The sequence below is a fragment of the Cornus florida genome, unplaced genomic scaffold (assembly GCF_030987335.1).
Source record: "Cornus florida cultivar Cherokee Brave unplaced genomic scaffold, ASM3098733v1 CherokeeBrave_3.0.0_Hap2_Chr02, whole genome shotgun sequence".
In the NCBI taxonomy this organism is placed as follows: Eukaryota; Viridiplantae; Streptophyta; class Magnoliopsida; order Cornales; family Cornaceae; genus Cornus; species Cornus florida.
Window position 1 is genome coordinate 59,577,295 of NW_026775572.1, and position 72,089 is coordinate 59,649,383.

Consider the following 72,089-nt stretch of genomic DNA (forward strand, 5'->3'; position numbering starts at 1 on the left):
TTACAATTAATTACAATTAATCAAATACATCATTTAAGCACATAATCTAATTAAACAAATAATACAAATAACACCTAGACAAAATACAAATAACACATAGATAAGTAGCCAATTAATCAAGTAACACTTAATTCAATTAAACACATAAACAATTAGTCAAATAATCAATTAAACAATTAAAAAAAATACAATAAAAATAAATAAATAAATACCTAGACTATCCTTTTAAAATTAGGAGTATTGTAATACCCCGTAATTAATTAAAGAGTTTAGTGTATTTAAATTCAATTATGTGTGGATTCCTGTACCTATTATTGTGCATGCTTCATTGTTATATTAAGTTCATTTAATGGTGCATGTAAATTAATTGTGTATGTTAAAATAGTAAATTTATGTATTTAATTGTGCATGTATTATTATTTGTTTATTTTGTTTAATTAAGCAATATTAGTTAATTAGAATATTATATTTGTGTTATATAGTATTATGATGATATAATGTATTATTTTGTAATAATAATAATTATATTAGTTTAATAATAATAATAATAATAATAATATTAATAATAATATAATAATAATTATTATAAAAGTTTTATTAATAATAATATTAGTAATAATAATATTAGTATTAAATCAAGGTAATGATGAAAAATTAAATACTAGGATAGAATTTCATTTACTATGGTAGAATGGTGGATCAAATATCTTGATTAAAGATAGCATTGTCTTAAAGCCATATAGGTAGGAGTATGAGAAATGGGTGAGAAGTTATTATAAATAAGATATTTGTAATATTTATATTATATATTTTGTGTATAAATTAACTAGCTTGCCTTAGAAAAAAATAAAGGGAGTTAGAAGCAAAGTATAAATTCTAGAGAGCTATTTTATAAGAGTGAAAGGAAAAGAGGAAGAGAAAGAAGCTTGGACCGGTGTAGGCAATTTTACCCGACTACGCGCAGACCGGCGGATTTATTTTAAATCCAAAAAGGCAAGTTATTATCTACTTTTCCCCTTTGAATTAATAAATTAATTGTTTAGCTTAGTTTTATGCATAGAGTCAAGGTTTAGAGGTTAATAAATTATTAATTTTATTTTATTCAATTAATGGAATTTTAATTATATAGGATGGTATATATTTATTTAATGTCCTATGAAATTAATAATGGCTAAAAATAATTAAATAAGACTTTAGGGATTTTTCTAGAATTTTCTAGATTTTTTCGGGCATTTTCTGCACTTTCCGGCGACCTTCCGGCGAGTTTTCCGGTCGCCGGCAGTGGGGGAGACGACCGGAGTGATCCGGTGCAACGCGGCGCACCATAGGAGGGTGTACGCGCGCATCCTGGCCATTAGTGGAGTCTGATTGATCCGGTGCATCGCGGTCCATGATACCGCGGTACACCCGGATCTGTGGGCGTTGGATGGAGGGAAGATAGGGTGAGATGATCCGGTGTGACGCGAGTACGGAGTCCGGATGCAGCCAACCAACCAGGAAGTGACACGTCAGCAAGGCACCCTTAGTGCGCGCGTGGCAGCGCGTGCGCGCGCGTGGGAGCGCGTGGCTGATGCCAGACGCGCGTGGAGGCGCGTGGGAGAGTGGGGAAGGTTGGGCTGCGCGTGGGGAGGCTCTGGGAGGCGTGAGGGCGCGTGTGGGGTCCCTACAGCTGCTGGAAATTACCAGAATACCCCTAGGGCCTGTTTTGTAAATTCCAGAACCTTAAACTTGGATTTTTAGGTACTGTGTTGGTAATTACGGGTTTAACGGGCCACGAAATTATTATTTTAATACCCGTTACTTATTCTTATGGCCGATTAATCTTTTCTAAGCATTTATTGGCTCGTTCACAGTACAGATACTAATGTGATTTATTTAACGACATTGTTAAATATAAATAGTGTTATTATCGTATTTAATGGTATCAAACATTACTGTTAAATTAAATAAGGCCATGGTTTTAGTCAGATAAATTATCCATGATATCTTATAGGATGTTTATACTGTTAATTGATATATAAACCATGATTATTATGCTGTGTGCATTTCAGGAAATAAATGGACTGTTTAATTATGTCGCATTTATATTATATGGATGTGTTGCCATATAGAACCATATGAGCTGGCTAATAAGTTTAGACTCATTTATACCTTATGCATTCGTTGCGATAGACAGATGTGTGGCTGTCGGGGTATGTGGTTTAATATTATTGGCATGTGTTGCCTAATTGACATACTCGGTATATTTCTTAATATTGTTGGCATGTGTTGCCTAATTTATATGCTCAGTATATTCATCAGTACTTTGCGAGGTGTTATCATTGTGTAGTTCGTTATAGTCTGTGTTGTCAGTACCGTGCACCATGTATAATAGCTGATTTCCCGGGTAGGGAAAGGCGACACTTAACCACCTAGTGTGAGTCTAAGTGATCACCGTCTATTCTGGTTGAGGTCATGTTATACATCGGATAGTTCCCATAGGATGTATACAGATATAGTACTCATCCGATTCATAATGATTAATTTATTGGATTCTCTGATTTGGGTCATAGTAGAGAGGACTTGCTCGTGGGGTTGACCCACCATTGTTGTTATTTCAGGATACGGTCAGTATCCGTTTCAAGGCTGAGGTTGGCAGTGTGGGACCATCATCCGAACTCATCTACTCCTACGATCCAGTGCAGGGTAGAAGTTTTATGTAGTATTTCAGTTTCAGTTTTTATTTACTTTTGACGTTGAACTCTCAGGGTTATATTTAGGGATCCCTGACGTAGGATTTCCAAGTTGTAATGAAGTACTGTATTAAATAAAGGATGAATGGATGTTGTATTATTTAATGTTTCTTTCCTGTCTAAATTCTTTTATTTCCATCATTTTGTATTCCATGCTTGTATATTGCCAATTGTTTTTGATATCCCTCGTTTTTCGTGTATAAGCCTGATCAACTTATGCGTGGAAAATGTGGGGGTGTTACAGTTGGTATCAGAGCATTCCAGGTTCGAGTGTCTTAGGGATCTGTGATTACTATACTTCCGCGTTGTGTATTCTGATAATTAGAGCCTAAGTATTAGGGTTCTTTGTATTCTTTTAGTCGGTCCATTATAATGTACTGACGTTAGATTTTTCTGAATTTAATAGAAGGATGTCTCGGCGTGGGACAAGGAATGCGAACCGTCATCGCAGTAATTCCCCAACTCAAAATGAGAATCAGGAATTTTCTCCTCAAGTTGCTGATATCATTGCACGAGCGGTGGCAGCAGGAGTAGCATCTGCTCTACGAAACCAGCAACCTCCTCCGATAGTACCTGTTCCTGAACCAGTGGCACAGCCAATGTCATGGGACAAAGTTCGTCACTCGTTCATCCGGGGAAATCCACCAACGTTTGCGGGGTCCACAGATGTCCTGTTAGCATATCAGTGGAAACAGGAGAGCGAGCGTCATCTTCGGATGGTAATCTGTACCGAAGTGCAGAAACAGATGCTGGCTACGTTTATGCTGATAGGCAATGCATTGCAGTGGTGGGAGTCTATTACTACTGTCGATGAGAGGACCAGATTGACGTATGCTGAATTTCAGACTCGCTTTGACGGCAAGTATTTTCCTATGTCAGTAAGATCAGCGATGAAGACCGAATTTCTGGATCTGCAACAGGAAGATATGACTGTGGCTGAGTATGAACAGAAGTTCATAAATTTGTCATTATTTGCACCAGAGGAGGTCAATACGGAAGAAAAGAAGAGAGACCGCTTTGTGAAGGGATTAATATGGCCGATTAAAGTGGTGATCTTAGGTAGTCCTGCATATACTACTTATATCCAGGTGGTTAATGCCGCCTTACAGCACTGCCAGATGAGGAGTGATTACCGGAAGTCCAAGGGAGATAAGCGGACTAACCGAGACTACCAGACAGGGGAGAAAGGAAGCAGCAGTGGTGCCAAGTCCAATGATCGGGGCAGATTTCAAGGACATCAACCTTGGAAGAAAAACAAAGGAAACCTAGATGTGCAGAGGGATGGAGTCCCTAATCAGGGTAGACAAGGTGGGATACCTCAGACCGGACAGGAACAGTGGTCGGGAAATCAACAGAGAAGGCAGGCAGGTCCTTTTACGGGACGTTGTTATCACTGTAGAGAGATTGGGCATCCGGCCAAGATGTGTCCCAAAGCTAAGCAGGGACAGTATGGGCAGCCGAGACCTAATCAGCCGTTACCTCTACCGGCCCCACCGATGCCACGTGGGCAAGTTCAGAATTTTCCGGCACTTCCAGCACCACCATTTCCTCCGGGACAACCTCCACAGCAGTTGCATAATGGCAGAGTTTATAACTTCATGTCACATAATGCGCAGGCTCCTCAGGCTATTGAGGGTATGTTTTCTATACATGGTAGAACTGCTCGTATACTGTTTGACACTGGTGCATCACATTCTTTTGTGTCTAGATCTTTTGTTATCTTATCTGGTATGACGACTCAGTTATGTGACCAACCTCTTAATATTTATACACCATTGGGAGTTGGCGCAATTTTACGAGAGTATAGCGGTGATATCCTTATAGATATGGGCCGACTTCGATTTCTTGCAAATTTGTTAGTGTTAGATATGCATTCGTATGATGTTATACTTGGGATGGACTGGTTATCTCAGTACCATGCTCAGGTTAACTGTTACGAAAAGTCTATTGGATTTTCTATACCAGGACAGGAGATGTATCTTCTTGTTGTACCACAACCTGATAGAGGGCCTAGCACTTATTTATTCGTTCTTGAGGAGGACTCACAGGAAGCGACTGCGGTATCTCTTGACAGCATCCCGGTAGTACAGGAATTCCAGGATGTATTCCAGGAAATTCCAGGCTTGCCACCGAGTCGAGAGATAGATTTCGTTATTGATTTAGCTCCAGGCACTACGCCTATTGCTAAGGCGCCGTACCGAATGGCACCAGTGGAGATGCGAGAGTTGAAAGATCAAATTCAACAGTTGCTCAGCCAGGGATTTATTCGCAGGAGTACTTCACCATGGGGAGCACCAGTACTGTTTGTAAAGAAGAAGGATGGATCTCTTCGTCTTTGTATTGATTACAGAGAACTGAACAAGGTCACTATTCGCAACAAGTACCCGTTGCCCAGAATTGATGACCTGTTTGATCAGTTGAAGGGAGCTACTTACTTCTCAAAGATCGATTTGAGGTCTGGTTATCATCAGCTACGAGTCAGAGAACAAGATGTTCCAAAGACAGCATTTCTCACGAGGTACGGATCTTATGAGTTTCGTGTTATGCCTTTCGGTTTAACGAACGCTCCAGCTGTCTTTATGGACTTGATGAATAGAGTATTCAGAGAATACTTAGATCAGTTTGTCATTGTTTTCATTGATGATATTCTGGTTTACTCCAAGTCGGAGAAGGACCATGCCAGACATTTACGCACAGTATTGCAGACACTTCGAGAACATCAGTTGTTTGCGAAGTTTGAGAAGTGTGAATTTTGGCAGAAAGAGGTCAAATTTCTGGGACATGTAGTGTCAGAAGAAGGGTTAGCAGTAGATCCAGCCAAGGTTGCGGCCGTTATGGAGTGGGGACAGCCTACCTCACCGACAGAGATTCGCAGTTTTCTGGGATTAGCGGGGTATTATCGCCGGTTCATCCAGGGATTTTCCAAAATTGCGGGTCCACTTACTCATCTGACTAAGAAGAATGTACCATTTGTATGGGATGATTCTTGTCAGACTGCTTTTGCTGAATTGAAGAGCAAGTTAACTTCTGCACCTGTCTTAGCCACACCTCAGAGTGGAATCGAGTATTTAGTATTTACCGACGCTTCTCTGAAGGGTTTGGGTTGTGTGTTGATGCAAGAAGAGCGACCAGTTTCTTATGGATCTAGGAAGCTTAAGCCTCATGAGCTTAATTACCCGACTCACGACCTAGAGCTCGCCGCAGTGGTTTTTGCCTTGCGTATTTGGAGACATTATCTTTTGGGGGAGACTTTTCGATTGTTTAGCGATCATAAGAGTCTACAGTATTTGTTCACACAGAGGGAACTGAATATGAGACAACGCAGATGGTTGGAATTCGTGAAAGACTATCACTTCTCTATTCAGTATCATCCAGGGAAAGCGAATGTTGTAGCAGACGCACTCAGCCGCCGACCCTATGTCAGCCTTTCAGCTTTGTTTACAACAGAGTGGGATGCTTTGAAGACTGTTGATGAGTTAGCAGACGCTTTTATGGCATGTGTGGTAGTAACTCCTTCTATCATTCATCAGGTCATTCAAGCGCAACTCTCAGATCAACAGTGTATTGATCGGGTTTCGGAGTTAGCCTCCGGAGATGTTCCTTTTTATTCTATAGGGACTGATGGAGGATTGAGGTACAAGGGACGTTTAATTGTGCCTTCAGCTGATAATTTGAGAAATGTTGTGATGAGAGAGACACACACTTCTCAGTTCTCTGTACATCCAGGGGGAGACAAGATGTATCAGGACATGAAACGCCAGTTTTGGTGGGCTGGCATGAAAAGAGATATAGCTATCTTTGTCTCTAAATGTAGCACCTGTCAGATGATTAAGATTGATCATCAGAGACCGCCAGGATCGTTACAGCCACTTCCCATACCAGAGTGGAAATGGGAGAGTATTTCCATGGACTTCATAGAGGGATTACCTACTTCACAGCATAATCACAACTCTATTTGGGTCATTGTTGATAGATTGACCAAGTCCGCTCACTTTCTGCCTGTTCGGTCAAACTTTACGTCAGAACAGTATGCTAAGCTGTATATTGCAGAAATGGTGAAACTTCATGGAGTACCATTGTCCATCGTATCAGATAGAGATCCGAAGTTTGTATCAGGATTTTGGAGGAGCTTTCAGCAGGCTTTGGGTACAGAACTATATCTTAGCACTGCTTATCATCCTCAAACAGATGGACAGACTGAGCGAGTTAATCAGATTTTAGAAGACATGTTGCGGGCATGTGTTCTTGATTTTAAAGGCAATTGGGAGGAATATTTGCCGCTTTCAGAGTTTGCGTATAACAATAGTTATCAGAAAACTATTGGTATGGCACCATTTGAGGCTTTGTACGGTAGACCGTGTAGGTCTCCTGTCTGTTGGCTTGGAGTTGGTGAGAACAGCTTTTTGGGTCCTGCATTTATTAAGGACACGTCTGAAAAGATCGCTATCATTAGGGATCGGATGCGTACAGCTCAAAGCAGACAAAAAAGTTATGCTGACCGTCGAACTCGTGTTTTGGAGTTTAAGGTTGGTGATCAGGTTTTGCTTAAGGTTTCTCCTATGAAGGGAGTAATGCGGTTTGGGTCAAAGGGTAAGTTATCGCCTCGTTTTGTGGGTCCTTTTATGATTACAGATCGGATTGGGGCAGTAGCTTATCGTCTGGCTCTACCAGATAATCTTCATAGGGTACATAATGTTTTTCATGTATCTATGCTGCGAAAATTTCTACGGGACGAAGACCGATATCAACACATTGATGTGGGTGAGATTGAGTTGCAACCTGATGCAACCTATTTGGAACAACCTTACTGTATTCTCGATCGTAGGAATCAGATACTGCGCACGAAGACTATTCCATTAGTACGTGTACAGTGGAGTCATCATAGTGCTACAGAGTCTACTTGGGAACGGGAAGATATTATCCGTGCCAAGTATCCAGAGCTCTTTAATACAGGTATGTAGTGAATTTCGGGGACGAAATTCCGTTATTAGGGGGGGAGAATGTAATACCCCGTAATTAATTAAAGAGTTTAGTGTATTTAAATTCAATTATGTGTGGATTCCTGTACCTATTATTGTGCATGCTTCATTGTTATATTAAGTTCATTTAATGGTGCATGTAAATTAATTGTGTATGTTAAAATAGTAAATTTATGTATTTAATTGTGCATGTATTATTATTTGTTTATTTTGTTTAATTAAGCAATATTAGTTAATTAGAATATTATATTTGTGTTATATAGTATTATGATGATATAATGTATTATTTTGTAATAATAATAATTATATTAGTTTAATAATAATAATAATAATAATAATATTAATAATAATATAATAATAATTATTATAAAAGTTTTATTAATAATAATATTAGTAATAATAATATTAGTATTAAATCAAGGTAATGATGAAAAATTAAATACTAGGATAGAATTTCATTTACTATGGTAGAATGGTGGATCAAATATCTTGATTAAAGATAGCATTGTCTTAAAGCCATATAGGTAGGAGTATGAGAAATGGGTGAGAAGTTATTATAAATAAGATATTTGTAATATTTATATTATATATTTTGTGTATAAATTAACTAGCTTGCCTTAGAAAAAAATAAAGGGAGTTAGAAGCAAAGTATAAATTCTAGAGAGCTATTTTATAAGAGTGAAAGGAAAAGAGAAAGAGAAAGAAGCTTGGACCGGTGTAGGCAATTTTACCCGACTACGCGCAGACCGGCGGATTTATTTTAAATCCAAAAAGGCAAGTTATTATCTACTTTTCCCCTTTGAATTAATAAATTAATTGTTTAGCTTAGTTTTATGCATAGAGTCAAGGTTTAGAGGTTAATAAATTATTAATTTTATTTTATTCAATTAATGGAATTTTAATTATATAGGATGGTATATATTTATTTAATGTCCTATGAAATTAATAATGGCTAAAAATAATTAAATAAGACTTTAGGGATTTTTCTAGAATTTTCTAGATTTTTCCGGGCATTTTCTGCACTTTCCGGCGACCTTCCGGCGAGTTTTCCGGTCGCCGGCAGTGGGGGAGACGACCGGAGTGATCCGGTGCAACGCGGCGCACCATAGGAGGGTGTACGCGCGCATCCTGGCCATTAGTGGAGTCTGATTGATCCGGTGCATCGCGGTCCATGATACCGCGGTACACCCGGATCTGTGGGCGTTGGATGGAGGGAAGATAGGGTGAGATGATCCGGTGTGACGCGAGTACGGAGTCCGGATGCAGCCAACCAACCAGGAAGTGACACGTCAGCAAGGCACCCTTAGTGCGCGCGTGGCAGCGCGTGCGCGCGCGTGGGAGCGCGTGGCTGATGCCAGACGCGCGTGGAGGCGCGTGGGAGAGTGGGGAAGGTTGGGCTGCGCGTGGGGAGGCTCTGGGAGGCGTGAGGGCGCGTGTGGGGTCCCTACAGCTGCTGGAAATTACCAGAATACCCCTAGGGCCTGTTTTGTAAATTCCAGAACCTTAAACTTGGATTTTTAGGTACTGTGTTGGTAATTACGGGTTTAACGGGCCACGAAATTATTATTTTAATACCCGTTACTTATTCTTATGGCCGATTAATCTTTTCTAAGCATTTATTGGCTCGTTCACAGTACAGATACTAATGTGATTTATTTAACGACATTGTTAAATATAAATAGTGTTATTATCGTATTTAATGGTATCAAACATTACTGTTAAATTAAATAAGGCCATGGTTTTAGTCAGATAAATTATCCATGATATCTTATAGGATGTTTATACTGTTAATTGATATATAAACCATGATTATTATGCTGTGTGCATTTCAGGAAATAAATGGACTGTTTAATTATGTCGCATTTATATTATATGGATGTGTTGCCATATAGAACCATATGAGCTGGCTAATAAGTTTAGACTCATTTATACCTTATGCATTCGTTGCGATAGACAGATGTGTGGCTGTCGGGGTATGTGGTTTAATATTATTGGCATGTGTTGCCTAATTGACATACTCGGTATATTTCTTAATATTGTTGGCATGTGTTGCCTAATTTATATGCTCAGTATATTCATCAGTACTTTGCGAGGTGTTATCATTGTGTAGTTCGTTATAGTCTGTGTTGTCAGTACCGTGCACCATGTATAATAGCTGATTTCCCGGGTAGGGAAAGGCGACACTTAACCACCTAGTGTGAGTCTAAGTGATCACCGTCTATTCTGGTTGAGGTCATGTTATACATCGGATAGTTCCCATAGGATGTATACAGATATAGTACTCATCCGATTCATAATGATTAATTTATTGGATTCTCTGATTTGGGTCATAGTAGAGAGGACTTGCTCGTGGGGTTGACCCACCATTGTTGTTATTTCAGGATACGGTCAGTATCCGTTTCAAGGCTGAGGTTGGCAGTGTGGGACCATCATCCGAACTCATCTACTCCTACGATCCAGTGCAGGGTAGAAGTTTTATGTAGTATTTCAGTTTCAGTTTTTATTTACTTTTGACGTTGAACTCTCAGGGTTATATTTAGGGATCCCTGACGTAGGATTTCCAAGTTGTAATGAAGTACTGTATTAAATAAAGGATGAATGGATGTTGTATTATTTAATGTTTCTTTCCTGTCTAAATTCTTTTATTTCCATCATTTTGTATTCCATGCTTGTATATTGCCAATTGTTTTTGATATCCCTCGTTTTTCGTGTATAAGCCTGATCAACTTATGCGTGGAAAATGTGGGGGTGTTACAAGTATTACATACAACGTTGCCTAATCCCCGGCAACGGCGCCAAAAACTTGTTGGTCTTTCCAATAGTGTAGGTCGCGGTGACTACAAGCTTGGAGAAACGTGCAATTTAGGCGAGGGCCAAGTTTTACATTTGTAAAAACCACTACTACCTTTTACTATAAATATAGCTAGGGCGAGTAGGGATTGTCCCAAGCGATTGGAGTCGGAATTGATTGTGGAATCGTTATTAGGGTTAACAGGTCGAGTGATCAAACAATTGATTGGTTGGTTGATTAGATTAGAGAGCAACTAAATTAGACTAAGTAATTGAATGCAATGGAGAGTAAGTAAGAGACAGAGAAAAGTCTTAGGGTTTAGAGATCACCACCAAGAAAATCATTTCTATATTATTGACAAGTGATTAATGAGGGCAATTAGGGTGTTGCAATATTGGTGTGTGTGTATTTGGTTGATTCAACAAGTAAGGATGACTAATTAAGCATACATTGTCTAACCAACATGTGAAAAACGCAATATATCTAGCAATTAAGTATATATTGTCTAAATAGCATGTGAAAAGTACAACATATCTAACAAATCATTGATCTTTTTCATTGAACTCAAAACCGTGCATAACACAAAATTAGAGACATATGCTACTTGCATTCAAAAGTATGGAGCATCAAACAACTAGCATGCATTGTCTTCCCATCTAATATTATAATATCACTAAACTACAATTAAGCCATTGAAATTAAACTAATTTAGCTAAGAAGGAGACACAATCCATTAAGATATGAGCATGAACCATTTAGAGAATCACAAGAACATTCCTTTAAGCACTATGTTTTGACAACCTCTAAATTTATGGCATCAATACACATAGACATGCATCAACAACACAAAATCTAGAAATAAGCACATGAACATCTATTCTAACATACATAGACATATAGATGAATGAAATGATCAATTGGAAGCATTAAACCACATAAATCATTGATTAAACAAGATCTATATATATCAAAGTGTCAAAACATTAATTACAACACTAATCCCTCAATAATACACAAGATTAAGATATAGAAAGTATGCTTGGGGCTAACTCTAGCCCCAAGAGGATGTCTAGCCACTCATGGTGATGATGATCCAACCCTCAAGGGCTAACTCCATGGAAGAGGTTTGCTCCTTGTTGATGAAGATCTCCAATGGTGTCTCTAACCTCCTCCTCTTCTAAACTTCTTCTCCAAGAGATGATATGAAAATGATAATATTGGCCTCCTCCCCTTGAAAAAACAATCTTTATCTTTATATAGGTAGGTCAAAATGACACCCAAAATGAGCTGGAGTTGTGCACACAATATTCCCTAATGATTGGATAAAGGACAACTTTCAATGAGATTGAATTTTAACTTTTTTACACTGGAGGAAGTGAGATCGATCGAAAGTAACTGAAATCGATCGAACTTAGGCAGGATCGATCCCACTGGCTGAGCTTTTTGGAAAAAGACAAATCCGAGATATTTATGGGAAATATTTATGGGAAAAGGACAAAAGTAGTTAGTGAGTGGTACAACTGTGGATAGGATCAATCATTTGAATAAGGACAAAGGTGTTTGATCGATCGAAGAATAATGTTGGATCGATAGAACTTTTGGACGTAAGTGCTTTGGGTCAAGACTTGGATCTATCTTGAAGTGCTGAGATCGATCAATATTCGATCGATCGAACCTTGGACTTGGATCGATCGAACTTGCTGCTTTGCTTCATTTTGCTTCTTTCTTTCTCCACTTTGCTCCATTCTTTGTTTAATCTCAAAATTGCTTCAATTAAGCTCTTATTTGGCTGAGTTAGCTTATTTTCGGGATAAGTGCCTGAAAATGGAAATAATACGAAATCAATCTAAAACGGTAAAGTAAGATAGATAAAAGTACTAGAATGCCTAAGTTTAAGGGGTTTAAAAACGCACTTTTCAGTGCTCATCAAATACCATTTCTAAAAAAAATTACACATCTCATGATATGATCGTTCACGAGATCACTTTTTCCTTCCTAAGATATCTCCGCCTTTCCATCAGACCTGCAAGTTTACCTTTACCCCTCCTTGACAATGACACCTTCAATTATATGCACCCTCTCCACATGAAATTTTAGATCTAGCTACTCATACTATAGATTCCAATTCCCCTACCTAATTCATCTCACGGTCCTCTATCGCAATCCAACCTCATCAAGTTCAGCCATTACCAGTATATCATCGTTGTAATCTTTCCACACAACCCACTATCTCACCCAATAAGAATTTAGAGTCCACAACTTTCACATTACAACCCATTGTTCCTCACTCATCACGACTTTCCAGAGAAGGACACCCACCGCCCCATCTCAAATATTTTCATTGCCCCATCATCCCTCATCCAGCTAATCTCATTCAATCGAACTCTAAGGTAACTATGAGTTCCACTCAATATTACTTTGTATGTTTCTAACACTAATTTCCTTATGTCCCACAGAGCTTTTTATTTTTATTTATTTTTTATTTTATTTTTATCTACAATATCTTTCATAGTTGAATAAAAATTATTTTCTCAAGTTGTCAACATTCCACACTAGAGAGATGAATTGTCTGTCAAAATTGAAGTATTAGAAAAAAGTCAAACATGGACTCTTGTTCCTTTATCCTTACATCACAAACATGTAGGCTGTAACTCGGTTTTAAGATAAAGTATCATTAAGATGGTTTCATTAAGCGTTATAAGGTCCATTTAGTTTATGAAGGATACAATCGGATTGAGGGCTAAGATTACCATGATACATTTGCTCATATGGCTAAATTAGTCATTGTTCGATTTTTTTTCTTTCCATTATTACTATCAAAAATTGGTCCATTTATCAATTGGACGTCCATAATGTGTTCCTATAAGGGGATTTAGATGAGATGGTTTACATGACTTTACCTTCGAGATTCTCCAAACAAGGGGAGCAAAAGTTATTTAGACTCAATAAATTCTTGTATGGACTCAGGTTTCTCGAAAATGGTTTGCCAAGTTCTCTAAAACATTGATCAAATCATGGTTCACTCAATCTAAATCTAATTATTCTTTATTTACCCAGATTAATTTTAAGTCCACATGTGCTTATTAATGTCGATGCCATTCTTATTAATCTCCTCGTTATTAAAAAATTGAAGCAATTTCTAAAACAAAAGTTCTACATCAAAGAATTAGGGCAATCAAAATTTTTCCTTAACATCGAAGTAGTACACTTTAAGAAAGGCATCTTCCTCACCCAACCCGAATACACCACTAACATTTTATCCGATACAGGAACCACAGATAGTCGGATTTCTGAGTTCCCTATGGAACAATATCTCAATCTTGTTATAGAGACTGGCACATTATTATCAGACCCTACAATTTACCGTTGCCTTGTTGTTCGTCTTCTTTACCTGATTATCACATAACCCGATATCACCTGTGTCGTTAAGCAATTTAGCCAATTCATGTAATCCCCACGTACCACACACATGGATATTGCTAATCATGTACTTTGTTATCTCAAAGGATCTATCAACAAAGGTATATTATTATCCATTTCTAGCTTTTTACACATCGTTGGTTTTTGTGACTATGGCTATGGCAGTTACTCCACCACTTGCTGATCTATTAGTGGTTATTGCACTTTCCTTGGTTCCAACCCTATCTTATAGAAGACAAAGAAACAACCAACCGTATCTAAATCTTCTACAGAGGCCAAAAAAAAAAAAAATATCAATGACAACCCTTGTATGCAAACTTCAATGGTTAAAGTATTTTTTTTGCTGATTTTGGGCATTTCACATACATCTCTTATGACCATATTTTGTGACGATCAAGCGGCTCTTTACATCATTCACAATCTAGTGTTTCACGAATGGACAAAGCACATTGAGATAGACTGTCATTTCATGCGAAAAAAGATTCAAAACAAATTATTGTCTACTCAATACGTACCCTTGCCATCTCAAGTTGCTAATATATTCACCAATCCACTTGGAAAAGATTCTTTCTGAAGACTCATTCGCAAAATGGGTATTCTCAACATCCACACTCCATCTTGAAGGGGAGTATCATGATATCAACTCCACCAAATCATATGATAGCTGTACATAGACTTCTTCCATTCAAAGTTGATGTTACTTGCTTCCTCAATTCAATTAGTTGACCATGAATATCTCAAGTGGTTATTTATTTCTTTATATAGAGGAACTAACCGAGAGACACTTTCTTGTAAAGTCTATAGATTATCTCTTGTAATACGTTCAATATACCTTAAATATTTCCTTACTCTCTTACTGTTATTTATTAGTATGCATTCATTGTAATCTCACCTCTTAAGACGGATCCTCGAGGTTTGGGTCTTTTGAACGCTCGCCTCATGTGATAGTATTATCCATTAAGAGGGTTGAGAGGAACATGTCTTTTGTATTGGTATAACAAGGGTCATTTGTCCCACATCAGATTCGGATGGGAAAGTGATTGGGTATGAAGCACTACCCAACAGTTTGAGTTTTGGGGTAAATGGGTAAGTGCCCACCTGTTACAATTGGTATCAGAGCTAGACGCAATCCTTGATCCGGTTTCACGCCAAGCGCCCCGCCCGGAAGGCATCCGAGTGAGCACCCGGGTAGGCAGGGTGGCCCGAGCCGCAACGAGAACGTTACGAGTTTGGATAGGGGAGAATGTAACAAGGGTCATTTGTCCTACATAAGATTCGGATAGAAAATTGATTGGGTTTAAATGGGTGGGTATGCAGTACTACTCAACAACTTGAGTTTTTGGGTAAATGGACAAGTGCCCACCATTACAATTGGCCACAATGAACAAAAATCAAATGGACAACTCAAGAGGTGTAATGCTTCAAAAATAAAGAGAAGCACAATCCAAGAGCTTTAACTTTTCAAATAATAAAATGTATATAAAAAACAACAAAAAATAAATGAATAACTCAAGAGGTGTAACTCTTCAAAAAACAAAAAAAAAAAACATAGAGAGATGCTCAATTTTTTTATTTTTATTTTTATTTTATTATTTTACCACGAGAGATAGTTAATTCAAGAGTTGCAACCTTTCTATTAATAAAATTGTATGTAAAAAATAAGAATTCCTCAACACTTTTAACAGTAATATAGATATCGATATATATATATATTTTATTGCTATTGAATTGAAACAATGTTAACTTACTAAATATTTAATGCAATTGGATATTTTTTATTATTATTTGTATTTTTTTTCTGCAAATGCAATTGGATTGGGGTAATATATTTTGGGGCAAGTTTGTGCTTATTTAAATTTAAGACTCGTAAGCCGTGTTACAAATGTGATCTAAGAATCCATCTTTCATAGGCACCACTTTTTACCCATTTTGAGCCCTACTTTTTGGTTCCTTGGTCTTCAAGAAAATGATTAGTCATTCTCAATTTTTTCCCACGAATTCCGCTTGATCGTGTGGTTAGATCTTGGGCTTCTTAATATAATTTGTTTTTTCAAAGTCCATCCTCAACTGCCCATTTTAGCCCAACATTTTTTCTAAAGCTGAACCCACTATATCAAAGTGGACAAGCCCATCGATTCATCAAATACGGTGGCTCACTCGAGACTTTATTTCTCTCCATTTTTATACGCCACGTGACTTAGTAAGGAACCACATCAATCTGGATGGAGAGGGAACTAGATCTTGTTTACTCATGAGTTTGTTAGCATAATCTAATAATTTAAGTTGAACCGCGAAACACTCGGGTAGTGACAAATAGTATTAAAATAGACTCTAGATCAGGTATCATGTTAAGCGCCTACATAGAGGTGTCCCAATTAAGAATGGCATCGGGACGGGTTTGGCTAAACCCTAGAAAATTCGTCATACCAATTTCGCCCTTACTCCAGAATAGATTTGTAATTGGTATACTATTCTCGTCCTTATTCCTGTAGATAAAGTACCGACTTCATCCCGCGTATTACGTTTAATTTTGAGATTGGACGGGCTATGACATTTTTATTATGTTATAAAAAAAAAAACTAACCTAATGTGCTCAAATTGAGTTGATTAATAAGTTGGCTTAACTTTTAAATTATTAAGTAGTGAATATTAATATATTAATTGATATTTCAAAGTAATAAGAGTCTTAAAAATATTAAATATATTATTTATACATATATATATATATATATATATATATATATATATATATTTAAGGTACATATAAAATCGGGGTGGGGCTAGTGCGGGTTCATCACTAAATCCGCCTTCGCCCCAAACCCGTTTCGGAGTTTTAATTATTTTATTATACTTGTTTTAAACTAATTTAAGGAATTACCAAATCCGCCTCGTTAGGGGTGGGGCGGAAACCCGCCGGGTTGGAAAAAATTGCCATCCCTAGTCCCCATCGGTAACCAATGTAGAAACTTGATTAATGCCACGTATATATATTTTCATCTTAAGAGTTAAGGTTCTTTTGTAACATATATAAAATTCTATGAGAAATGAGAAAATTAGGGAGGCACTTTTTCATATTTTTATATAAAAAAGTATTATTAAAAAATATATATATAAAATAAAAAAGGGAGAAAATTTAGATGGGCACGTGCTTCCAGGTTCTTAATTTCCTCCGAAATCTTAAAACTTAAGAAAATGAAAACTTGTTTCGCTCCAATGAGAGTTAAAGGTCATTGCCATGCCAAAAAACACGGCATGGTAGGGTGCACGAACAAATGTTTACTATGGTACGCAATGGTAATAGAAGCACATGTTTGTGTGATAAAAAAACAAAAAAAAAAAATTAATAAAACGCATGTTCGTTGAAATGATTGCTTATGTTTCTTTGAAACTTCAACCTTTTTCTTTCTTAATATTTCTTATATATTCAAAGTAAACACCGTATCCAATCTTTACATTTTTTTCGTTAATATATAGTTTTTAAGTACATTTTTTAATGCATTTTCCGTATTTTACACAAGTCAATATCACATTAGTCCCATGTAAAATGCTATTTATATTTGAAACTAACATTTGTTTAGGTATATTTCTAGTGTTAACCAATTAGTATGTTTCTTCAAAAGTTGTCAAGCAAGTTGCTTCAACTTTTTGGACGGCTCGTTATATTTGTTTACAACTATGGAGGACTGTAGCATCGCTTTTAAGGTATGATTTTCCTGCTCTCTCTCTCTCTCACACACACACACACACACAAAGCTAAGAAGTGGTCCAAATTGCTGGTTTTTGATGGATCATTTCTTTTTATTATATATATATATATATATATATATAGGACAGCCACTGGAGAGAATATAATATGAATACATGTGTGTGTTTTGTGTATTCTGGAAAGCAGATGAGTTTATTGAAAAGCAACAAGCTACACAAAATGTATATGAGGGGGGCATATTTACAATGCAATCCCTGTAGGTAACAAGTTATAAAATTAACTATAATGTATGTGAGCCTTGTTTTTTATGAAAGTCGGTCCAAAATACTTTCCAGTATAATATAAATTATTTCACATATAGAGAGAGAGAGGGGAGAGGAAATTTGCTCACCAAAACTGCCCGTTTATAGGGTTGCAACTCGGGGAGATAAATTTAAACTAAACGAAGCAATTTTGGAATTTTCAACTACTTAGGTTTAAGTTTAGACTGAAAAATATCAACACGATCTTCAGTTGATTTAGGGTCATGGGTATTAGTAACTAATTCAGATATGAAATTTTAACTTATTCCAATATATATATATATATAATTCAAAATATTTAATACATTTTTATAATCATGATGAACCTCTTTTCTTTAGATATTGATTTATTGTATATTAATCCTTTGGGGAATTAATTAATTTAATTTCTTTACCTACTTACATTCAGTTTTTATTACTTATTATGTGTAGAGCACAGAAACTAAATTCAAAATCAACTCAATTTTCAATATAATTTTTCTAATCGAGCTCAATCCAAGTTAAAAAAATTTGAATATGAAGGCCGGGTTAGGTTAGACTTAAATTGAAGATTTTATATCTAAAATTCAGCCAGAGTAAACCTCAAGTTGTCTACGATAGTTACACCTCCAAATTATTATTTTTTCTCGACAACAAACTTCATTAAAAAATAATAATAATAAAAATAAACAAACGACCAAACCATTGAGTCATTGACCAAACCATTGGTCTGAATTTTGAACTTGGAGGTGGTCCTCGTACATAGGACAACCATTAACTCTCTCCCCCATTTAGCAAGAAACAAAAGGCAAACAAATACATTGATAAATAATATATGAACTGAAAAGAATCATCAAATCATGGGAAAGGTTCCTTAATCAAAATATCCTTAAAGCAAAGTCCTGCACTTCATATTCTTTATTTGTAGGGTGGTTAACCCTTTGGATTTCTTAAAACATGGAGTATTGTTTTCCAATTATGGTGGGTATAGCAATACCATGTCTTGGAGTAGCATTGCCATGTTTTAGAACACTTGTCCTAAAAGCTCATCTGGTGGTGGTTCATCATATATATACATATATAACTATAGAACTTAAGTAGTTTTAATTGTTGGTAAATTTCGTGCTTAAATTTTTATTTTTTTCAAGACAAGAATGTTAATGGTTAGTGATTAGTTGTTAGGGGAGGAGGATGGTGCAAAGCTCGGATACAGGCTCCCAGACACGGGAAACTACCCAACTATTAAGACAACAAGGCACTTGCGTATTAATACAATAAGTTACTGGATATAAAATTACACGATAATACTTACCCAAAAAAAAAATTACACCATAAAATATCTAACTTCTACTGGTACAACTCTAGGCATAAACTTTTGCACCTGTGCAAAATGGTTCTTAAGGAAGTGTAACATTAAGAGAGTTCTATCAATACAACTCTAGGCATGATTTGTGTTTAAATTGGGTTTTTCTAGTCTGACTAGCTAGATTGTTTAGGCACATCTTTTCTAACTAAAAAACTACTCCATGCATATTTTCTACATTTTTGCACTTAAAAATACATGGTTGTATACACAAGCTGACACATGGTAAATTGCATACATATGCACATACACTTACTCAGAGTTCTTATATGAAAACCAGATTATTGATTTGGTAATTATATTAAAATAATAATTAAAAAAAGTGTGTGGAGGAATGATGTTTGGAGCTGTAGATTAGGATACAAAGACAATTTTAAACAGTTTCTTGGAAAGGTTTGGTAAGCAGCATCTCCTTTAGGTGTTGGTATGAGATGGTTGCTTGCTTCCATAATTGGGAATAATTAAAGGAAACTATTCCTTTCTCTTTTGAGGCTTTGGGGGTTCCAACCCGAAGGAAAGTGGTCAAGGTCCCAAAAGGGAGGGAAAAACATTGTTGGTAGAGTAGTAGATAGATTTATGAGATTGGGGTTGTGGTACACGGTTCGAAAATTGGACATATCTGACTATATTTATATAAGTAATAGAAGATATTATTATTATTATATGGGATGAAATCATCAAGATAAACACAGCTCTCTCGGATCACTTATTATTTTTCTGTGAGATCTATTTTTATTATTATATAGGATGATTAAGTCGGTGCGTGTAGGCTAAACCTGATTCATGATAAAGGAAAGATAAATCGAACTCTAAACCTAGTCCCAAATGCAGAAGCTATCTTGAAAAATGGTTAACCAATGTGCGCAACGTGTCCTCAACATCATCAAGGGTACTACTAGTCTCACTCTTGTCCATTCCTAGTCATGAAGTAGACCCACAAGGGTCCCACACAAGGTTGCCCAACTTAGTAGGATTTGGTCAACTGTTAATTATACCGGCAGATCGAAATGGTCAAAGCGATCGACCGAAGCTCAGCTTCACTTGATCGAAATGATGGATTCAGGAAACTTAACTTATTGTCTGAATTATTATATAGGATGATTAAGTCGGTGTGTGTAGGCTAAACATGGTTCTTGATAAAGGAAAGATAAATTGAACTCTAAACCTAGTCCCAAGTGCAGAAGCTATCATGAAAAATGGTTAACCAATGTGCGCAACTGTGCCCTCAACATCATCAAGGGTCCTACTACTCTCACTCTTGTCCAATTCTAGTCATGAACTAGACCCACAAGGGTTCCACACAAGGTTGCCCAACTGGGTAGGTTTTGGTCAACCGTTAAGTATACCGGCAGATCGAAATGGTCAAAGTGGTCGACCAAAGCTCAGCTTCACTCGACCGAAATGATGAATCGAGGAAACCTAACTTACTGTCTGAATTAAAATGGGATATCTGTCAAGGGCAACCTGTCGACCGAAAATTCCCATGGCCTTTTTTTAGAATTCAACGCCACGGTCTCCACCATACATGAATAAACGAAATGGCCATTTTGGCCTCATTACATAGTTTTACGAATCATGCCATTACAAACATAAAATGACTAAACGATAGAGTAGAAATCATATAGGAAGTCTAAAAGATGCAATTGAGTTTCTATAACATCTCTCTTCCAAAAATACATCTAATATAGTCAAATTACATCATTCATACAAAAAATCAAATTTCACAAAAAAAAAATGCTACACTAGCACATCAAGAGTCAACCTACATCAAGCTACTTGACCAAGTCAATTTCCATCACCAAGGCTTGCCCTCCATTAACATCTCATTTCTTTTAAAAGCTCAACATTATCTCATTTTCTTTCAAAATAAAAAATAAAGAGTTCAAATCTCAGCAAGATTATTGTGAGATTTTTTTTTTTTTTTTTTTTTTTTTTTTTTTTGCTGAAAAGACGGAGAAAAAAAGAAAAAAAAGAAAAAAAAAAATCACAAGGAAGATTGAAGATTTTAATGAAAGAAAATGTCAAAATATGATGATATTGCGACTTGTCAAGAACCATTTCCAGCATTTATTCGTTCTACCAAACAAAGCCTTCAAGAGACTTAGAGATAATTAAATAGGAAAAATGTAGATGGTCATTAAAAATAAAATACATAATAAAAAACACCTTTAACTAATAGGGAGGAAAGCCTAGTGAAAGATTTCTATTAGGTGGGTTTGTTCAGCAACATCCCTTATTATATTTTATATTTTATTTTCCTTTATTACATATGGACTAGACAAATGTTTTCATGATGATTGAGAGAGAGAAATAAATAAAAGAAAAGAGGTAGACCAATATTGTTAAGTTTGAGGGTGGTCCTCGAAGGGGTCAACTACTATTTCCACTTTGCTAAAGACAGAATTAAAAAAATAAAAAAATAAATATAAAAAAAATAAAAACAGTATTGAAAAGAATGAAAAAATAGTAATAAGAAGAAACATAAAAATAAAGAAAGATTCCTTAGAATCTTAAGAAGCACTCAAATCATGGATCCTATGTAAATTTGTATACATACTGTTTGGTGGGGTAGCAATGCTGTGTCTTGAAGTTGCATTGCCATGTTCTTGGGCTTTTCTCACAGCTTCTCAGAGGGTTTGCCTTTAACTTTGTCGGTTTGTCCCAAGCAAATATAAGTCTCCAATTAGACAAAAAAGAATTGAACAAAAGGCAGTAAACTTCAACACACACACACATATATATATATATAAAAGGGACCGGAACTACATGTAGATTCAGGGGCCCATCATGGCCTCCTCCTATCCTTCAAATTTTTTAAAAACCTAACTTTTTTAATTAACATATAGCCTGTCAATTTAGACTTTTTTTTTTTTTTTTGTAAAAAAAAAAAATTATTTTTTCCCTTAATTTATTACAAAAACCTTATATATAAATATTTTTTTAAGTTTTCTTCTTTATATAAAAATTATATAAGACTTTTATCCGGGTAATTGTCCCAAAAAAAAAAATTGTCATTGTCTTGGTAGAGTAGAATGGGAAAAGGGGATTCATCTCAGGTTTGAAAATTTCTAGAAAGTGGTTAACAAAATAATTTTTTAAATATTTTATTTATTTAGAGGCTACATTTTGTGACTGGTAGCTCTTCCAAGGAGTCAATTGCCAAACTTGAGTTTGTCTAGTGGAAGAGAACTGAATTCACCCATTGAATTTAGGATATAAGAAATTTAGTTTAAAGTTGTATCTAAATTTCATTCAATTCCAAGGCCAAACTGAGTTTATTTCGTGAATTTTCTTTAGGTTTGATCTGATATTATATATTTGTTAATAGATTATACAGTTTGAGAGAACTTAATCCACACTTTGAATTTAGGATTAAAGAAAATTTAATTTAAAATTTTATCTAAATTTTATTCAATTCCACAGCCAAATTGTCAATTCGAAGCAATCAAACATAACATCATTGTTGGTTACGTAATTCTGCATTCACCATGAAACCTTGAGTCATATGCTTTCTTCTTATCTGGAGCCTTAATTGTATGTTTCAGAACAATATATAACTGACAAAAAAAAAGAAAAAAAAAAATTGTATATTGCATTGAATTGAATCACTCAATGCCCTAAATCACAGTTCACAAAGGATATAAATCTATACCAATACATAAATTAAGAGGGAAAAAAGAAAAAGAAAAAAGAAAGACCACACATTGTATCATGTCCTTGCACCCAAATCCTTTAAAAATATATTAAACCCCTATACCAATTCACAATAGTAACTCAAAAAAAAAAAAAAAAAAAAAAAAAAAAAAAAAAAAAAAAACCAACTTCAAAATGGATAAGGCCCTCTCCACCTTGACCACAAAACTCTAAACCAAAGTATACTCTTTTCAATATTCTTGAGATTGACTATAGACACGACTATCAAACTTGCACTGCAGACACACAAAAAAGGACCAGTGCTCTATCATTCCCAACCCTTTCAAAAAAAAAAAAAAAAATTGTACCTCCTAGCACAAGATGATTGGATTTTTCTCTTCCTCAGCCTTACAAGAGTGCTTTGGAACCCACCAAACTCTGAGGCTCTTATCAAGACTTCCACTGTAAAGCAAACATCCGCCTCCAACACTACTAGGTGAAGCCTGCAAGCACTTGACAGGCCCTTCATGACCCCTAATGACCCCAACCCTAAACAGTCCACCATTAACCTCTCTCTTCCATATCCCAATACTCTTATCAGCTGAGCCACTGCACAAAAACTCCCCCATCAAACACACACACAAAACCGCCATTTCATGAGCCCTCACCTCACAAACCATCTTCCAACTATCAAATCCCTCATTCCCCAACCACCCCATCAAATACCCATCCGACCCCCCTCCGTAAACCACCCTCCCGTCCTCCGAAACGATCACTGAATTCAACGAAATGTCCTTGTGCCCCTCCAAGATTCCCTTCAAGCAATGTGAGCCCTTCCCCTCCTTCCCCCACGCCTTGATCTTCCCGTCCGCCGACGCCGAATACACCACCCCCTTGCTTGCCACCAGCCCATTGATGGCATCATCATGAGCCTTGATTGATTCCAAACACTTCAAATCCGAAACCCTCCACACTTTTAGAGTCTTGTCCCAGGACCCGGAGTAGATCAACCCGTTGTAGACCGCCAAGCACGAGATGCTATCGGCGTGCTCAATCCACAAACGCCTGTGGTGTCTTCTAGTCTGTACATAATTGCTTTGCTTCATGAATTTCCCCAAATAGTCCTTAGTAGTGGGAAGAGTGTCGACGAGTCTGAACACATTTTCGGACCTCCTCGACACCTTCCACACTCTAATTCTGCTGTCTTGATGCGCTGTGAAGACCTTGTTGCCCACGGTGACGAGCGCCTTCACCGAGCCGTCGCCTTGTCCGAACTTCGTGAACTGCCGGAGGTCAGGCTGCTGCCACACTATGATGTCCTTGCCCTGCGAGGCGCTCAGGATGAACTCGCCGCACAAGGCCAGGCACGAAACCGATCCGATATGGCCCGACAGCACAGCCAGCGATTTATACGAGTAGAAACCCGAACAGGGTACGCTTGAAATTTGATGTTTGGCGAGGAGGTGTGGCTCGAAACGATCAGATGTCACAGGGCTGTCGTCGGCTTCGCTGCTGGCGCTGCTGCTGCTTGTTGTTGCGGCAGATAACAATGGGGTTGTTGATAGTTTCTTGTCTGAAATAAGAGGATTCAATATTGGATTCACCATGTCTTCTTCAATTCTGTTATTGAAAAGAAAAAGAAGGGTTATTGCTTCTTTTTTTTTTGACAGGAGAGAGAGAGACGGGTGAAATTGTGGAGAAGAGGAATTGAAATATACAGGAGAAAGTTGAGGTTTTGGGGATTGTTTTATACTAAAGAAATTAACTACTACCATGGAGCGGAGGGTACCTACCAAAAACAAATAAATCTAGAGTGGAATCTATGGAAAACAGGTGTTCATAATTAATTTTTAGAGAGAGAGAGAGGGGGTGTAGAGAGAGAGAGAGGGGTACTGCAACGGCTACTTTGACAAATCATATAAGTAAAACCAACTGGAAGAACCATCGACTTCTACTTTAAGGGAAAAAAGAAGCTGTTATGCAATATCTTTCTCCTTTGTTCCGTTGACCAATCAGGGCACGCCAACTAAAGGTTGTGACCTTTGGTAGGCAAGTTTCGTTGCTGAGAATTCTATTATACAAATGGAAATTTTTGACCCTCAATTTTAAATGGAATAATTTAATAATGCAAAAATTGATGTTTAATTAAGTTCCTTTTTTTAACCATAAATCACGTCATTATGTATATAAACATGGATAAAATTTTGAGGTATTATTGAATCAGTTATCTATCTGACTTCTCCATTTCTCTTATTTGTTTTGTTACTTCCTTGATTCTTCCTCTCGAATTCACTCTCTAAGAAGACATGAATACATATATATATATATATATATATAAGATGAATACATACCTTCAATCTTTTTAGAAATCCTGATAAGATTTGTTTTTTCCTCTTCAAGCAAACATATACGTTTATATGTATTTTTCCCAGAATTTTATGAATCAATTTTGCAAAGTGAAAAAAGAGAGAATTGTGCGTCAAGAAGAGGAATGGAGAAATCAGAAAGATAGAGAGGGGTAGTCAAAACCTCTTCAACTTCTTTCTATATTTATTTTTGGTATCTCTAGAGCGCAAATAAAATATTAACTATTTAGATAATTATTACATGTAGGATTTGGACTAGTAGTAGACTAATTTTATCGGAAAAAGATATGATTATGGAGTTGAGATTTTGTATTCTACTCCATATATGGAAAACAAAAATCAATTTGTAAAACAGAATGGACTCAAATTTTTGTCCTAATTAATGTCATATGGGCTTAATTAACAGTTCAATTGATTTGATTCCGTTCTAATTTAAAAGAATGATATTTAAGATTGATTTGGTTGTAGTGTACACTTAAATCATGAAATATTAATTCTTTATAATACATATTATTATAAATTTGGTGAAAGATAAATAAATGTTGAATGTCGGGTAAAAAATCAAAGTAGACTAATTAGTATTAAAAAAAAAAAAAATCAGGAAAAAAAAAGTAGTATTATAAAATAAAATAAAATCTAACATATATATATATATATATATATATATATATATATATATAAATTTTATGTTTATTATTATTATTATTATTTTGACAATAGAAGTCTTGGAATAGATCTTTAATATAAAAGAAAATCTAAGAGATTATTTATAAACTAAATTTTTCCTTGAGCAAAACAATGAGATGAATACTTGAAAATACTGAATATGGTCACGCATAATTTTCTTTTTCTAAACTAATTTGACGTGTATTATGGAGAAATAAAATGATATAAACACATTTTATTTTCCTAGGAAGTTAAAGCAAATCCATAATGAAAAGTCCTTTACAAGAATGACTTGGTGGGAATGAATTTGAGAATAAAAAGGCCTTTGGTTAACATCACTCTAACTGCAAAAGTGATTTTACTTACATGGCACTGTTTGGTGACAAAATTGTAATTACCACAAGTTTTAGCTAATACTCTGAAATAATATTTATTTATGTTACATTTTGACCCGATTATGAATCATATTAGGACTAATTTTGTCATCTTAAAAAACACATAAAATTAGGAATAAACACAGGGCTTACATACTTGCATGCTTACATCTGGACTCTTCCACTACTAAAAAAAAAAAAATCAATCTACTGTGCCGAAACTCCCCGTCTTCTTCGCAGAGAAGATCGGAGACATAGATCCCTTCCGTTGAAATAAAATGGAGAAAGAAGGTTATTTTGGAACATATTTTATGATTTGTAGGGTCAAAATTGTGATCACATCATTTATCACCTAAATCTTCAGATTTGGAGAAATGGAATTCAAAAGCCTCATTTTACGGCTTCCGTTGAACGGGCTTTTGAGGACATGGACTTCCTTGAGAAGCTTATTTAAAAAAATTACCAAACACACACATTTTAATGGAATGCCTTCCTGCCCTTAAAAGTCCATTTTGGAGCCCCAAGCCACGCCAAAGAGGGCCTAAATATATTATAAGATGGTCTGACCCAACATTATCTATGACCCGAACAATGTTACAATAGGGAACGATCCAAGCATTTCTAAGCAGATTAGTAGCCCAGACCTTTTGGGCCAAGAGAGGCCCACTAAAACAGTCCATAAATACAAGTTTACAACCCAATGATTCCCTTGATCATTAATTTGCTTTCCTTTCAACCAAACAAGGCGACTCTTTTCTTTGTCTAAGAACACCTCTTCCATCTCATCTTTTCCATCTTCCAACTCACTTCAAAAACTTTGGGCTAAAACCATTTGAACTTAACTCACACAACACACACACCCATTGGTACACCATCGGAAAGCTGTTTATTGCTCTGGTATGTAGCAGATCGGAAGTACATTTTCGTCAAACCCACTTAAATTAGGATCTTCTCTGTCCAGTTTTTGTTTTTGTTAAGTGTCATGATTTGTTTAGTTTGGTATTTAATTTTGTATTGATCTTCAACTTATAATTGTCCTTATAGATTTTTACTTTTCCATCAATTTATTCGTCATTGTTGTTTTGTTTCTTTGTTACTTCTTGTTTGAGGAATTACTGAGAATGAATTTAGTAAACTAAGGCTCATTATTTTATCCATTTTCATTATTCTCCGTAATTGTTAATAAAAAATTGTGTATTCATGTGTGATTAGACGATCGTGTTGCCACAAGAATGAGTGCTTAAAATTTAAAGCTTTTATATTTGATACTCCATCCGTCCCAAAATACATGTTCTGCAAGGGGAATTCAACTTTTTATGGTAGCGAAATTTTAATGTTTTTTTATTATATTGATAAGAATCAAGTTTCAAATATAATCTTATTAAAAGACAAAATAATGTTTTGTAATTAGTGCAGTTATTTAGTTAAAATGATAGTTTGAGAATGTTATAAAAAATAGTCCATTCAATTTTGAAATGCTGCATGTTTTTTAAAATATTTCAAAATAAAGAAATAAACAAATATTTTAGAATGGAAGGTGTAATATACCTTTAAAGTATATCTTTATAGCACACATAAAATATACCTTCAAAGTATGTTCGCCATGTGTCAACATACTCTTCCCTTCTTATATAATCTTTATTTAGTACATGGACAAGCTGCCCAAATTTATTCACTAGTAAGTACTATATGTGTATGTATATATGTTTTACCTCGCCTCATGGAACTGTGTAACCTGCAATACCAAAAAGCAAAATATTTATTAATTTGTGCATAGGACTGAAATTCTGACCGTCACAGATTTATTTATTTATTTGTACATAAAAATGGCAAAATATGGTTCTATTCTTCGGTTTAGATACTAACTTGAGCAACCAAATTAAAAAACAGAGTAATGATATATAATGGGTAAATTTGATTAATTTTATATGAGTAAAGACTGATATTATCATGATATTATGAAGATGAATGACATCACAATAATATCAGCCCCACTCACATAAATTAGTGTCGGAGTTGTCCAACTTTTAACTCCAATTTATAGATTATAGAATACAAATGAAGGTGAAATCGATCATGAAAGTATCCCTTGCCATGTTCACAGTATTGAGAGGAACAAAACAGCCAAATTTTGTCACCCCTGTAAATATAGTGGTACTAAAACAGTGCGTGCGACACTATTGTATGAGAGAATATACAATGTACAAATATATTCATATATTTGTATATACGAAAGAGATTAATGATGCTTACTTCCACATATGGTTCCAGGGCTAATCACTTGGCCGCATAAATCCGAAACGTTCACAAATTTTTTTGATACGAGAACATCTTGATTACTGGAGATGGTCTCGCAAAAGCATGTCATATCCACCGTGTTGACAACATCACAGCATTCCTGTGATGGCTCAACATGTAGCGATGCAAATGCATCACATGTAGCGATGCAAATGCATCAGAGCATTTGTCTAATAAATCATACACGTTACCTTTGCCTCTGCACGGCATATCTATATCTATACACTTGCCACAATTTATCATCCCAGCAATCACAAGGACTGCCAAAACCATGAAATGAGTGCCAGACACTGCCATCTTTCTATCTCTATAGATTCCTGTTTGTCTGTGTACGTGCTCTTTGTTATGTCATATATATGTACATATATCTACACACACACACATATATACTAGTTTTAGTATGTAGGTATCACAAGGACACTTTTGTATGTCCATCTCTAAATCTGACTAATGCACGGAGAAATTTATGTCACAGTTATGGTTATGACCAAGTAATGTGTTATGCATGAGCATAATATCTGCTGAGTACTGCTGGATCGAGAAGGCGCATATATGAAATATTGGGTACGACTGGGCATACAAAGTCACCTACCAGCCAATGAAAATCAATATAGCAATTAGTTGAGAGTAGTTTTCAAAAATAGATGAGACCAATTTTATAGAATGATGTATTTCTACTTATTGGGCATACCAATGATGAGGCATCTTGGCCATTGAATATCTTCTCCTGATTTCATCCTAATACTTTTAATATTCATGATGTGGTGATAATGTCCATCCTTACTCACATAAAGTTAGTGGGATTTCCAACTCTCTATCTATATTAAAATATGTCACCTGCAAGTGTAGGAGAAGCAAGATATAACATATCATATTTGCAGATGATTTGATGATATTTTCATGAAAACTCCAACTCTCTTGGCTGCACGTGGTTTCTAAGGCTCTTAACACATTCTCTACTATGTCTTGTCTTTCTCCTAACAACTCTAAGGTGCTATTTGATAAAATTAAAAATTAAGTATTGAAAATTTTAAGAGTTGAATTTTAAGCGGCGAAGATTTTAAGTGGTAATTTAAAATAATTTTTATTTTTATTTTTATATATATATATATATTTTTGGTAAAATTTTCATTATTTAGCATTCAGTGATAAGTGATATTTGTGTTAATTAAAATTTTATCCCATTCGTGTTAATTAAAATTTTATCACATTTTAAGTAATGCTTATTGTTTTAAGTGATATACAAATTGCATTATCAAACTCGCTTAATTAGTTCAGAATTAAAAGTTGAATTGAGTAATCGAACAACACCTAAGAATCAACTTTTCACTTCAGGGGTTATGGTAGAAACTCAGAATTTGTTCCTCAACAAATGTGGATTTAAGCTAGGAAGTCTCCCTATCAGAGATCTGGGAACACCATTGATATCCACTAGATTGAAGGCCATGACTGCAGGATTTTGGTTGAGAAAATCCCTGTTAGACCTCCAAGATCCCATACCATGCAGGTAGGCTTCAATGATGACACGAATGTATGTTGATAGTGTGAAGCCCATGATGAATAAGTTTTATGGACAAGCTAGATGGTGGGTGCTAGTTCTCAAATGGGACAAGAATAGTGTGAAGAATGAAAGAATTTGCTCTAAGCCTGATAAAGAGCAATGAAGAGTACTGGAGAAGAAAGGTGTGTTGCTTTGAGCCTAAAAATCAATTGACGAGGATGAGTTTGAAGATTGGTATGTTGTCATACGTGAGTAATTGAACAGCAACGAAATGGATAGAGAAGATGGAAAAAGGAGCATGATGGAATTTGAGAAAATGTGGAGATTGTTAGAGTGTTTCTTAACTTTATCATAGAGTTTTGTTCGAGGGGAGAGTATATTTAATTCCTGAGCTAGTGTATAGATGTTGCCTCAAAAGATATGATGAGTGACCGAGTAAGTGGGTTTTGATACCTAATTGTATATTCTCTTCCTTAATACATAATAGCGAAATCTCTCTACAAAAGTAGTCCTAAAATTTGTGTGAACCTTGTAAAATTTTATTTTGTGCGTGGATATGTATCATTATTATCTTCATATATGCTTGTGTGATTATGATGCTTCTGCTATGTATAAGGAATGAGGGATTTAAATTTCAACAACAACCGTTGTTGAGTGAGTTGGAGGGAGTTAATATCTCGAATAACAATATATATATGCATTTGACCTTTTCTCTCTATTTGTGTGCTCTCTTGTGGTTTCATATGAGTTGAATTTGAATTTTGCTTGTGTGATTAACCTATGCTATTGTGGGGGCGTGCCAGTGTTGAATAGAACTGAGAATTACGTTGGTAAATTAATTATTGTGCTCTATTTTAGTGAAATCTGATAACACAAGTGAATCGATAGAAAAGCTTGCCATCCAAAGAAATTCACCCAGAATAAAAGCAAAGATCACAAGAAGAACTCCTCCTTAAAAACCAAAGCCTCAAAAATCATTCCAAATTCATCAAAAACTGACTTTTTATACATCAATCGGAGCTTAAATAGGAGCATGGAATAACTCTTCAAAAAAAGGTAGATTTTCAAAACAAACCACTAAAAAAACAAAGCAAAGAAAACATCCTCTCTCTCTCTTTCTTTATTTAATTTTTAATTTTGTTTTAGGCCTTTCTCTCAAAAAAATTTGAATACTTAGCTTGTGGCAATACCTTAGCCATTTTACAAACATCCTGTATGAACATGCAGCTAGAGTACTTTATAGATATATAAAAACGCCCTATTTCGATTAGCTTTAAAATCTGTTTTGAGTGGTGTTTCACAAACTTCTTTAAAAATATTTTTGTGTTTCTAAAAAGACACGGAACGCTAAATTGATATTTAAGTTAAACTTTTAAAATTTCAAACGTACCTGTCTATTACTCGATAAAAAAATATAATTTCAAGTGTGTCCCTATATAAAACCCCTTTTTTGTTTTCTTCCTCTTCCTTAAACTTTAGCATTGACAAAACTCTCATTGCAAAAACGATATCCTCTGGAAGCTGTCCTGGGCAACCAACGTCTCAGACGGTCACAGGCTACTAACCACCATACCACATTCCAGGTATTCTACTTACATTTGGTCATGAAAAATTTGATGATGCTTGATATCTGCATGAACCAGTTCCTGCAATTAACCATTTTTTCCTTTCAAAGAAACGTAGTGATAAGAAAACTTTGTCAATTATGTAACCTTTTACCAATTAATATTATCTCATCTTATTTTTCAAAAAAAAAAAAAAAAAAAAAAAACAAGAAATTTTAGGCAAAATTTTTCTTCCCCCATATCACATCTACAGCCCTTCTTAGATATTCTAGCCCAGCTCTATTAGCGAATCCTTTCATTTATATATATATATATATATATGCGAATTTTCGTTAGGCAATCCTTTCAGATTGAAGAATCTTTCTTGCTACGTCTAGATAAGTAATACTCTCCTAGTCTCCTTTGTGCATAATATGGGATACAACACCCTTTGATTATGCTACATCTGACTTTGCAATGGCCATCAATCTAAACGTTATTTATTTTATTTTTCCGGTCACTTTGTTCACGCTTGCAATTTGAGACTCTAAACAAATGGTCACAGTTCTAGTATGCTTGACTGCTTGAGGTATGTGGTAATGGTGGTTATCTACAGGAATTTCATGTCTATTCAATTTGCATTCTTCTTTGTTCATGACAACAACAACACAATTTGTTTACAATTAAGGAGAAGTAATAAGCCTCAAGAAACATTTGCCTATTGCTGGATTAGCATTTCCAGACCACAGAGCAAAGGCTTCATTAGTTTAGAGTCCTATTTTGTTCATATGTGCTTACAACTAAATTTTCTTTTTCTAAATATTTAATTATTTAGAAAAGTGTGAACTTTCTTTGTTCAATTATTTGTGTACATTGTTTTGTTTTTGGTATTTTGTTTTAACTTGAAACAACACAAGTGCTTTGTTTTAGAGTTTTTTAAATAGCAATCGAAAGCATATTTGGTAGCGTTTATATGTTGTAAGATTACATGAAAACATGTTTTGTAAAAAAATGTTATAAGTTATAAATTTATAATGGTTAGTTTTAAAATGTCCTTTAAGAGTTTTTCAAAAAAAATAAAAAATACTGTTAATCGCTACAGTAACAAATGCTACAATGAGAAAACATATAAAATATCAAATTGGTTATATTGTCCAAAACAAAACAATTTTACATGTTTTCACTGTTCACTATTATAGTACCCAACAAATATAAAAATACCAAAAACAAAATGAGTAAAGAGGTCCGTAATAAACATTTTGTTTTCTTTAATTAATGATGGGATGAAACTGCAGGTGAACTTTTTCTTAACCACAATGTGCTCTTATATATGAAAATTGTCTCCTCATTTGATCACGTTGAATGATTTATTTGTATGGTATTTAGTGAAAATTGTCTCCTCATTTGAATTTCCGCATATGTTCTACCAAATAGGCCCAAAAAAAAAAAAAAAAACACTATTCCGGCACTGAAATCTCTTTTGAAATAGAGTCGCAATTCGCAAACATAAACGCTTAAACCAAATAACATTAATGAATTATATTTCTCCTTTTCTTCTTAAAAAAAAATCACTTTTGTCAAACGAGCCCAAACTGCCTAAAGGATTGAGAAGCAATATGATTGTCTTTAATGCCCAATAGTTTCAAGGGCATATAGTACTGGTATTACTTATGGGGATTTATCAACAATGTTTGCCATCCCAAATTTCACACAGGGTTTAAGGAATTGTGATTGACTGAACTCTGAAATCCGATAGAACAGGTGTGGGTCCCACTAGGTCTACACCTCTCCTCTCACCACTAGACTTCATAATTTCGTCATCAAATCTTCAATTTTTATTTTTCTCTTTTGGCACAAAAAAGAAAAAAGAAAAAAAAAAAGTATCCACAGTACAATTGAGATACTATGATATATACATTACATTGGTAATGTCACAAAACCACTTGCAACAAGAAGGATGATTATAGTGAGGCAGTGTATTGCTTCAAATTACTTTCCAATCGGGAAATAATATTATTCTAATACAAGGACAAAGCTGAGGCTACCCAAATTTATCCACCAGTAGGTACTATATGTATTGCGTATGCTCATATCATGTTGAGATATTTCTTTGCTTGACATGTGTATGTAACATTGCCTCATGGAACTGAGTAACCTGCAACAGCAAAGAAGTAAAAGATTAACAAGACAACGATGTACAAAGAGGTTCCAACAATTTTTTTTTGACAAATACTAGAACTCGAACTCAAGTTAATAACTCCGGAATCCTGCCATCCAAGCAACCCTGACAAGTCAGAAATATATTTCTAATTTGTACATTTATAAATATATAGGCCGAGACCATGATCGTTCCAAAATTTGTAGATAATAGAATATAACTAACTAGTTAGTTATCGACCTCACTATGAGGGTTCTCACTTTTATTATATCTCGTGAATAATGAAATCATTATATATGGCATGCCTGCTTAGATCCTATATGTAAAAATATAAGAAGGTGGACCTCTTCTCCATCGAAATAAATGAGATTATCACGAATACAACATACAACTCATTAAGATTAGGTAATTTTTTTTTTTTTGGGAACTTTGGACATTTCCAAACGTGGAAAAACAATTCAAAACTCAAAATGCATGTTAAGAAAACTATAGTGTCGCCCCTCTAATATAGTGGCACTACAACAGTGTGCAATACTAATGTAGTTAGAGAATATAATTTTTTTTTTCAGTTGGTACTAACACACACTGAGATTTAAATCATTGATCCTCCTTTAAGAAATAAAGGTATAATACCGCTAGGTCACTATCCCATTGATAAAAATATAATTATTAAACTTTCATCTCTTTAATAATTTAAGTTTTTGGACCCAATGATAGTACTTAACACAATTTACACATTGTATACAAATATACAAGTGTAGTAACTAATTCGGTAGATAGGCTAAATTAAAGAGATATAGATTCTTACTTCCACATTTGGTCCCATGGCTAAGGGCGTGGCCACACGAATCCGCAACATAGACAATTTTGGCCGCTGCAACGATCGTCTCGTCATGACTAGAGAGTTTCTTGCACATGCATGGCATATCGAACGTTTTGACAATATCACAACATGCATGAGATGGCTTGACCTTTGGCCCTGCCTTTACAATCGACTCGTGGCATAGGTCTGAGAAAGCATATAAGTCACCTTTGCACTCGCCAGGTAGTATACTGTCGCCAAAATTTATCATCCCAACAATCACAAGGATTGCCAAAGCCATGAAATGGGTGGAAGACACTGCCATCTCTCTCTCTCTCTGTCTCTCTCTCTCTAGATTTTCTGTATGTGTGCTCTTTTGGGTTATTGTTGGGTTGCATGACTGTGTCATATAAATAGGAGTATTAATAAGTAGGCATCACAATGACACTATGCATGTCCATCTCTAAATTGGACAAATGCCTGCAGAAATTCATGTTACAGTTATGGTTATGACCCAATGTGTGTTATTGTATCAGCATTTTATCGGCTGACTATGTTCAATATATATATATATATATATATATATATATATATATTTGGGTATAAATAAAAAATAATAATTACAACTTATCCATTGATGGGTTTACAAAGGGTTTGGTAAAGGAAGCCCAAAACCATTTCGGGTTCCAAATCGTGGCTTGTCAAAAGATGAAAAGGTCAGAAAGCCCAAACCATTTGCGTCAGGCCAATTGTTTAACTCTAAGGAGGTCCAGCCCCGGAGCAGTTCAGATGACCGTTGTAAGTTTGTTTTAGTTGCTTTGTTGAAACGGCAATGTATTTGATTTGTGAACATGATGGATTCAGGGAATATTCTATAGGACCAAATTTGTGGAAACAGTTTAATGGCTATGGAACACGGAAGACAAATATAGAGCTGCCAAAATAAAAAAATTAAAAATTTAGGGAAATTATTCCTCGGTCCAGGCATGAATCCAACATGCTAGGTACAAAAGTTCACCTCTTCAAATAATGCTAATTAATTCAAGGGTTAGTTAGCGGATGAGACTGTCTTCTTTATAAGGTTTACAAAGGATTATTATATGTACACAAGCTTCCCTGCACGAGGAGAAAAACTATTTTCTTGTTCCAAATCCTTTTATGGATATGATTATCAATCAATCTTATCCTACAAAGCACAACATTTCTCTTAAGGTGCCGTGACAGTATCAAACACCGTACTTGTCAGATACCCGAACAAATGTGGTTAGAAGTATCCTGAAAATTGAATATTTTATTTTTTGGTTGGACTCTGTGAGATATATTTTATAATTGGCTAATTTCGTTATCAAAACAAGTCCGATCGAGTTGTAATTTTTCAGTTCAAAATTTCAAAGATTGAAGATTCGATGCGAATTTGAAGAAGTTCAAGTGTTCATGAGTTGCTACACTCCGAGATGATGAAAACAATGTTTTAGGAAGGTATGTGAGTGAGTGAGAACAATGCTTTAGGGAGTTTAGAGGGTTGAATGAAACAGAAAATACCTTTCTGTCTAGTGGGAACCGGTATAAGAATCCTTGAACAGGTAGCAAAACTTGGTTCACAATGGGTTTGGTCACTGCCAATCTTGAACCGGTACCACAGTTGGGAATCGGTAGCTAAACTGCGTCGAAAAGGCTTCTGACCTTCTTGAACCGGTACCAAGTTTGGAAACCGGTACCAAGAGTCCTGACAGCATTAGAACTTTCAGTTTCTTTTTCTGATTGGTTCCTTTTTGATCCCAACTTCTTTCCGAGTCCTATGCACGAAATTTTTCATATTTTCAGAAGGAATAGGACATTCTAAACTCTATATAAACCTTGGTAGTCATCTAAGTTTATTTTATGGCTTTAGGAAAAATCAATTTTATATTTTGAGAAAGCCTTTAGAGATAAAAATTCAGAAAATCAAATCTGATTATTCTGAATTTATTTTTGAGAGCACAAATGTGATACCCCCGGATTTTCGGATGCGAGTTGGCTAGGCCCACGCCCGATTACCCGAGGATATCAAATCAATTAGTAATAAACGAATACAAAATACAATTAAGAAAACAGGAATAAATAAATTGCTGAAAAGAAATTAGAATGATAATCCAACTACTGAAACCTCATAATAAAATTTTATTAATAAAGAATTATTCTGATACATCCAAATTCTACATTTCTAAAACAACTTGGGCATCCATCTGGTGGACCCCTAATAAACTCCAACACTGAAAACAACAACTGAAGAACTCCAATGCTAAATCCCGAAGAAACTCATACGTCATCGGAAGGATGAGAAGTTGTCTCTGCTCAGCACGAACAAGCTCTATGATAAGTGCTTAAATATTGCACATTTCAGCACATAAGTTAGGATATTTCAGTCTTTGCATCTATCTTAAGTTTATGTTTTAGTCCTAATTTATGTTTATGTGTATTTCAGGGCAATAAAGTTAAAATGAGTTAAGAACGGTCCAATTAAGCCTTTTTGGAGTTAAGCAAAGATTTTTAGAAAATGGCACAAAGCGGTCAATCTCGGGCCTTTGATGATGTTCCCAAAGATGGAGAAGCAAACCAAATAACCCGGGGCAAAAATGGAGCTGAATAAGGCTTAAAGGAATTTTCCAACTCTGGGGGATCAATCCCCCAGGACTTGGCAACATTGCATATTTTTATTTTAATGTTTGGGCTTATTTTGTAACCTAGTGGGCTTTAATAGGTTTATTACTTAAGCCCAGTGAGGCCCATTGTTTTTAGGGTTAGTATTTATTAGTTTAGTGATTTATTATTTGAAGAATGAAGTTTTATTATTTTTTTTCTGTACCGTGATATAACGTTCTCTCTGGAAAAAAGGAAAAGTTAGGGTTTGAAGAACATTTTTACAGAGGCTTTGTCTACAATTGAAGGAAGAAGAAAAAAGAGCCAAAAGATGGAGATGGAGCTTGTTAACACCATGGTCATCTTCTCCATGAGCTAGTTCTTCACTTAGGGCCTGGATGAGCCCTAAGTTCAAGTAACCCTAACCTTTGTATTTCTTTTCTTGGGGAATTATTATGTTGTAATTAAATTTTATGGCCTTGTGATTTCTTTATATATACACGCTTGATTTGATAAATTAGGATTTGTATGGATGAATTCTTTCATTGAAATCTCCAATTGATTGTATGTCTATGTATGATTAATTAGGGATTTTATTCTTCATTAGATGATTAGAACTTAATTCTTTCATTAATTCTATATGTAATTTGCATGTCTATGTGTGATTGCTTTAGGATTATATTCTACATTAAATATTTTTTGTAGTTGTGTTTAGTGATGGCCATAGCATGATACTTATTTGATACAATTGTGAATTAATTTGATGGATAAAGGCTTAATCTTGATGGGTTGTTCTACAAATTAGCTTTCTTGTTATTAGTTAATTGTAGTTAAGTAGGCAATTTGTGCTTGATTATGTTAATCCATGCTTCTAATTACAATTAGTATTATTCTCTTGATTGATGTGTGCTCTTATTTGATACATTTGTGAATATGTATGGTGGGTTATGACGTAGTCTTGAATGGGTTCTACATTTTAGTTTAATTGTCATTAAGTAGACAACTCATTCTTGATGTTGATAATCTATGCTTACAATTGTGATTTGTAATGATAATGTGGCATCTATAATTACACTAATGAATTCCCCATTAATTGAAAGCATGTGGTTAATTGCATGAGCTTAGTGGTGAATCCTAACCCTAAGACTCTCTTCCTATCTCTTAAATTCTTAGTTTAATTTACTTGCATTGTCATTTCTATTTCCATGCTTTCAATTGAATTCTAGTTTAATCACTCCACCAAAATCTTTTTCTCTCACACTCTTTCTCTCTCTTTTCTCTCTTTTACAATCTAATTAACTTTAAAACCAAGTTTAATCCCAACACGTGTTCAATCCATTGGGTTCGATCCCTTCTCACTTCATACTACATAGTATAAGTGTCTAGCGGTTTATAAATATAAACTATGATGCCCGCTTGATACCATTTCCAAAACCAAAGTGTTGTGCATTATTTTGTGCACACGCTCGGGTCGCATCATAATTTTGGCGCCGTTGCCGGGGATTGACGGTTTAGTTGGAATTGAATTAGGCATTAGGGCTAATTTGATTGTTTTCTTTAAATTACTATTTTCTTACAAATCCCTCTTGTTCAATTAGGTACTTGAAAAGAAGAGGAGCAAGCATTGGATATTGGCACCATTGTGACATTGTTGCTACAGACTTTTGTGAGCTTCCTTGAATTTCTTTTACTATAATTGTTCAATTCTCTACATGCTTGCGAGATAGCCCTTGTCGAGGCTATCACATTGTTTAATGGGCATCCACCTCAAGGTGTGCATCCACCTTTGAGAATTCCCCATCCTAATGTGTTGCCACAACCCAATCAAGTGCAAAAACCTCCAATAATGCCAATCCATCTTCAAGATCATGTAGTGAATCCCCCCAATCATCAATTATCTCTTCGGGATCACTACACTCCCAATGTATACAATGTATCAACATGCATCCGGTTGCCAAACTTTCAGGCAACCCATTATGAAATTAAACCCGCAACCATCCAAATGTTCCCCATTTTCTATGGGGTAAACCATGAAGAACCATATAAACATTTGGATGAGTTTTTGGAAGTTTGTTCAACCGTGAAAATCACAGACCTTCCGGAAGAAGTCTTAAAAATGAAGCTTTTCCCTTTCACTAGTCGGGAAAAGGCTAAATATTGGTTCAATAACTTGAGGGCAAATTCAATCACATCTTGGGCTCAACTACAATATGAATTCCTAAAAAAATTTTACCCCGCAAGTAGAACCGATGCTATGAGAGCTTCTATCCGTGAATCCTCCCAAAATGAGGGAGAACCTTTGCATGAAGCATGGGAGCGTTTGAACGATTTGCTACGGAAGTGTCCACATCACAACATTCCTAAGTGGCAATTAGTTCGTTGCTTCTATGAAAGCTTATCCGATACCCAAAAAGATATGGTTGATGCTTCATGTGGAGGAGCCTATTTGGACAAAAATAAAGACGATGTGTGGCATCTTTTTCATCGCATGAGCGAAAATTCAATGCATCGTTCTTCATCGTCCCAATTTGGCCAAAACTTGAATGAAAGAGGGAAGAAAACCTCCAGTCTTTCTCAAGTGGAAAGTTCCATGGAAATTGCCGCCGAAGTCAAAAATCTTACTCAAAGGTTTGATAAATTTCTTTTGAGCCAAAACCCGGCAATTCAATCATCCAACTCTTTCCATTCTCAAAGTGTGATGTGCATGACTTGCTCTAGTTATACTCACAATACTTTCAATTGTCCTCTTGGACAAGTTTTTCCGAGTGAGTATCAAGAACAAGTCAATGTTGTTTTCATTCATCCGGGAAGTAATCCAAATTCTAACTCCTACAATTCTGGATGGAGTGATCCTAACTTTTCTTGGAGAAATCAAGGAAGAGGTATCATTCCTCCTATTCATAAAAATTCCCAAGAAAAGTATGTGCCTCCCCACCTCCGAAATGCAAATTCTCAAACATACCACTCTCCATCTTATCCTCTTCCAAATGTGAATTAATTCTCTAATTCTCATTCTTCAAATCATCAATCTTATTCTCATCCACCTCAAGAGCCTCCTAGGAATCCCACTTTTGAGGATAAGGTTTTAGAAGCTTTGGGTGATCTTCAAAAGGAAAATCAAATGTTTCATTCACATTCTCAATCAATTGCAAAACTTGAAGCCCAAATTGGGCAAATGGTTCAAACAATGAAAGAGAAATGGCCTATTCAACCCAAACTTAACCAAAAGGCATACTCCATTTCCACTTTGAGAAGTGGGAGAAAAATTGATAACAAAGTTGAGAGACCTAGTGAAGTTAGTGTTCCGGTGCAACCAAGTGTTAGCACATTTACCATTCCTAATTCCATTCCTACTTCACTAGGGACAAATGGTCACATTAATGAGCAGATTCCATCATCATCATCTTCCTCCCATGTAGAGAAGTCTTATGAGCCCAAAGCTCCATTTGCATAAGCTTTAAATGCTACTCCATTTTTTAGGCAAGAAGGAAAAATCCATGACATGATGGAAGTTTTTAAAAAAGTTAAAATCAACCTTCCTCTTCTTGATGCTATTCAACAAATTCCACCATATGCCAAGTTCTTGAAAGACTTGTGGACTCAAAAGAGGAAGAACAAGGGACCAAGCCCAAAGAAAGTGCTTCTCACGGAGCAAGTGAGTTCTATCATTAAGCTTAACACCCCACCTAAGTTCAAAGACCCCGGCGCGCCAACCATCTCTTGTACCATAGGGAACCATGAGGTCAAAAGGGCTCTTCTTGACTTAGGGGCTAGTGTTAATGTTATTCCTTACTCCGTGTATCTTCAATTAGGTTTAGGACACCTTAAGCCAACTTCGGTAGTTATTCAACTCGCCGATAGGTCTACAAAACAACCAAGGGGAATTGTTGAGGACATCCTCATCAAAGTCAACAAATTCTATTTCCCGGTTGATTTTGTTGTGCTTGACACTGAGCAGGTTCCTAATCCTACCACTTACATTCCCATCATCTTAGGAAGACCATTCCTTGTCACCGCTAATGCGACAATTAATTGTAGGTCCGGCATTATGGACATCTCTTTTGGCAATATGATGGTTAAGCTTAATGTTTTCAACACACGCCAACATCCCATCGATGAAGGCGAGTGTTTCATGGTGAATGTCTTGGATGAAATTGTTGAAGAAGTCTTTCCTTCCATTCCTTCTGAAGATCCTCTTGAGGCATGCCTCTATCACTTCAATATGGACGCATTTGACATTGAAAGCTCCATATATGAAGTTAATGGACTCCATGGCCATCTTAAACTTCTCGCCATGGAAAAACTCAAAAGAACCTCTTCCTCCAATCGCAAGTATTCTTTCTTATCAAAAAAAAGAAGAAGTTGTAAGTTCACCAATGGCCAATCCAATTTATGAAGACATTCCTTGTAATATTGAGCATGAAGTCATTGAGGCGACCTTAGTGAAGGAAAGAGATTGAGTTTTCTAATAATCCAACCGAGTCTTTGAAAGACATTACCTTGCCAAGTGCAAGGCCGATCATGATGGACTTTATCTTCAAGACCGTGGATGAAAGGGAACAAATTGCATCTTCCATCATTTATTTCCAAATCATTCTTTTAGGAGATGTATTCATTATTGTGAGAGAACATCCATTGGGGAAAATAGATAAATGGATCAATGAGGATGTCTCATATCCGGTTTTTGATTCTTTCGACTAGTGAGTCGCTACAACGTCTTGCTAGAGACGTTAAACACTAGTTTTTCGTTGATTTGAAAAAAAAAAAATTAAAAAAAAAATTGCATTTTATTTTTATTTTATTTTCTTTTCCGTTTGTACATTTATGCATTTTTAAATTCAAAAAGAAAAATAAATAAATAACAAAATAAAATAAAAAATGTTGTGATGGGTAGTTTAGGTTAGTATTTGATTTTATTATAATTTTAGTAGTATTATTTTATTTTTGATTTTATTTTTATATATATTTCATTTTAGTATATATATTTTTCGTTTTGCTTAAATTAAAAAAAAAAAAGAGTAAAAAAATAGTACTAGTTTATATAAGTTGCTTTGTAATTTTATTTATTATTATTTATTTTATTTTATTTTATCTATATTTGTGTATATAGTAGTTTTAGTTTTGCTTTAAAAAAAAAAAAAAAAAAAGAGAAAAGAAGATCGATCCCCAAAATGGGTGGAAAATCGATCTCATTTTTCTGACAGATACTAGCAAAAAAAAAAAAAAAAAAAAGGCTCATGAGGATCAATCACCAACAATGGGGATCAAGCCCCCACCAATTTCTCGCATTACACAATGAAGGAGAACTTTTTTTGTATAAAATTATCGATCCCTTGCTCAGGGTGATCGAACCCCTTAACCTTGCCCTTACCATCTCTCTCTGGCCTCTATTCATTGCCCAACCCTCAAACTTCTTCACCCAAATCCAAATTCCCAAGTTCTTAGATCATCCCTCTCTGTTCGCTTCTCTCTACCGCGGTGCCGAAGGCATCAAATTCCGACGCCATGGCTTCCGATTCTTCTCCGGCGATTGCGGTTTGAGGTTTGCCCTTTGCTTTGCCTCTTTGGGTTTTGGTTGGGTGTGATTGAGGAAGTGGGTGCGCCGATTTAGTAAGTCGCGGTTCGGTTCTTCTTCTTCATATCGCAGCTGGGTCTTTCCGGCGGGTGTGTTAATCGCTGTATTTCTCCGACGAGGTTGGGTCGCCGAGATTACATCGTCGCGGCTGGTTCGTTCGCTGGCTTGTTCGCTTCACCGGCAGTTTAGGCGTTGGGTTGTGGATTTCGCCGACTGTGGGTTGCGTTTGAGGCTGTTGGGTAGAGATTTCGCCGGCTTGTTCGCTGCGCCGGCGACGCGGCTGTTCGTCTTCCGGCGTCGCCTCTGTTCGTCTTTCCGGCGTCCCATCTGTTCGTTTTCCAGCGATTCGCGGCTGGGTTCGTCAACGATTCGCGGCTGTTCATTCTCCGGCATCGCGGCTGTGTCTCTCTGGCAATTTCGGCTGGATCTCTCCGGCGCTTTCGACTGGGATCTTAGCCGACGAGTTTGCAGGTTCCTTCCGGCCGTGATTCATTCTCCGACGGCACGTGTTGTCAATAAAAAAAAAAAAGTAAAAGAAAAAGAAAAAGAAAAAGATAAGATAAGAAAAGAAAAGAAAAGAAAAAATTAAATAATAATAAAAAATAAGAAAAAAATTAAATAAAATAATAATAATAATAAAAAATAAGAAAAAAAATTAAAAATTAAAAAAATAAAAAATAAAAGAAAAGTGTTAAATTGATGATTAAAAATAAATAAAAAAAAAAAATGGACTTGATTATTTAAAACAAAAAAATGTGCATTAAAAAAATATATATATATTGAATTGTTGATTTAAAAAAAAAAAAAACAAAAAAAAAAAAAAATTTTAAAAATTTAATTAAAATTGTTAACTCAAACTAAATAAATAATAATAATACTAAAAAAAAACCAATTCAGTAGATTTTGAAATAATGTTTTTATTTATTTAATTATTTCTTTTAAAATGTCCAAAAAAAGAAAAAATTTCAAAATTTTTCAAAGTCGCATTCCGTCTTACTAAAGACGTTAAATTTAGTCCATGTTATTTATTTATTTATTATGTCTTGTATACTTATTCTTTTTCACAAAAAATAAAAAATAAAAAATAAATAAAAAATATGTTACTAGTATACCCTTATGCTTGGTTATACATGTTCATCTTTTATCCTGGGTTTCATTTCATATCTCTTTGCATCATGTTCTATATTGTTTTTGATTGTATGCATTGCTTATCCTATATGATATTTGATGTGAGTTTGCTAGTATGGTTCTACGGCTAGGTTTTTGCATCCAAGTTTGGGGGAGACATCTTTCTTACTGGATCATTGCTGGACTTCATAATCTTTGCCATCACGGTATACTTTTTCCATCATTTTTCATTGTTCTCTTTGCACATTGAGGACAATGTACAGTTTAAGTTTGGGGGTAAGGTTATCATGCTTCATTCTATTTTAAGTCGAGTTTTAAATGCATGATGCAATTTGAGATGTATTTGGCAATGATTTTGAACTTTTGAAGCATAGTACTTTTAAAAAACAAGTTGTTAAAGTCTAATACTTCTTGTATGCTCTAGGATGTCATTTAGGGGTAAATTTTTAATTTTTGATATCATCTTTGGTCTTGTGGTACACATCATCTTGTTGGTTGAAAATGCTTTGAGAGTTGATTCTAGAATTCTACACTTGCAATTACGCACACTAGCATTCAATTTGTGGGGTACATGCTTAGTTGATTATTGTCTTGGTTTATTCCAATTGAGCTAGTATGCTTTGGAAGCTTTCATTCTTGATAAAATGACCTTGCAAAGAAAAGAAAAAAAAGCACTCACCAAAGGTGAGGAACAAAAAAAAAAAAAAAAAAAAAAAAAAAAAAAAAAAAAAACTGCATTCTTTCAACATGTCAACTGATTAAAAAGGAAGATAAGGAAAGAATGTAAGATGTATGATTAGTTTGAGTTCGTAGCCTAGTCATTCCGAGTCATTACGCCCTTAGGAGTGTCTTTACACTTAACGCCCTAAGACCATCTGGTTTGGGAGTCGTTGGCTCAACGCTTGTTACATGGGGTGATTAGAGAGCTTAAGGAACTTGGACATTGCACATGGTCATACATATATATATATATATATAATTGATGAAATCAAATAAAAAAAAAAATATTTGATTGAATAATAAGGTTCATTCAATGTCTTGATGTCTGGTACTATATCTGTATGCGAGTTTGAGGGTAAGGTTATGCCATTACTTTGATTTGCTAGGATAGCAACACATTTTGATACCGGTTCACTAAAAAAGGATGATAAAATTGATTCAATTTGCATGATTAACTTGCTTGATGTGTGGAGGACCATTTTTGCTTACATGATGTTGAAATATTGAGAATAGCTTAGAAATGGCAGAAATTTGCATACTTGAAGTAGTCTACTTTAAACACTTATTTGATATGTGTCGTTACTTCTCAAGTAAGAAAGAGCTGTTGATGTTTGTGGGTACCATTTCTGGAAACCCTCACGAGACTTCACTCGTCCACTAGGGGTAACCTAGGGGTTTAAAAGGCTTGTTGCATATGCTAAATGCAACCGTGATCCCTACGAAAGTGGTGTTATTTTTATTTGCTTAATCAGTTCATAGTTGTATATATGTTTGTTTCATTTCCATGTTGTAGTTCATTGCTAGGGACTAGCAATATCTAAGTTTGGGGGTCTGATAAGTGCTTAAATGTTGCACATTTCAGCACCTAAGTTAGGATATTTCAGTCTTTGCATCTATCTTAAGTTTATGTTTTAGTCCTAATTTATGTTTATGTGTATTTCAGGGCAATAAAGTTAAAATGAGTTAAGAACGGTCCAATTAAGCCTTTTTGGAGTTAAGCAAAGATTTTCAGAAAATGGCACAAAGCGGTCAATCTCGGGCCTTTGATGATGTTCCCAAAGATGGAGAAGCAAACCAAATAACCCGGGACAAAAATGGAGCTGAATAAGGCTTAAAGGAATTTTTCAACTCTGGGGGATCGATCCCCCAGGGTGGGGGATCAATCCCCCAGGACTTGGCAACATTGCATATTTTTATTTTAATGTTTGGGCTTATTTTGTAACCTAGTGGGCTTTAATAGGTTTATTACTTAAGCCCAGTGAGGCTCATTGTTTTTAGGGTTAGTATTTATTAGTTTAGTGATTTATTATTTGAAGAATGAAGTTTTATTATTTTTTTTCTGTACCGTGATATTACGTTCTCTCTGGAAAAAAGGAAAAGTTAGGGTTTGAAGAACATTTTTACAGAGGCTTTGTCTACAATTGAAGGAAGAAGAAAAAGGAGCCAAAAGATGGAGATGGAGCTTGTTAACACCATGGTCATCTTCTCCATGAGCTAGTTCTTCACTTAGGGCCTGGATGAGCCCTAAGTTCATGTAACCCTAACCTTTGTATTTCTTTTCTTGGGGAATTATTATGTTGTAATTAAATTTTATGACCTTGTGATTTCTTTATATATACACGCTTGATTTGATAAATTAGGGTTTGTATGGATGAATTCTTTCATTGAAATCTCCAATTGATTGTATGTCTATGTATGATTAATTAGAGATTTTATTCTTCATTAGATGATTAGAACTTAATTCTTTCATTAATTCTATATGTAATTTGCATGTCTATGTGTGATTGCTTTAGGATTATATTCTACATTAAATATTTTTTGTAGTTGTGTTTAGTGATGGCCATAGCATGATACTTATTTGATACAATTGTGAATTAATTTGATGGATAAAGGCTTAATCTTGATGGGTTGTTCTACAAATTAGCTTTCTTGTTATTAGTTAATTGTAGTTAAGTAGGCAATTTGTGCTTGATTATGTTAATCCATGCTTCTAATTACAATTAGTATTATTCTCTTGATTGATGTGTGCTCTTATTTGATACATTTGTGAATATGTATGGTGGGTTATGACGTAGTCTTGAATGGGTTCTACACTTTAGTTTAATTGTCATTAAGTAGACAACTCATTCTTGATGTTGATAATCTATGCTTACAATTGTGATTTGTGATGATAATGTGGCTACATCTAAAATTACACTAATGAATTCCCCATTAATTAAAAGCATGTGGTTAATTGCATGAGCTTAGTGGTGAATCCTAACCCTAAGACTCTCTTCCTATCTCTTAAATTCTTAGTTTAATTTACTTGCATTGTCATTTCTATTTCCATGCTTTCAATTGAATTCTAGTTTAATCACTCCACCAAAATCTTTTTCTCTCACACTCTTTCTCTCTCTTTTCTCTCTTTTACAATCTAATTAACTTTAAAACCAAGTTTAATCCCAACACGTGTTCAATCCCTTGGGTTCGATCCCTTCTCACTTCATACTACATAGTATAAGTGTCTAGCGGTTTATAAATGTAAACTATGATGCCCGCTTGATACCATTTCCAAAACCAAAGTGTTGTGCATTATTTTGTGCACACGCTCGGGTCGCATCACTCTAAGACCTGGAACCATTCGCTACCTGAAAAATAATAGTGGGTCAGGCTCACGAACAAGTTCTATCCTAACTACAATCCAAACAGAGACCCGATACGCAGATACATCCTAAATGTCTCAACCATACCTATATAGTCCGTAAATTATATATATCCACACTAAGGGATATTCACTGAGTTATAGTAGGGGTCTCAACCTGAATAGAAGGCAACATGCGAAAACGCAACTAAAGGTGGGCATGAGTACCTAGATCTAATAGGGTACACCTCAACCTACTATAACCAGCTATGCATCCACTATATATACGCACCCTAACTAACGATCCTGAGACTCAAGCTCATATCGCGGTACCATAATTTATATATATAAATTCTCATCCAAACCAATGTAGTGTTGCTCAACTGTTTGTTGCCATGACACGACATAACATTAGGATTTAAATGTTTTAATTAAATCCCTATCCTTCCTATTAACAGAAAATATAAACAATCATCCAATATGTAGTTCAACTGTTTTAGTTGATAGGACATGAAACCATGTAGGATTTAACTATTTTAGTTAATCCATTCCGTATGTATGAATGTGTTGGAATTAGCGTTTTGATCTAATCCATCCCTCCATATACCACTGTCCCATACCGGTATATACCATGCATATGATCCGTAAATGATGCAACAACTAAATCAGTACATTACGTAAGTCCACATAATCCAAATAGTTGATAAAACAGAATTGAAACAGTACATCAACTATAATCCCAAAATACCATCACTGTGATTGCTAAAACAGTTTAATAGTCCAGCAATACAAATCCAAATCCATAATCCAAGTACATAAACAATTTAATAATCCAACAATTAAAATTCAAGCATTTAATCCCAGTAAGTGCATAAACAGTTTGATAGTCTAGCAATTAAAATCCAAATCCATAGTCCAAGTGATTGTAGAAAAGAATATAGTATTTCAACCATTAACATCCAAGATATGCATAGATCAAACTTGTTAATTAAATGATCCTAGCATGCCACCAAAAATAAGATTTATAAACATATACACACTCCGTGAAATTGCTAAAATTAAGTTAGACAATTACACTCCTTCCATCTGTTAACCGCCTGTACCGTTGTATACTTTCTTTCGGATAAATCCATGGGTACTAAGACCCTAATTTATTAAAGGTGGCTCTAATATAGCTTGGTAATATCGTTTGGAATCCATGTTCCAACCCTTTTTAATTTCTAGACACAGTTTGCACAATTAAAACCTTCCAGTCCGTTAAGTTAGTAAACTGCCTCCGACTTGCTTTAGATCTTCCTACGGTTTAAGACATTAGCATATAATTAAATTAATGCATCCTAGGCCTTTAACACTAATGTTTAAAACCATCACATTAACCCAAACACAGTGGAGAAAAACACAGTTTGAACCGAACAACGCACAAACACCTTCAGTACACACATAGGATCATAGAGCCTGCTCTTAGAAACCTGGAGTAGGCTCCAACCTACCTAGAGCCAGCTCCCATAACCTTGGAGCCGACTCTAATAGAGTGGGAGCTGGCTCTTTGCATCCCAGAGCCGGCTCTCCCTCTATGAGAGCCTTCTCTCTTCCGTTGTTGCTCCGTCTGACTACCAGCTTCGTCTTTGACCATTCTCGATCATCTGTTCACCTTAATACTGAACCTAAGAGTCCAATTTATACCCCATCTCATCCCCATGACTTGTTCACAAAAGTTCAGATCAAATACAGAGATAAAGATCGTTACAGATTTCGTAAGCTCAAAGAATAAAGTGACACCAAACTTATAAAAACAATTTCAGTTTAACACCAACTCATTCAGACAGTTAATTTAAGCTATACTAAGTATGCATGATCCATTTAATATCCGTTTAAGATCCTAGAGAACATCTACGAATGCACAGAACACAGGCCAAAGGAAGAGAGAGAGAATAGAACTTGCCTTTACAGTTTTGGATACAAAACTCTGTTGCTGTCGTTCTAAGTTTTTTCGGTGATCCAACTCACTGTTAAATCTTCTATTGCTCCATCTTCCCTTCTCCTACACCCATCCTTCAAGCCACGGCCAAACCCTCACCACCGTGGCTCTGTTTGTTTCTCACAACCTCTCTCTGTTCCTCTCTATTTTCTCTCTATCAACTGTACGTGAAAAAGACTTACCTATGTTTCCAACCCTAAGCCGACATAATATTGTATTTATAGGTTTAGAAAACTAAAACCCTAATTCTAAGTTTAATCCGAGAAAGAAAAGAACAACCACAAAAGTTATATTCTCAGTCGGCTAAATACATGAGAATATACGTAACCCTAAAATTATAACATATATTAAATTATGATTAATAAAACAAGTTTAATTATTAATATATACCAATAATTAAAACTAACTCTAAATACATATATACCCATATATAAATGGATATACCTCCATGTATAAAAGCTACACGCATTTACATTATCCAAATAGTCCGTTAATCCTATCCGAGCCCAAGTTTATTTTGTAAAAATTATAAAAACAATACATTTAATTCAACAATCAAATGCCATTTAATCATGTAATACAATCAAAACAAATAATTAAATTTACCAATTAAACATATAATTACAATAAATCAACAAGTCAATTCAAATAACACGTAAAGTAAATTTCACACATAGCCACGTACACACCTAAAAAAAATAAAATAAATACTGAAAACAATAAAATAAAAATAAAATTTCGATTATATCCCCTTTAAAACTAGGGGTATTACATTCTTCCCCCCTAACAAACGGAATTCTGTCCTCGGAATTCACGAAACTCTGAATAATTTTTGTTAAAATTCATTTCCATTCCAATGTAGATGCTACCGCTATATAGGAGCTATACTGAATTCCAAATCCGTCAAGGAAACTTATGAGTTCCATATCAAGGAAACATAAAAGTTATGCAACACGTAAGTTGTATTGAGCAACTTCCTATCCTTACCCAAATTGTTTAAACAAGGTACCAATCCACATTCCTCCAAGGTACATAGCATAAATGTGTAAAACTTCTATGCGTCTCATCCTAACGTTGTAAATCACGAATCGATAGGCTACTGCTTAAATGGAAACACACCCTTCATGAACGTCAATGTAATATATAAAAACTGACCTTTCTCAGTAACGCACCTTGCTTCTGATATAGAAGACATCCCCAAATCAACTGTTTCCCACTCCCATTTTGATTTAGGTAGTGGCAAAAATCTCCAATGAGTTCCGGTTATCCATTGTCCACCTTTCAAACAAGTGTTACTTGTATAGACTGTTATATACACGTCTCTTCCCAAACCTGATCCCTAGAAATGACAGTTGATGTCTTGATGTTCCTGATAACCATCCGAGTACATTAAGAAGAAGTGTCGATTGTGAAATCGCATTCATTCTGACAACACTAACAAAACTACAAATCACCTGTCAGTACCTTAAGCTCTAACTGAGTAAGGTACACCTCCACGAAGATCAACCCTAATATGTGCAGTTGACTTCCTTATTTCCTGTGATAACAACCCATGTCACTGTTATACAAGCGAAACTGCCACCCTGTGAACTCAACAATGATTCGCAGGATATGAATATCCGATCGGTTGTTGAGAGCATCCACTTCCCTATTCCTTTCCCCCGGACAGAACTTAATGCAAAATGTGAATCACCACATTGAGGCATCTAAGTCGTCTTGTAGTCCCCTCTATTCATACGAACTGATGACCCACCAGTTCGCAATAAACCAGAATTTAGTTGATTTAATAAAGAAACGAACCAACATCCCAACCAAATCCTAACCCCTTGTAAAAGTTAGCAACCCCTCACCCAAATCTATGAAAAGGGTCTATCAGTTAAACATATAAAATGTCTACAAGGGTCTCGTAATCTCGAATGGTCCATTTCATTTTTATTAGAAATGGTATCCAAATCACCACGTCCCTCTACTTGCCGATCCTCCAAACAACTGCTTCATACCTTGAAGCATTTTATGTTGCACCGGGATGAATAAAGAACTAAGAGATGTGAATTTCAGTCCTTACATCCTCCTTCCCGTTTGTCTATAGAAAGTACCAACTGGTCTGGTACCACTAGCTTCCATCTGCACCCATTGCTTACATCGAAGCATTGTCAAAAGCTAACCCTGCAACTGTATCTATACATCACCAGTTAGTGATAACCTTACCAATAATACAATTAATTCGTAATTCCATTCATCGAAGGTCAACTCATTATAACTTTTTCACACACACCGTGCACCGCTTCCTTATATAGGTGTTCGGTCTCATCTTCCTGTTCTTAACACAGCCTACCTCTCTATTATAGGTAAGTGTCAAGTTAACTCCTTGTCCCGCTTCAAATGCTTATGGAACTTTTCCCATCCTCCATATAGTCATCAATGTCCTTGTAACAGCTAATTGTTGCAAATTATGACCCTAAAAAAAAAAATTCCACATTTTATATAGTGTAGAAACTTTGGTTCCTCCTCCAAGTGCATACCAGCCACTCCTCCAAATGACACCCTCGTAAATAATGTCTTGGTTACGAATAGACTGATGAAGATTTCATTAGTCCACTATCTCCAATAAGTGCCTACCAGCACGAAATCCTCCATCCGAACCATAATGGCATTACAGTGATCTTTACCTACCATAACCTCACGAATCCCCAAAACATTAACAACCACCATTTTTTTTTATAGCGTTGTACTAACGAATCCCTACCTAGCATAGAGCATATGAATCTAATCATTGTAGACTATTTGACTCCTGTTGATAGTTTAACTATCGCTTCCCAAGTAGCATACCATAGTGCTGCATATCCAGGTCCGATAGATTGGCTAGGCGTTTATATGTCTACCCAATCCTATGTCCATACATTCCTAAATCCTAGCGCACATAGCGCTATTTCCCTATGTCATTAAAATATTAGTTGGTTGATCACATACTTGTGTCCCCAACCAATCTATACTCCCAATTCGGACTAATTAACAGAAAACAACACGTAATAACAAAACCGAAACACATAATAATCAAAGATGAAACACGTAAATACACACAATACACAAAACAACCCAAAATATAATTCTACTTAAGACATACTCCATTCTAGAGAAGAAAACCTCCTTTGAACTTAAGTTCACAAAAGTTCGTTCTATAGTTTCGTTGGTAGTCGTCCAACCTTGAAACCTATCCGCTAAACATAGCTTAACTGCACAATTGTTTGCTTAAACAAATATCCAAAGGCTTAACCCTCATCCTCCTTATACGCAGAATGCAAATCGTCAATCATGGCTTTACAAAGCAACTTAGAACGTCACAACCTAATCCCCATACGCTTCGAAATGTGATATAAAATCACATCTTCGTTCTGATAAGAACTCCATCAACTCTGACCCTCCAGAAGAGTACTTCTCTAATAACTCCCGGAGAGACGATACGAAACTTTAACTATATATAGATTGGTTCACACCAACTCCACTAGTACCATTCATTATACTGCTGGTCAATGAGAGCACACTTGTGCGATCCTTCATCCTCAAAATTCTATATCCCCTTTTCTTGGATACGCGAAAATCTCCTCCCTTAGGATCCTCTTCAGACTTTTATTATTCGCTTGTCTCCTTTTTAAGAACAACCGAAATTGTGTTGGCCCCGACATACGGTGACTTAACACCTGCACCTTAATCCTTCCATGGCTTATTCTTTCTAAGTAGTGCTAACTCCGAAACTAAACCTTCAATCCCCAAGTTCTGTTTCTGGCAAAGAACTCGACAATATCTTCTTTACTCCGTTAGGTCCGTATCGCTTTCGTCGTGGACCCCATCCTCCTCCTAGTGTCAACCATTTCATAACTATGGAATATAATTGACATCCACTCTTCCTAACGAATCGTAAAGAGAGTACAACGAATCCTAACATGGCTCTAAGTTTTTAAGAGATGCAACGCGGAAGTCTTATAACGAAAACATTCCTAAGGACACTAGATACTGGAGTGCTCTGATACCAACTATGATACCTTTAGATTTCCAGATGCGGGTTGGCCAGGCCCACGCTCAATTACCCGAGGATATCAAATTAATTAGCAATAAACGAGCACATAATACAATTAAGAAAACATGAATAAATAAATTGCTGAAAAGAAACTAGAATGATAATCCAAATACTGAAACCTCAGAATAAAATTTTATTAATAAAGAATTATTCTGATACATCCAAATTCTCCATTTCTAATATAACTCGGGAATCCACCAGCTGGACCCCTAATAAACTCCAACACTGAAAACAACAACTGAAGAACTCCAATGCTAAATTCAGAAGAAACTCCTATGTCGTCGGAAGGATGAGAAGCCGTCTCTGCTCAGCACGAACAAGCTCTAAGACTTGGAACCGTCCGTTACCTGAAAAATAATAGTGGGTCAGGCCCACGAACAAGTTCTATCCTAACTACAATCTAAATAGAGACTCGATACCCAGATACATCCTATATGTCTCAACCATATCTATATAGTCCGTAAATTATATACATCCACACTAAGGGACATTCACTGAGCTACAGTAGGGGTTTCAACCTGAATAGAAGGCAATATGCGAAAACGCACCCAAAGGTGGGCATGAGTACCTAGATCTAACAGGGTACACCTCAACCTACTATAACCAGCTACGCATCCACTGCATATACGCACCCTAACCAACGATCCTGAGATTCAAGCTCATATCGCGGTACCATAATTTATATATATAAATTCCCATCCAAACCAATGTAGTGCCGCTCAACTGTTTGTTGCCATGACACGACATAACATTAGGATTTAAATGTTTTAATTAAATCCCTATCCTTCCTATTAACAGAAAATATAAACAACCATCCAATATGTCGTTCAACTATTTTAGTTGATAGGACATGAAACCATATAGGATTTAACTATTTTAGTTAATCCATTCTGTATGTATAAATGGGTTGGAATTAGCGTTTTGATCTAATCCGTCCCTCCGTATACCACCGTCCCATACTGGTGTATACCATGGATGTGATCCATAAATGATGCAACAACTAAATTAGTACATCACATAAATCCACATAATCCAAATAGTTGATAAAATAGAATTGAAACAATACATCAACTATAATCCCAAAATACCATCACTGTGATTGCTGAAACAGTTTAATAGTCCAGCAATACAAATCCAAATCCATAATCCAAGTAATTGCATAAACAATTTAATAATTCAGCAATTAAAATCCAAGCATTGAATCCCAGTAAGTGCATAAACAGTTTGATAGTCTAGCAATTAAAATCCAAATCCATAGTCCAAGTGATTATAGAAAAGAATATAGTATTTCAACCATTAACATTCAAGATATGCATAGATCAAACTTGTTAATTAAATGATCCTAGCATGCCACCAAAAATAAGATTTATAAACATATACACACTCCGTGAAATTGCTAAAATTAAATTAGACAATTAAACTCTTTCCATCTGTTAACCGCCTGTACCGTTGTATACTTTTCCTACGGATAAATCCGTGAGTACTAAGACCCTAATTTATTAAATGTGGCTCTAATATAGCATGGTAATATCGTTTGGAATCCATGTTCCAATCCTTTTTAATTTCTAGACACAGTTGCACAATTAAATCCTTCTGGTCCATTAAGTCCGTAACTGCCTCCGACTTGCTTTAGATGTTCCTACGGTTTAAGACATTAGTATACAATTAAATTAATGCATCATAGGCCTTTAACACTCCATGAATTAATGTTTAAAACCATCATATTAACCTAAACACAGTGGAGAAAAACACAGTTTGAACCAAACAACGCACAAACAGCTTCAGTACACACATAGGATCATAGAGCCTGCTCTTAGAAACCTGAAGCAGGCTCCAACCTGCCTAAAGCTGGCTCCCATAACCTTGGATCTGGCTCTAATAGAGTTGGAGCCGGCTCTTTGCATCCCAGAGTCGACTCTCCCTCTCTGAGAGCTTTCTCTCTTCCGTTGTTGCTCCGTCTAACTACCAGCTTCGTCTCCAACCATTCTCAACCCTTTATTCACCTTAATACTGAACCTAAGAGTCCTATTTATACCCCATCTCATCCCCATGACTTGTTCACAAAAGTTCAGATCAAATACAGAGATAAAGATTGTTACAGATTTCGTAAGCTCAATTGGTGTTTGGTAGAACGATAGGGTGTGAGCCAGAGTCAAAGTTTGGTGTACTTTGTTTCAAATATAGTGGATCGGTTTACTTTGGACTGAATAGTTCACGAGGTTTTTCCCATGCAAACAGTTGACATATTTTATCAACTGGGGTTTCCTCGTTAAAAATCCTGTTACAATCTCTTTAAACTTAACTTGCTTTACTTTTAAGTATTTATATTTGTGATTATGAATGTTTAATTGATCATACAATTTAATCAATCATAAATTGAGCAAGTTGACCTAATAATCAGATATAGGTCATCAAAGGAGTTAATCACAATTGAAATCAACTAACAGTTTTCGCACCCCGCATAACTCTATTTTCACACCTTGGTATCAGAACAGGTTACTCGATATACACTGTAGATCATATTTGTTGATTTATTGTTGATTTTTGCATCATATCTGAAAATTCATTTGTTATTGATGTGTTGCCTTTAATTCCTGTTTTTGATTTTGTCACAAGCATACAAATTGAGTGGTCCAAGTTTAAAAAAAGATTTTGAAATTTTGTTAGAGAAATTGAATCTTGCGGAACTTGATTGAAATATTTATAATTTATAAGTTTTTGTCTCTAATAAAAATTTGGAAGAAATTAGCCATAAAAATTTGGATATTCTTCATAAGATGATTTTCTAGAAAAGGACCTTAAGAAGGTAAATTTGTTTGATAAATCACTGGAACTTAAAATTGATAATTTGAGTAGTGAATTTGTTAAATCAAAACAATCTTTTCAGAAAGTTGAATTTGACACTTGTAAAATAGATAAGTTGAAATGAGTGGTTGAGAATATTAGTCATAACAAATAATTGGCTTCAATTTCAAATGATTTGTATTTTCAAAACTCTAAAGATGTTTTTGTGAAAGTTGAAATCAAACATTGTGTTATTTCTAGTTCTACCAAACTTATTTCAACATGTCATTTTTGTGGTGAAAAAGTGCATATCAAATATAAGTGTCAGAAACAAAAAATTAAATTAGGAAAAAAATTGAAAAATCTAGAAAGTTCAAATTTGAGGAAGAAGAAGATTAGAATTGTTGAGCCTTTTGACACTTTACCTAGAACAATAGAGAAATCATTGCATAATGAATCTAAAATTGTTTGGGTAAAGAAAGAGAATTTTAAATGCCTTACCATGCACACAACACTTAGGGCACTTAGTCCATATGGTTGGTACTTTGATAGTGGTTGCTTTATGCATATAACAGGGGATAGAACATTATTTACCACTTTTAAGGAATGCTGAGTTGGTACTGTTACTTTTGGCGATGGTAATGCTTCCACTGTAAGTGGTAAAGGTAAGATCAAGTTTCTATGAATTGGGGAGTTAAAGAATGTTCTATATGTTAAATGTTTAGCTGCTAATCTGTTGAGTATTAGTCAAATCTGTGATAAGGAGTTTCAAGTCAATTTTACTTAATAAGGGTGTTTTGTAACTAATGATAAAGGTGAATACATCTTGAAAATAACTAGAACTTCCTATAATTGCTATGTTGTGCCTTCAGATCCTTCGCTAATGTGTATTTCTACAGTTACTGATGAGGCTCTTTTATGGCATAAAACACTTGGACATGTGAATTTTAATGATTTAGTGAATTTTTCAAATAATGATCTTGTTCGAGGTTTACCTAAATTAAAGATGCCTAAGAATGAAATATGTGTTTTATGTCAATTAGAAAAACAAACTAGAGTGTCACATAAGAGACTTATTCATAAAATCACTTCTCGGCCTTTAGAATTGATTCATATGGATTTGATGGGTCGCATAACACCTGATAGCATTGGAGGAAAAAGATATATGCTTGTTATGGTTGATGATTTTTCTAGATTTACTTTTGTTGCATATTTGAGAGAAAAATATGATACTTTTTTGAATTTCAGGTCTATTTGCCAACTTATTCAAAATGAGAAGGGATATCGAATTAATCGGATTAGAAGCGATAATAGAGGTGAATTCGAACCTAATGAATTTATTGAATATTGTGATAAAAATGACATTAAAAATGAATTTTCAGCACCTAAAATACCACAACAGAATGGTATAGTGGAAAGAAAAAATAGGACAATTGTAGGTATGGTTCGTACTATGCTTCATGAGAATAAAATAACTAGTTACTTTTGGGCTGAATCAGTATGTACTGCTTGTCATATCCTATATAAAGTTTATGTTAGGCCTGGAACTAAAAAGACTTTATATGAATTATGGTATGATAGAAAGCCCATTGTTAAATACTTTAAAATCTTTGGAAGTAAATGTTATATCCTTAGAGATAGGGAAAACTTAGGAAAAATTGACTTTAGAAGTGATGAATGTGTGTTTTTGGGTTATTCACAGAAAAATTGGGCTTGTAGGGTTTTAAACCTTAGAACCAAAGTGGTTCTGAAGTCTATAAATGTTGTATTTGATGATACAAAATCTAAGATAACCTCATCCCAACTTGATGAAGAAGAAATTAATAATGAAATTGCAAGAGAAAGGATAAAACCTACAATTCAAGAGGAAGAAAGAGTTAAGAATTTAGGTGGAGAAGTTGAAGAGGTTGAAGAAGATGATGATGAGGAATTAGAGGTCACCATTGATGAACCTATAGGAATTCCTATACCATCCTTAGATATTCCTACATCTAGCAGTTCTAAAGTTCGATCGAGTCATCCAGTTGATAATGTGATAGTCACATGGGATAAGCTGGGTGCTAGGAGTACAGTCCGTGATCATGTAGGACACTCATGCATTATAGATGATATAGGACATTCATATCACATGGCTCAGTTTGAACCTATAAATGTTGATAAAGCTCTTCAAAATTCTGATTGGCTTATGGCTATGCAAGAAAAATTGCTTCAATTTGTGAAGAATGATGTTTGGGAATTAGTGTCTTGACCTAGTGATGTTAATATCATAGGGACCAAATGGATCTTTAAAAATAAACTTGATGAACATGGTTTTGTGATGAGAAATAAAACTAGATTAGTTGCACAAGGATACACTCAAGTTGAAGGAATTAATTTTGATAAGATTTTTGCACCTGTTGCTAGACTTGAGTTTATTCGACTTCTTTTTGCTCTTGTATGTCAATTTAAATTCAAATTGTTTCAAATGGATGTGAAAAGTACTTTTCTAAAAGATATTTTGCAGGAAGAAGTTTATGTAGCACAACCAAAAAGTTTTATTGATCCACATAATTCTGATTTTGTTTTTCATCTAAAAAAGGCTCTTTATGGTTTGAAGCAAGCACCTAGAACATGGTTTGAGAAGTTAACTTCTTATTTAATGCACAAGGGCTTCAAAAGAGGAGGATCTGATAAAACATTGTTTATTTTTAGGAAAGGAAAAGATTTTCTTGTTACTCAAATATATATGAATGATATTATTTTTGGTGCTATATGTGATAACCTTGTTCATAATTTTTCTAAAGATATGAGTAATACTTTTGAAATGAGCATGGTTGGTGAACTGACTTTCTTTTTAGGTCTCCAAGTGAAACAACTTGATGATGGGATTTTCATATCTTAATCAAAATATGCAAATGAGTTAGATAAGAAATTTGGTATGAAAGAGTCAAAGCATGTGCAAACTCCTATGAGTACTTCATTTAAATTAGATTGAGACTTTGATCCTAACAAGGTAGATCATTTCTTGTATAGGAGTATGATTGGTAGCTTGTTATATTTGCCAGCAACTAGGCCAGATATTTCATTTAATGTAGGTGTTTGTGCGAGGTATTAAACAAATTCTAGAGAACAACACATTCTTGCAGTCAAGCGTATTATTCGTTATATCAATAGTACATTGAATTATGGATTGCGTTATTCTTCCGAGTCTAACTCTGAGATTGCAGGCTATACTAATGATGATTGGGTTGGTAACAAGGATAATAGAAAGAGTACTTCAGGTGGTTGTTTCTATGTTGGTACTAATCTTGTTTCATGGTACAGCAAGAAGCAAAATTGCATATCTTTATCATCTTATGAGACTGAATACATTGCTGCTAGAACTTGTTGCACATATTTGCTTTGTATGAAACAGATGCTTCTGGATTATGGAGTTGATCAAGGTACTATTGCTATCTTTTGTGATAATACTAGTACAATTAATATTTCAAAGAATCCAGTTTTGCATTTTAGGACTAAGCACATTGACATTTGGCATCACTTTCTTAGGGAACTTGTTGAACAAAATGTCTTGTCTTTGGAAAAAGTGCGTATTGATCAAAATTTGGCTGATATTTCACTAAGCCATTAGATACTCCTAAGTTTTCTCATTATAGGAAATCTATTGGTGTCTGTTGTCTTGATTAGATGCATTGCAAAAACATAGTCTAGAAAGGATTTTCATGCATATCTTGAGAGTCTAGATTGTGTTTTTGGGAAGTTAAGCAACAATATTGATTGAGTATGTTGAACACAAGGAGTTTAATGACACATGGATTATCTATGGAAAGCATACAATGACGATGAATTGATGAAATTGGTTTTACTTACTTATTTCGTATAGTAAATGAATCATTGATAGTACAATTACTTGAGATATCATTGTTTTGGTTAAAGGTAATGTTGACATGATTGATCATTGTCTTGGAATTTAAACTTGATTTATGTGTTTTAGACTTAAAGAGTGAAAAGAAAATAAAATTGAAAAACAACTTGGAATGAAAAAGTTTTTGGAAAAGAAAGAAATTTTTTTATTGTTTTGACAAAAAAAAAAAAAAAAAAAAAAAAAAAAAAGGTGAGATGAAAAATGCTGCCTTTGGGATTTGTCCGAAAACTGCCTTGACTCGAAACAAATGGGAATAAGGGAAAGAACTGGCTGCCCATAAGCGTGAAAACCGCCAATGTGCAAAAAGAAAAAAGAGCACAAAGAGAGAGAGAGAGAGAGAGAGAGAGAGAGAAAAAAAAAAAAAAAGTCTTTTGCACATGTTGATTGTTTGATTTCTAAGGATATGTGATATCATTAATTTATTATCTGAAATCTGAACAATTGACAGATCATATATTTTTGGAACTTGGTGGTGATTTTACTACACTTACTAAGTTTGTAGAACTTAAAAGAATTGATCTTGGTTATTTCTATTGATACATATAATCTTGGGGAGTCTACATTCTCATTGGTTTCAATTTATAAGATTTATATGGTTGATTGCTTCCTACTTCTAGGATATTTCTTCTTTCAGACCCTTGTTAATTTGTGACAAAAAGGGGGAGAGAGTTTAAACACTTATCATTCAGGGGGAGAAATACTTTTTGAATTAAGGGGGAGAAAATTTAATCAATGCAATGTAAATGCAATACAATACACATTGACATTAAGGCATTATTAGCTTTATTATTTTGAGCTTGTGTTTATTTTCTTGATTAAGCTTCACGGGTAGTTGTGTTTGAGCTAATGTGCAGATTACAGGTTGCTATATGTGTTGAAGCTTCATGAGGTTCAAGAAAATTTCTGCAGTTTTAATTCCTTTAATAATCGTTGTAATTTACTTTCTTTCTTGGGTAGATTATTGAATTGTTTTTAGAGTTTTGTCACAAAATTGCCAAAGGGGGAGATTGTGAAATATATTTTACAATTGGCTAATTTCGTTGTCAAAATAAGTCCGATTGAGTTGTAATTTTTCAGTTCAAAATTTTGAAGATTGAAGTTCGGATGCGGATTTGAAGAAATTCAAGTGTTCATTAGTTGCTACACTCCGAGATGATGAGAACAATGCTTTAGGAAGGTATGTGAGTGAATAAAACAGAGAATACCTTTCTGTCTAGTGGGAACCGGTATAAGAATCCTTGAACCGGTAGCAAAACTTGGTTCACAACAGGTTTGGTCACTGCCAACCTTGAATCGGTACCACAGTTGGGAACCGGTAGCTAAAGTGCGTCGAAAAGGCTTCTGACCTTCTTGAACTGGTACCAAGTTTGGGAACCGGTACCAAGAGTCCTGACAGTGTTAGAACTTTCAGTTTCTTTTTCTGATTGTTTCCTTTTTGATCCCAACTTCTTTCCAAGTATTATGCACAAATTTTTTCATATTTTCATATGGACTAGGACATTCTAAACTCTATATAAACCTCGGTAGTCATCTAGGTTTATTTCATGACTTTAGGGAAAATCAATTCTATATTTTGAGAAAGTCTTTAGAGAGAGAAAAATTCAGAAAATCAAATCTGATTATTCTGAATTTATTTTTGAGAGCACAAATATATTCATGAGTGATTTAGTTGTGTTGTTCTCTATCTCTTCGAAATTAAAGCTATATTGAAGATTCAGAGATTCCGAATGAAGAGAAGGATTTAATTCTTTTACATCGAGTTCAGATCTTGAAGAATAGAAGTAAAAGCGATCACACTTTGAAAGGGTTGGAGCATTCGAGGAGCGTTGTCCGATCTACCTACTACTCTTCAATAAATATCAAGTATAAGCCTGAGGTCAAGTTGTTGTTGGACGGAGAGTCACAAAGTCAGAGGATTATCAGCAATTGGTGTTTGGTAGAACGACAGGGTGTGAACCAGAGTTAAAGTTCGGTGTACTATGTTTTAAACATAGTGGATTGGTTTACTTTGGACTAAATAGTCCAGGAGGTTTTTCCCATGCAAACAGTTGACATATTTTATCAACTGAGATTTCCTCGCTAAAAATCTTAGTGTAATATCTCTAAACTTAACTTACTTTACTTTTAAGTATTTATATTTATGATTGTGAATGTTTAATTGATCATACAATTTAATCAATCATAAATTGAGTAAGTTGACATAATAATTAGATTTAGGTCATTAAATGAGTTAATCACAATTGAAATCAACTAACAGTTTTCACATCCTGCGTAACTCTATTTTCACAGACACAACTAGAATACCGAATTTGCATGGACACATCAATGATGTATTTGGATTGATAGGACAAGCAGAGAGGTACTTTCCAGTTGAATGCGGCTGATCGACTATATTAAATGTGTTCTATAGAGGTTTAACATAAGTAATACTAAGGCATGTAAATGACTAGGAGGTTTTCTGAGCCGGTTAGATTGTTGAGGAGGTTTAGCAGTGGTGATGATATCTGATGGAGAAAATTCAATGGCAGGACCATCAGATGAAGCAGATTCGTCAGGTAAGGCTATTTGTGGGAGCTAACATCGAGACATTGTATCTGGAGTAGTGTTTGGGAACTTAGGTGAGGATAATATATCTGTATCGGCTGGGAAGAGTTCAACTGAAGAATCGGTAAATAAAAAAAGAGTAAAAAATGAAGATAGATGGAATTTGGAGAGAGAAGCGAACATTTTGTGTTCCCAAAAGATGACATGACGAGAGATACGAAGATGTTTGGAAATGGGATCCTAATATTTGTATCTTTTTTGTTTAATTCCATAACTAGAAAATAGCATAGTCGAGCCCGAGGCTTTAATTTGGTGCGTTTATGAGGTTGAAGTAAGACAAAACTGGCACATCCAAAAACTTTGAGTAGATAGCAGGAACGATCCCATATAAGCGTTCATAGAGAGATTGGTTGCCAATAATAGGTATGGGAACACGATTAATGGTATATACTAGCAGTGAGAGCTGCTTCCCCCAAAAAACGCTAAGGACAAGAACTGGATATTATGAGAGAATGCTAAGATATACCTATGTTTACGTTCAGCCCAGCCATTTTATTGGGATGTGCTAAGACAAAAATAATGAGAGATTGTGCCATGTTGGTGAAGAAATTTTTAAAAAATTGTTTCATTATACTCCATAACATTATTAGCGCAAAAGACCTTGATAGATCGGGAGAACTGGGTTTTGACCATGTTGGCAAAATCATAGTAAAGTTGGGGTAATTTAGATTAATTTTTCATGAGATAGAGCCAGGTAAACCGTGAGTAATCATCAATGAAGATAACAAAGTATTTGGATCCTCCTATTATAATGTGGGGGAAATGTCCCAATATATCTGAGTGTATTAGGTCAAAAGGAGTAGAAGTAACATATGTGTTTTTATTGAAAGGTAAACCAGGTTGTTTGACAAGTTGACAAGGTAAACAAGTTACATCATCATTTCTAACTGAGCCTAATTGACCTGTTGACATTAAGGAGCATAAATGTCCAACAGACACATGACCTAATTGGAAATGCCAGAGGCTGAGTGAAGGAGTTCAGGTGGTTGAAGCAACAATAGAATTTGTATAAAGCTAATGAGAAGGAATGCGGAGATGAATGAGCTCAAAAAGACGTCCCACTTTACGGCCTATCCCAAAGGTTTGCCCCATTTGTGCATCCTGCACATGACAACTAGAGGAAAAAAAGATGACATTAAGTCCAAGTTCACATATTAGACCGACAGAGATAAGATTAATTGTAAGGTTTGGTATGTGGAAGGTACGAGAGAGTGAAATATTGGGGGTTGAGATTTGACCGATATGATTGACATATAAATGAGATCCATCAGCTATATGAATAGTAGGTGTATTGGTGGCATGATGGTGGGAAGAAAACATTGTAGAATCGGAGGTCATGTAATTGCAGCAGCCAAAATAAAAAAAAAAAACTAAGAATTACCTGAGATGGATGACATATCAGTGGAAGGAGGAGTACCATTATTGGAGATAAACTACTTAAGGAGGGCTTCGATATAGTTGGTGGTCATCGGTGTGACTGTCAAAGCCAAATGATAGGACCCTTCAGTATTAACAACAGTGATGGAAGAAGCTGGATGAAGAACCTCTGGAAGAACAGGTGCGAGATTGCCAATTTTTAGGATTGTCATGCTGGTAGTGACCTAGACATTTCATGTGACAAAACTTGCAAATTCTGATGGGACAGGTTAATATAGCATGATCTGTGTTGTGACAGTAGGTTACACCTCTGTGAAGTAGATTTCTTTTTGGGATAATGAGTAGCAAGAACGATATCTATATCCTAAGGTTGAGATGTACTTAGGCGAGTTTCTTTTTAAAAAAGCTTAGTGATAGCATCCTCTAAGGTAGGTCGAGGACGTACGCCTATGAAGGAAAGAAGCTTGAATAGGTTCGAAGGTCTTATGAAGAGCCATGAGAAACATAATGAGACGTTGTTGATCTCGATAGTTAGTAAACTTTGTAGTATCAGAAGCACATGACCTAAAAAGAGAGATAGTTGATCCCAAAGAGCATGCATCAGAGACAAAGGTACTGATAGATTGACCAGGCTGTTGAGTTTTACTGTGAAGATTGGTCAAAAGTTGATACTGATGGGCGAGATCAGTAGTGGTGTAGCGGTGCTTCAAAAAAGCCCAGATGGATTTTGCATAATCAAACTGGCCAAATTCGATATTAATGGATGGGATAGAAGTGTTGCGAAACCAAGTGATAATTTGATGATTTTTGCTATCCCATTCTTCAAGATGGTCACCAAATTTTTCTTTGGATTTGGTTGCTTCCTGTACGGGCTCAAGAATATCTCCAGTTACAATGCACCACAGTTTCTTGCCTTTGAGGAATTGTGTATATTGAAGTGTATTTGAATCATGTACAAAGAGAGATATAAATAGGCTAGGATCTCCAACGGCTATACAATAATCACGGTAATAATCTATATAAGGGCTATAATATAATCTAATAGTATATATTATACTAACACTCTTCTATCTTATTGACTGTATATGTGCTACGTGCTGTATATTCCCGGGACCTCTCAGGCAACTCATACTCATGATTAACACACATTTCATGTGACTTGCAAACTGGAACTCCCAAATTTCACACACCTATTTGTTGGAAACTTAAACCCTCGTCATTCACTTTGAAAGATAGAGAAGATATCACTAAGTTACAAGACCTTTGATAAATAAAATCAACTTTTGAAACAATATACTGTCTCAGTAAAATCATCTTTCAAACTTCTTTTTTTTCGATGTAAATCAATTCATAATGTTTAACTGACATTGGAACTCCTAATACAATGTAATAAGTTGCAACTCACAAAGTTATCAACTTGGAATTTAAAGTACGAAATCAAACCAAAATCAAAACGCTCCTCCAGTTAACGACCCTTAGGTCAATAGGGTACGGCCTAATGAGGCTCGGCCCAATGAGATTCAGCAAGAGCAGATGACAAGGTCTGAGGTAGCATAATAAAAATATGTAAAATAATATGATCATATTATGCCACTAATCCGATTTCTTGATAGTAAATACAATAAATGAGGGTAAAAACATTTTTCAGGTACAGGAACCTTGATTTGGGATGCACACTAAGCTATGGAAGTTTTATAGACTTGAAGTATCATTTTCATGAAAATGTTGGCTTGAAATTGTCTTTTTATTTGCAAGGGAAAATATATATATATATATATATATATATATATATTTTCACATACCCATTTGTCGGAAACTTAAACCCTCGTCATTCACTTTGAGAGATAGAGAAGATATCACTAAGTTACAAGACCCTTAATAAATAAAATCAACTTTTGAAACAATATACTGTCTCAGTAAAATCATCTTTCAAACTTCAACATTTCGTCTCCAAAATTTTTTTTCGTCTTTTTATTTGCAAGGGAATATATATATATATATATATGGAAATGATTTTTATGAGGCATTGTATTGCTTCAAATTACTTTCCACTCCGAAAATAACGTTATTCTAATACAAGGACAAAGCTGAGTCTGCCCAAATTTATTCACCAGTAAATACTAAATCTATTGCATATCCTCATAATGAGACCCTGCCTTATTTGCTTGATATGTATGTGTATATAACATTGGCTCATGGAACTGTGTAACCTACAACAAAAAACAAAAGATTAATTAGCCAAAGAGGTTTATTACAGATTTTTTAATTTTTGGATAAAAATTGTTCCAATTAAACTTTTTGGACGCTACTAGGACTCAAAATAACTCGAGAATTCTGCCATCCAAGCAATCTTGACAGGTCAAAGATATATTTATGTATTTGTACATATATAAATATAATTGTGGGGGTGATACATATATAGATATTGTTGTGGGGGCAGAGAGCATGGTGGTTTCAAAATTTGTAGAGCGTAGAATACAATTTAACGATCTCTGCAACAAGGATTCAAAAGATTAGGACTAGTTTTTTAAACTTCTAACATTTCCACACGTGGGAAAACAATTCAAAACTCAAAATGCATGCAAAGAAACTTATAGTGTCACCCCCGCTAAGTGCAATGTACTGTTTAGAGACTATAATTATTAGAGTTGCATCTCCAATAGTTTAAGTTCTTAAAGTAAACGATAGTGAACACAATTTACACATTATATATATATATATATATATATATATATATATATATATATATATATATGAATGCATTAATTAATTAGTCTAAATGGATAAAAAGAGATTGCTTTAACCTTAAAGGGTTTGGCTTAATTAAAAAGGACTTGAACTCGTGCCTTTTGAAGCATCAGACCTCAGAATCGATTTCTCTAAGGCACAAACAATTTCTTAAGGGGTCACGTCCGCGGATATAATCCGAATTTTACCCGATCTGTGTGGGATAATTTCCATGAATTTTGTTGACGGTGCAAAAAAAAAAAAGAAAAAAAAAAGAAGGGAAGATTGCTTCTTACTTCCACATTTGGTTCCATGGCTAAGAGCTTGTCCACACGAATCCGCAACAAACACAATTTTATCTGGTGCAACTAACACCTCATCATCACTAGAGAGGTACTTGCACATGCATGGCATATCCAACTCCCTGACAGCATCACAACATGTTACAGATGGCTCTACTATTGGCCCTCCTGTACCTGCTGCAATAAACTGGTAGCATTCTTCGCCAAAATCATCCAAGTTGCCTTTGCACTGCCCAGGTACTGTACTGTAGCCAAAATTTATCATCCCAACAATCACAAGGATTGCCAAAGCCATGAAATGGGTGGAAGCTGACACTGCCATCTCTCTCTCTCTTGCCTTTCTCTCTCTAGGTTTCCTGTTTGTGTGCTCTTTTTGGTTGCTTGGTTGTGTCATATAAATACTAATTTTAATGTAGGTATCACAATTACACTTTGCATGTCCATCTCTAAATTGGTCCAAAATGTGGAGAAATTCATGTTACAGTTATGGTTATGCCAACGTGTTATGCATGACTCTGTGTGAGCATTTTATCAGCTGACAATTGGGTTGCATTAATTCGATTTTTTTTTTTTTTTTTTTTTTTTTTTTTTTTCAGAAATTCAAGAAAATTGTATAAAGGGTAAAGTGAGAAAGACACCCATAATATTTAAATTTGGGTAGATAACACCCTTAACCATTATTTTAGATTTATAAGTCAGTTAAGTTTTTAAAAATGAACAAATAAGGGCATAATTCGTCTAATATGTCAGAAAATCACATTTAAGTATTCATGTGCGTTGCACATGCCTATGTTAAGGAACAAATTTTCTAAAATGCCCTTATGATTTTTTCCAAAATACCCTTATACCATTTTTCATATAAACACACCATTTCGTTTTAAATTAGAGTATTTTAATCATTTTACATTTATTTTGTTTCACTTTTTTTTTTTTTTTTCAATTACATAAGGGCGCATTAGCCTTTTAATCGCTCCACTGACAACAGGCTCTTATTCGTACCAAAAAAAAAAAGATTAGAGACTTGTAAGAACTTATAAGGGGCTATATACCTTATTTGCATACTAAACATTAAAGACTTTTAAGAACCTACTATGGGTTATATACCCTATTTACATATCAAATGAGTGTTTATTTGTATATCAAATAAATAAAAGTTAATAATCACAACTGACCCGTTGATGGGTCAACAAATGGTCCGGTGAGTTTTAAAAACAAGGTAAACGAAGCCCAAAACCATTAGGAGGTCCAAATCATGTACAAAGACCGAAAGCCCAAACGATTTGCATGAGGCCCATTCTTTAAGTCTAATGGGTATAGCCCATGAGCAGTGCAAATGAGAGTTGTAACGGCTACATCAGTGTGAAAATATTGCTTTAGTTGCTTTCTCGAAACGGTAATGAATTTCCTGAATCATGATTCCATGTTGATTCAGGAAATCTATATGACCAACAATATTATAATGCACACATATGATTTACATATATATAATATATGTGTATATTATATATGTACGTTGTGTTTATTAATCCGGGACCTCTCAGGCCTTCACACACACACACACACTGTTGATACACACTTTACGTACATGTCCATATTAAGGCAATTTAAAATACTCAAACAGATGATTAGGTCAATTTCTTTGTAGTACCTTTTAAAAAAAATATTAAAAAATTCTTTGTAGTACCACATTTTATGAAGTCATATCAAGGCATCCTTTGTAATACCACTTTAATTGCAACAAGCCAGCAATACCACTTATTGTTCATAATTTTTTTTTACTATTTTTGACCTTGGCCAGAAACAAATTCATATTTACACTTTACCATAAACTTTAAATTTTTCACAAATTTAATTCACAAGCAATGAAAAAAAAAAAAAAAAAAAAAACCTGAAAAGTAATTTCAGGCTAACTCCGGAGACAAGTACTTGTGATTTATTTTTGGGTAAAGTGCATTAAACCCCCCTGAACTATTGGGGTATGTGCAAGAAACTCCCCTAAACTATAAAAGTTGTAAAAAACCCCACTGAACTATAAAAGTTGCAAAAAACCCCCTAAACTATTGGGGTATGTGCAAGAAACTCCCCTGAACTATATATTTTTTTGCAGTTTACCCTATCCACACAAATTGATTGACTGAAAGGGACGATGCAACCGAGGAATTTGTGGCTGGGATTGGAGTGGTAGATGTCGTCTGAGGAGTGTTTAGATAAGCCAAGGAATCTGTTGCTGGGATCGGTGGGTCTCCTGTCATAGCTCCATCATAGCCATTGCACCACCCGCCAGATCCGTTGACCATATATATCACACTTCTCTGCACCATTGTGTCAGCCCATCGCTGTCACTACCTTGCCCGCCATTCAGCTCACCTTACTCGCCGGTCCATTCCACCGTCCATTATAAGCTCGCCGACCCATTCCGCCATCTCCATAGCCGAGCACACCGCCGTCCGTGTTTTGAGCACACAGTCATCCACAGTTCACCGACGAGCCCCCTTGAGCTCGCCGCCGCCTCCACAGTTCACGGCCGAGTCAACAGAGCTCTCATCATAGCCGAGTCCTCTGCGCACAAACTGCCATCATCCGAGACCGAGCCGTCCCGCCGACCTCGGATTTCTTTGGTCTCTTCTCTCTCTCTCTCTCTCTAACTCTCTGTTTTGGGTTGTGTTGGGTGAAAAATATCTTTTGGTAGAAAAAAAAAATGTAAGAAGTGTATAAGTTAAAACGACGCAGTGTGTTATAAGGGTAAACTGGTCTTTCAAAATTTTTGGTGCCGGAAGTTGATGTCATGGGGGTAAATTGCAACAAAACATAGTTCAGGGGGATTTTTTGTAGTTCAGGGGAGTTTCTTGCAAATGATCAATAGTTGAAGGTGGTAAATTGCAACAAAATTATAGTTCGCGGGGGGGGGGGGGGGGGGGGGGGGGGGGGGGGAGGGGGTTTGTAGTTTAGGGGGGTTTCTTGCAAATGACTAATCTTTCAAGTACACTCGTGAATAGTTCAAGGGGGTTTAATGCACTTTACCCTTTATTTTTACTTGATTCTTAATCTTTCAAGTACACTAGTGAACCTTCACTGTTATACTTGTGATTTCAAGAACTTGTGATTTCTATTCAAACAATCTCATCATTAGCAATAATCAGCGGTGGTTCGATGTAACTTGGGGCCTTAAGCAAAAAATAAAAAGTGATCTTTTCATATCATAATATGCAATATATTAATTATTAAATAATAATTAATTAATTAATTAATTTTTTTTATTATTATTTTTTTTATGCAAACTTACTAATTAAATTCTTATATTCAAGTGCGGTTAAAATATCTATTTCAATAGACAATACAGCCAATCCATTTAATCTTTCTTGTGATATAGTTGATCGTAGATATGATTTTATTGTGAATTAAGTCATTGGTATTTTTTTCTTTTACTATTGTATAATCTTCTAATTCTTTTAGATGATTTGATTGTTCATTTGCCAAACTTTTAGCTAAATTTTTTATTACGTTTTGATTATTAGTTGTAACAAATTTATAAATGCTCCCTTTTGAGATTGAATTAGTTTATCTTCCCTTTTTTTTATTTTTTATTTTTTTATTAAGTTTTTCAAATCCGAATTCATACTTTCTAGCATACATATTAAAAAATATGGGTAAAAATAGTCACAAGACTCACAACTCACAAACAAATATACAAATATATGAAAAATATAGATATATACAAATTTATAATAACAAAAGTTAGTAAAACTAAAAAATAATTAAAGAAAAAAGAATAACATAATCTGATTTAAAAAGCCCCAATTCAATACTATTACAAATTTTTCAATAAAAGAAAAGTGCGTTCAAATTGAGATTTTGAGACTAATGACTATTGAGTCGAGAAGAAAGAAAATTGTAAAGTTATAATGAGAGAGAACTGAGAAGGGAGATGATTTATAACTTGCAACTAACTTGTTTAGATTGCTTAGAGAGGAGAGAAATCAGAATGAACGTGAGGATAAGGAATAAGAAAAAACAAAAAAATAAAATAAAATAAAATAAAAATCTAAAAAAGAGAATATGAAAAGTTTATTCGCTTCCCCATACAACGGCATAGACAAAGAAAAAAAAAATTAATTAGATATTTTGGGAGATAAATAAAAAAATGAGATATTTTAAGAGATAAATAATTTATCTCTTTAAAAAACAAAATAAAGAAGAGTTAGAATTCGTGTTCAATAAGAAAACAATTACTACAATATATCATATATAAGGCAACTATAATATTTTGGGATTTTTTTATTAGTTAGGGCTTTAGGCGGCAGTCTAATTCGCCTAAGCTCGAACCGCCCTGACAATAATATCTATAGAATCGCCCAGTGCCGCTAGCAATAATTACTAGCAATAATTACTTCAACAAATTACCAGCTAAGTGGTCGATGATTAGTTGACAAGAAATATCAAAAAATAATTAAAGTACAAAGCTAGAAATAAATCACAACATCAACTATTGATTCTTGTTAACTCAATAAAATCAAATTGTACACAACCAAACATAACACGAATTGGAAATACAAAATACTAACAAAAATACAAAATACTAAGAGAAAACTATATAAATAAAGAAATTATTTATAATTTGACTACTGAAAGCATGTATTGAAGAATAATAATTTTTGCAAAGATGTTTAATTGTATCATTGAATTGAAGAACTATGTCTGCAATGTCTTCAAAAGTAACTATTTTTGGGCGAGTCTGAATCAGGTGAGAAGACTACTAGTGTACGTAAACAATGAAGCGGTGAAGTAACTTGATTTTTAGCTTGGACAAATTTGTTGAAAGCCAAGAAAAGATGACACTTTCTAAATGTATATGCTCAATATCAATATGTGACTTCATACAATTCTTAAGAAAGAGGTTTCAAATATAGGTAAATGTTAGACCTAGCACCACAACTTGAACAAGTTTAAGTTTACAAGCAGAGTGCATTTTTGAACATCATGACAATATTAGACAAAGAATATTACCCGATAACAAACTCCTCCACCTGTAAACTATCGGGTTTGGTGTACGGGATGAGTGAGT

The 72,089-nt window shown here is 35.1% G+C and overlaps 2 protein-coding genes across 2 annotated transcripts; both read right to left on the bottom strand.

Moving 5' to 3' along the window:
• Nucleotides 1–22,844: 22,844 nt before the first annotated feature.
• LOC132295102 (protein JINGUBANG) lies at nt 22,845–24,845 on the bottom strand. The gene has a single exon (XM_059793185.1). It carries the CDS (start codon nt 24,678–24,680, stop codon nt 23,277–23,279), a length of 1,404 nt encoding a protein of 467 aa, XP_059649168.1. The 5' UTR covers nt 24,681–24,845; the 3' UTR covers nt 22,845–23,276.
• An 8,947-nt stretch (nt 24,846–33,792) lies between these two features.
• LOC132296289 (uncharacterized) lies at nt 33,793–34,915 on the bottom strand. The gene is made up of 2 exons (XM_059794499.1): nt 34,621–34,915; nt 33,793–33,809 (listed from the first exon to the last, which is right to left on the bottom strand). Exons 1-2 carry the CDS (start codon nt 34,913–34,915, stop codon nt 33,793–33,795), a joined length of 312 nt encoding a protein of 103 aa, XP_059650482.1.
• Between the last annotated feature and the right edge of the window lie 37,174 nt (nt 34,916–72,089).

Coding starts and splice junctions, on each gene's coding strand:
- LOC132296289 (XM_059794499.1), bottom strand. CDS start 34,915: ATGGCTTTGGCAATCCTTGTGATTGTTGGGATGATAAATTTTGGCGAC.
- LOC132295102 (XM_059793185.1), bottom strand. CDS start 24,680: ATGGTAGTAGTTAATTTCTTTAGTATAAAACAATCCCCAAAACCTCAA.